The 71498-nt window shown below is 48.7% G+C and overlaps 2 long non-coding RNA genes across 4 annotated transcripts; one reads left to right on the top strand and one right to left on the bottom strand.

Moving 5' to 3' along the window:
- Positions 1–34785: 34785 nt before the first annotated feature.
- LOC147575826 (uncharacterized) lies at positions 34786–53647 on the bottom strand. 2 transcript variants are annotated; one of them, XR_015241599.1, is made up of 3 exons: positions 53410–53647; positions 38123–38289; positions 34786–35807 (listed from the first exon to the last, which is right to left on the bottom strand). It is a non-coding gene; the product is annotated as an uncharacterized LOC147575826 (long non-coding RNA). The 2 variants fall into 2 exon arrangements; XR_015241598.1 differs by lacking the exons at positions 38123–38289; positions 53410–53647 and adding an exon at positions 36207–36522.
- Positions 53648–54196: 549 nt separating this feature from the next.
- LOC147575825 (uncharacterized) lies at positions 54197–62572 on the top strand. 2 transcript variants are annotated; one of them, XR_015241600.1, is made up of 3 exons: positions 54197–54461; positions 61755–61847; positions 62393–62572. It is a non-coding gene; the product is annotated as an uncharacterized LOC147575825 (long non-coding RNA). The 2 variants fall into 2 exon arrangements; XR_015241601.1 differs by lacking the exons at positions 61755–61847; positions 62393–62572 and adding an exon at positions 54960–56775.
- The last annotated feature ends 8926 nt before the right edge of the window (positions 62573–71498 follow it).

Here is a 71498-nt window from a genome sequence, read left to right as displayed (position 1 = left end):
AGGTCTCGCTGCACCGATTATACAGAATTCAAGATATACATAAGAAGACATCTGAGCACAGCCTTTGGAGGGGGGGATCACTCAAGAAACCAACCCTTTTTTTTTTTAACGTTTATTTATTTTTGAGAGAGAGCGCGCGCGCAAGTGGGGTAGGGCAGAAAGAAGGGGAAACAGAATCCAAAGTAGGCTCCAGGCTCTGAGCTGTCAGCACGGAGTCCGATGCAGGTCTCAAACCCACGAATGGTGAGATCATGACCTGGGCTGAAGTCAGATGCTGAACCGACTGAGCCACCCAGGCGCCCCCAGAAACTAGCTTTTAAAGGCAATTCTATACAAATATTTATTGAGCACCTCTGGTGGACCAGGGTCTCTCTGGGGCTGTGGGCTCCGAACCAGAGTAAGGTGGGGGCATGGAGCCATCAGAGGGTAGAGCTGCCTCTGACGGCCCTCCCCAAGGGGAGCCTAGGAGAGGCCTCAATCCATTTAACATGCAAATGGAAACAGTATTGCTCTCCAGGCAAAACTTCATTGCTCGCGTTTTCTTCTTTCCCGGGGAATGAAGCTTCCCAAGAGCAAATCCACATTTTCAATCTGCGCTGTTGATTTTTCATGGTCTCCCCACCCCCACTGTGCCCCCCCTTCACCAGACTCCATGGTAAGAGCGACTGATTTCTCCCTCAATCCGCAGGATTTCATATGGTTCACCTCCAAGCTTCATTTCATTTTATAGTCACGAGTTTTTCAGCATTCCCTAGCAGCAGATGTGGCTGAAGCAGAGATTTCTCAGGTTGCGTTATCAGGAAGGATCTTTGGCAATAACAAAGGGCTATTTGTTCCCTTCAACCCTGCACATTCGGGGTTCGCTCTAAGCCCTTATATTTTATTCATCAAGTCAGTCCTTAAAAAATCCTGATGACAGTTCCGACAGTATGTCAGAGAAGGTATGACTGTGTTTTCCACCTGGGAGCTGGAGTTTCACACGCTCGGCTTTAAACTAGACAGATGGCACTGTGAGGAGCGAGGGGGAAAATTCTGCCAATTCCAGAGCCTGATATTAAATTGTTCCTAAAGGCCATAGCCAATATTTCATTAAAAAGCCCCTCGGAAAATGGACAATGTCTGTAGCCAGTTTGAAATTTTTGGTTTTAGTATTTGTAAAACTTACAGTTTTATCTATAATACCTCATTTATTATATTTAGATTTGAAAAAAAACAACAACACAAGCATCGCATGTGAAGCTAAAAGAAAGAATCCAGGTGGGAGGATTCGAAGCCAGCTGTGGGAGTAATTCCCTTCTGAGCCCCCTCCCCTTTTAAACTATTTCAATCACTTGAAACAAAACAAAACTAAGCAACACGGTTGGCTCATTATCCGGGCTCTGGAACTGCCCGACTCCCGAGCCTGAGTCCCTTCCCTTTGCTCTGCCAGTGCCCCCTGAAGATTTTGCCCCAGCCGGGTGGGCATGGCAACAAAAGCCCAGGACGTTTGCGGAGCACTGGGGGTGCTAGAAGCCGGGCACCGGAAGCAGCTCGCGCCTGAACTCAGATCTGAGATCTGGCCCAACGCGTGTCCTCGGGGGCCCCCCTGCAAGCTGTTCCTCCCCCTCCTGGCCTGGCCTCCCCAGCGGCGTCCCCCTTCAGCCCCGCAAGCAGGGGTTCTAGATTCCCTTCCAGCCCTTGACTCCCCTCCTCCGTCGTAACCCCTGTGACAGGGCGCCCAGGGGAACAAGCGCAGCCGTCAGAGGCTCTGCCTGCTGGGGGTTGACCGTGCCTGGTGCTGTCACAGGCGTGGGCGAGTGCATGGACGCTGTGCACAGTTGCACCTAAGAGCTAAGTGTGCCTGGTGACAGAGCAAGGAGGCCTCCCTCTCTTCCAGGATATCTAGTATACCCAAAAGGAAACTTCAGGAACAGAGAGAGTAGGTAGTGGGAGTGGGTGCAAAGAAGGATAATAATCCACCTCCCAAAAATGTCCAAGTGAGCTTCGTGTACACAGCCAGTCTGCCGCTTTTCTGACACAATTCAATTTGTCAAAACTTCACTTACTCACGACCTTACTAGAAGAGATCTATTCACGTGAGGCATAGCTGCACACACATGTAGATAAGACCTAAATGAAAGCAATTAATCGGTGGACTTGGTGATCCTCGAGAGGAGCCCGTGGGCCTCATTTCGTAGAGACTGTGGCCAGAACTTCCAGAAGAGCGCGGCTTTTTCCGGAACCCTGCTTCCCGGGGGGTTTTACAAGAAGCTCCATGTTATCACCCTGCTACGTCACCAGTCAGGCGAATAGGCACGTCTGAGTCTGCCGAACCTCCTCTTCCTGATATATATGTAATATATATATGTGTATAAATATAAATATATAGAATATATATATATATATGGGGCCTGTTTCTCTCATTTGAACGTATCCTAGTACTTTTTGGATGTCACTGATTCTTTTTCTATAACGACAGCTTTAACTTTTTAAATTTTTTAAATGCTTATTTATTTTTGAGAGAGAGAGAGAGCGCGAGTGGGAGAGGGGCAGAGAGCGAGAGGGAGACACAGAATCCGAAGCAGGCTCCAGGCTCTGAGCCGTCAGCACAGATCCCAACTAGGGCTAAAACTCACAGACCGTGAGATCGTGACCTGACACAGACCGTGAGATCGTGACCTGAGCTGAAGTCGGATGCTTAACCAGCTGAGCCACCCAGGCGCCCCAACAGCTTTAACTTTTATAGCTTACTCCATCATTTAAGAGCTATGGGACTATATTAGAGTCCTAGGGCTGCTATAACAAACAATTACAAACTGGGTGGCTTAAAACAACAGAATGCATTCTCTCAGTTGTGGAGATCAGAAGTTCAAATTCAAGGTGTCGGTAGGGCCCGCGCTCCTTCTGAGGCTTGAGGGGAGGATCCTTCTTGGCCTCTTCCAGCATCTGGTGGTTCCAGGGGTTCCTTGGCTCTGGGCCGCATTATTCCTGTCTGTGCCTCCACCTTGACCTTCTCCTGTTCTGTGTCTTCTCTTCTGTTATACGAACAACTGTCATTGAATTTGGGGTCCACCCTGACAATCCAGGATGCTCTCATCTCAGAGTCCTTAATTATGTCTGCAAAAACGTAATTTTAAAATCAGATCACATCGGGGCCTCTGGGTGGCTCAGTCGGTTGAGCGTCCGAATTCGGCTCAGGTCATGATCTCACAATTTGTGAGTTCGAGCCCCACGTCGGGCTCTGTACTGACAGCTCGGGGCCTGGAGCCTGCTTCAGATTCTGTGTCTCCTTTTCTCTCTTCCCCTCCCCCGCTTGTGCTCTGTCTCTCTCTATCAAAAATAAATAAAATATAAAAAATAAAATAAAATAAAATCAGAGCACATCTTTTCAAAAATAAGATCACATTCAGGGCCCTTGCGTGGCTCAGTTGGTTAAGCATCCAACTCTTGAATTTCGGTCCAGGTCATGATCTCACGGTTGTGAGTTTCAGCCCTGTGCCAGGCTCCGTGCTGGGCATGAGGCCTGCTTATGATTCTCTCTCCATCTCCCTCTACCCTTCCCCCATGCCTTTGTGCATGTTCCCTCACTTTCTCTCTCTCAAAAAAAAAAAAAATTTAATAAGATCACATTGACAGGTCTCAGGGATTCAGTCCTGGGCGGGGGGTTGGGGGCACCATTCAAACCACTACAGCGATTTTGGGGCAAGTCACTGAACCTAAATCTCAATGTCCTCGTCTGCAAAATGGGAGCTCAGTAACCGCCCTCTCAGAGAGCTGTGATGACTGAGTGGGTTGCTCTACATGAAGTCCCTGGCACGTGCCTCCTACGTGGTAAGCACTTAGTGATGGCTAACTGTATTCGTAATGGCTGTTACTGTTCACGAATAACTTCCACTCCTCATGGTAGTGCTTCGAGTAGGGAGAGTTCAAGGCCTTGAGAGAAAATTACTGGCACCAGTTGTTAATGGATACCACAGGTGAGATCTGGCCTGAGCTTGGGTCCCCGAATGTCCGTGCTTGCTTGAGTGCTAATTGCTCAAAGTTTTCCCCCTCCAGCCTGGAAACCCGGCTTGGGAGAGAGAGGGCGGGCTGGGGGTGGGTAGGTGGGGTGACTAGGCTGTTCCCGAGCCTATCTATTTGTTCCGCTCTATTTTCTGCAAACTTTTAACCGCCTACCCCGGGAAGCAATAGCTAGTGCATTGCACAGCTCATGAGTTTTGATCAGAGAAAGTGTAGCCTCCAACTGAGAAGGAGCCAAACTTGGGAAATGAGTCTCAGAGAGGGAAAGCAGGAGGAAGAACCAAAAGTCAAGAAGGGGTCCTGATAGAGCCCACAGCTCTATCCCCTCTGGTCAAGTGATCTGCGGGGCAACTCCCTGTTCCATCCATTTCTTTATGAAAATGATCCTTCACACTGGCCCCTTTCAGAGGCCATTGCAACAGACCCTGGTTTTATCTCACAAGAGACGAGAATCAGTGAGCCCGCCCTGGGAGAGTTTGAGCCTCCGAGCCTTCCTGCGTGCTCCAGCGTCATTTCTGTGAGCTTGTCTTCTTGGAAAAGCCCAGACTGCCATTCACATTGGCCTGACTCTGAATTCCACCCCCACCCCATCCCCACATATATCTGAGAGGAAATGTAATCCATGTGTCTGGGACAGATTTCCTCCTGACTCATCACAATGCGGCTTTGTCACGGGGGACCAAGTTGGCTTCTCCTCACACCCCCTCTGACTTGGGAAGTCCTGGGCCAGCCCCAGGGCTCAGAGGAGTTGGGGGGAGCCCGTGGATTCTGACCTTGCAAAAGCCCCAGCTCTGGGTCTACCCACTTTTTGGTGCTACTCTCTGGTTTTAACTCATCTCCCTCCCTCTGGGCCCTCGGCGCTGCAACACCTTCTCCATACCATTCCCCTGCTTCAAAATCTTCAACGACTCCCTCATGGCCAGAGTTTTAAATTCTAAACACCCTTCGCGTGTATGTCAATGCTACCCATTGACCAGGAGATATAGGCGTGGCTTTCCGCCACTTTGTTACTATTGATTTTTTTTTTTTAATTTTTTTTTCAACGTTTTTTATTTATTTTTGGGACAGAGAGAGACAGAGCATGAAGGGGGGAGGGGCAGAGAGAGAGAGGGAGACACAGAATCGGAAACAGGCTCCAGGCTCCGAGCCATCAGCCCAGAGCCCGACGCGGGGCTCGAACTCACGGACCGCGAGATCGTGACCTGGCTGAAGTCGGACGCTTAACCGACTGCGCCACCCAGGCGCCCCTCTATTGATTTTTTTTTAATGTTTATCTATTTTTGAGAGAGAGAAGAAGTGAAGGCAAGTGGGAGAGGGGCAGGGAGAGAGGGAGACAGAGGTTCCAAAGTGGGCTCCGCACTGATAGCAGAGAGCCCAATGCAGGGTTCGAACCCACAAACCATGAAATCATGACCCGAGCCAAAGTCGGACACTTAACCAACTGAGCCACCCAGGTGCCCCTTTTATTATTTTTATTTTTTTAATTTTTTTTTTTGACGTCTGCCACTTTGAATGTTACAGTAAGCACAACACGCAGACGAGATGGTTATCAGCAGGCATAAAAGCAGTCCTTCTACCTGGTCCTGTTAACCTTGGTCTCTGTCACTGTAGGCTCCAGCAAGCATCCTGCAGGCAAGGGCCACTCTGGGGCAGATACTGTAAGAGTTCTACCACCCAGCCTTCTACTGGGTCAGGTGAGATGTCCCCCCCACCCCACCCCAGGAAGGGTAGTTGAGGCCCGAGGACCCATCAGAATTCTCTACAGAGAGCTCTACTGGAAGGGAGGGAAACTGAGCACCCTGTGTCCTCACATCTCATCATGCAGGTGCTCGTGTAAACTTTCTAGCTAAGCACACCTCCTGAGCGCTGCTTGTTTCGCCAATGAAAAGTTATTTCTAATATCTTATATGCTAAATAATGGGCTCTCTGTGCGCATTTATACGATGACATTCGAAGCACTTGCTAAAGCCCTTGTCAAGTTCTCGACTGCTTACGGACCACTCCGAAGGGATAAAGTTAACTTCACACATTTATAAACTTTACAGGGCTCATACTGAAGTATTCTGAAGTATGTGGCAAAAATATTATGCAGTGATCTGGCTCCAACCAAGTTCTTCCCACTTCTCTCTGATTACTCCTCTACATAGACCTCCAAACTCAATTTAAATTGCCCATAGTACCCTTCAAAGAATCAGGGTCCACCGGAGAGACAGCAAAACACATACAAAAAGTTTAATACAAACGTAATTACAAATACAAATAGATAATACAAGTAAAGCCCAGATAATAGAAGAGATGTTACTGCCCCATACAGTGAACTTGAATATGTAGCTCAGCCCACATCTCCCATGGGAAGGAGGGATGCTCAGTGCCTTTCAGAAATTCCTGGTACTGCCACACGACCACCTTCCCACTCCCACTCGCTCCAAATTTTGGCTCTTACCTAACTCCTAACTCCTCCCCCTTTCATCCCCAGACCTGCCCTTCCATCTCTATTCCTTTCTTCCCCTTCATTCTCCAAACATAACAAGTTATTGGGTCCAACGGTCTGTTACTGATGATTTGGGAGTAGGAATATCTGAGATTGAATGTTGGATTCACTATTCCTTGAGTTCATTGGTTATTTTCTCTCCCAGGGAACCCTCGCCTCCTTTCCTTGGTGTCAGCCTGTGGCCACATTGCTGGGGCTCATTCTTGCCCTCTGTAGGGAACACGTTCCCCTTCACAGTTCACAGGTCCCAGAGCCAGACCCTCTGTCTTCCCAGCCAAAGAAAGCAGAACGTAGGCAAAGAAATGTCTGCTTTAACCTCACCCCGTAACTCAGACAACACCCTATAACCAACAAGCCATTAAGGTGTTTCACAGACCCAAGAGAGATTTCCTCCCCTAGAGGTATTTGGCTATTGTCCTTGACCAGAATATCTCCATTACCCCATATGTTTCTAGGGCTCTGTGTGCATATTCTCATGGATTTGCTAGGTAAAGACACTTTTTTTTTTTTTTAGTTTATTTATTTGGGGAGGGAAAGAGAGTGTGTCCTTGTGTGAGTGGGGGAGGGGCAGAGAGAGAGGGAGAGAGAATCCCAAGCAGGCTCTGTGCTGTCAGGGCTCGATCCCACAAAACGCAAGATGATGACCTGAGCCAATATCTAGAGTCAGATAACTCTGACTGACTGAGCCACCCAGGCACCGCATTTCCTAATTATTTTGTTTTCATTGCAATAATCTAAAAATTCAATATAAATGTATTCTGGATCATTTGGGTGATCTAGAAAAGTTTAGTAGCTGTGTTCATGGTTTATATGTATATTGTATTTATATTTATTTACTTGTGACCAGGGTGGCACAAGTGATTGCCTAATTCCCTTAAATAATAATTCAGTGTTTCATACACTTGACCTGAAGACTCCTGAAGGTTTGAGGGACTAGTCCCAGGATCTAAAAGAATTTGTCTTCTTGAAAGGGACTATACCTATTAGCAAACAAAATCCAACAATACATTAAAAAAATCTTTCACCGTGATCAAATGGCATTTATTCCAAGGGGTGCAAGGGCGGTTCAATATTTGCAAATAAATCAATGTGATACATCACATTCATAAGAGAAGGGATAAAAACCCTTATGATCATTTCAATAGATGCAGAAAAAAACATTTGACCAAGTACAACATCCATTCGTGATAAAAACTGTTAACAAAATAGGTTTAGAAGGAACATACCTCAACATAATAAAGGCCTTCTATGAAAAACCCACAGCTAACATCATTTTCAACGTGAAAAACTCAAGAGTTTTCCTCTAAGATCAGGAACAAGACAAGAACATCCACTCTTACCACTTTTATTCAACATAGTACAGGAAGCCTTAGCCAGGGCAGTCAGACAACAGAAATGAAGAAAAGGCATCCAAATTGGTAAGAAAGAAGTAACACTTTCACTATCTGCAGATGACGTGATACCATATACAGGAAACCCTAAAGACCCCATAAAAAAACCGTTAGAACTGACACATGAATTCAGCAAAGTCCCAGGATACAAAATTAATATACGGAAAGCTGCACTATTTCTATACAATAATAATGAAGCAGCAGAAAGAGAAATTAAGAAAACAATCCCATTTACAATTGCACCCAATAGAATAAAATACCTAGGAATAAACTTCACCAAGGAGGTGAAAGGACTGCACTCTGAAAACTGTAAAAGATTGATGAAAGAAATTAGAGGTGACCCAAATGCTCACGGAGTAGAAGAACCAATATTATTAAAGTGTCCATGCTACCCAAAGCAATCTACAGATTTAATGCACTCTCTATTAAAATATCAATAGTATTTTTCACATAACTAGAGCAAATAATACTAAAATTTGTATGAATAGCCAGAGCAATCTCGAGAAAGAACAAAACCAGAGGTATCGCCATCCCAGACATCAAGATCTCCTACAAAGCTGTAATAATCAAAACAGCATGGTACTGGCATAAAAATGGACACGTAGATCAATGGAACAGAATCGCGAGTCTGGAAATAAACTCACAATGTTATGGTCAATTCATCCACAACAAAGGAAGCAAGAATGTGTAATGGGGAAAAGACAGTTTCTTCAATGAATGGTTTTGGGAAAACTGGACAGCTACATGCAAAAGAATGAAACTGGACCGCTTTCTTACACCATACACAAAAAAATAAACTCAAAATAGACGAAGACCTAAAGGTGAGAACTAAAACCATAAAAGTACTAGAAGAAAACATCGGTAGTAATTTCTGTGACATCAGATCGGCTCTAGCAACATTTTTTTTAGATATGTCTCCTAAGGCAAGGGAGACAAAAGCAAACATAAGCTTCTGTGACCACATCAAAATAAAAGGCTTTTGCACAGCAAAGGAAACCATCAACAAAACCACGAGGCAACCTACCGAACGGGAGAAGATACTTGCAAATGATATATCTGATAAGGGGTTAGTATCCAAAATGTATAAAGGACTCCTATAACTCAAGACCAGAACACTCCCCCAAAAAAAAGAGAAAGCAAAAAGAAGAAACCCACACATAATCCAATTAAAAACAGACAGAAGTCACAAACACACATTTCTCCAGAGAAGACATCAGCTGGCCAACAGACAGATGAAAAGATGCTCAACATCATTAATCATCAGGAAAATGCAAATCAGAACCACAAGGAGATACCACCTCACACCTGTCAGAATGACTAAAATCAAAAAGACAAGAAATACCAGGTGCTGGAGGATGTAGAGAGAAGAGAACCCTCGTGCGTGGTTTGTGGGTTGCAAATCGGCACAACCACTGTGGCAAACAGTATGGAGTTTCCTTTAAAAAGTTCAAAATAGAACTACCATATGATTCAAGAATCCTACTACCACTTGGTTGTTACCCAAAGAAAATGAAAACACTAATTCAAAAAGAGAACGTTTATTGCAGCATTATTTACAACAGCCAAGACACGGAAGGAGTCCCAGTGTCCATCCGTAGACAAATGGGTAAAGGACTGGTATATATCTTTGTGAGGGGCTATCACTCAGCCAGAAAAAAGAATGAGATCTTGCCATTCGCAACAACATGAAGAGACCTAGAGGCTACGATGCTAAGTGAAATAAGGCGGAGAAAGAGAAATACCAGAGGATTTCACTCAGATGTGGAATTTAAGAAACAAAACAAATGAACAAAGGAAAAAAAAGACACCCCCCCCCCAATTTTTTTTTAAACACCCAGACTCTTAAATACAGAGAATAAACCTGTGGTTACCAGAGGGGAGGTGACTGGCGGGGGGCCCGGGGGCGGGGGTGGGGATGGGTGAAATAGATAAGGGGAATTAAGAGTACACTAAATGTGATGAGCCCTGAGTAATGTATTGAACTGTCGACTCGTTATATTGTACACCTGAAACCAATAGAACTCTGTATGCTAATTATACTTCCATAAAAACAATAAGTAAATAAAAGGATTGTACTTAATGGTTAGAGTATATATGCTATTTAATAAAAGTCTACAAAGGGCACGTGTCTGATTGTTTCTGGGCAGATAAAAAGCCCTCTATTTTCTACTTACACTTTGGATACTTTCACTCACCACCGACGGCATGATGCTGGAGCGGGGCTGCTGAGGGTGAGGGGGCGTGTTGGTAGGCGGACGGCAGGCAGAAAGGGCTGGAACTTTGTAAAAGGAACAGCATGAAAGGCACACAGTCTGGAGGTGGTGCGTTTGCTTTATGCCATGTGGCCAGATAAGGGGCAGCAGGTGGACAGGGTGAGGGAATAGAGCTGGGAGGGGAAGCAGGGCCTCGATTGTAGAAGGATATTGACCAGGCAAAGTTCTGACTCTTACCACAGACAGAGCCTGTGAAGGATCTTAAGCAAGGGACTGTGTGTTCATCTTCTTTGGAGCCAGCAGAAACAGGGTTGGGAAGTGCACAGGAATGGAGACAGGGACCTGGACCGGAGACTCTGGTTCTTTGTCTGTCACCTGGGAACGCCTGTTCTACTCCATGTTGACCTAGATTTAACTGGTTTTGACATGTGTGGTTGGCTCACTTTCACGTGTGTGGGGGGCCCGTCCCCCGTACAAGAGTCCAAACCCCTTGAGGACGAGGACTGCTCCTTCAGCTTCCGTGGATCCCTTCTCTGGGCCCAACAGCTGGTGTTCAGTGAATGCTTTGGCTCTTCTTTTCATGGTTTTGTTTTTTAATGAATCACAAGTCTGCTGAAAGTAACTTTGACAAGGGTTTGGATTCTTGTCTTAGATTTTCTACCCTCACTCTGGGCATTTCCACACAAACAGGATCACCAGTCATAAACCCAGTACCAGCAATGGTGTGCTAGGTGACCTTGGAACATCACTAATCTCTTCTGGTCACCATTTCCTCCCTTCAGTGCCATTGTGGAATCAGATGGACAGAAGTATGGATTAGAAGGACATGGCAATCCAGTTCTGAAACCATTGATTCCTTTCTCAAGAGAGGTATTTTCCCACTACCCCTACCCTGCCCACCATCCCTAGGCCCCCAGGAGGAGGCCAGCCTTTTCCAGAACTCTCGGCCCCTCTTCACCACATCCCAAGTGTCACCAGCTTCTTGACAGCCAAACAAAGCAGGGTGGAGGTTGTCATCCATCATGCAGGAATGTGTCATAAAAGTCCTTCTCCTACCTGGCCCCCCCCATTCTCCAACCCTGGTTCCTTTTGCGTTGCCCACCCGGGCTCGGGGGGCCTTCCAACGCCTGCTGTATGATGTCAGCTCTTGCAAGTTGACCTGCAGCGAGTTCTGCAAGGTCAAGACTGCTGCCCATCGAGTTCCCATCTGCATGAAGAGCAGTGAGCTCACTGTGGGAACACAGCCAGGGGGCTGATCCAGAACCCCAAATAACCCCAGGCTCAGGCGCTGAGGAAGAGAGCACGAGGTCTGCCCTGCCCGGCTGGGTTTCCGTATGCACCCAAGATTCCCACCTAATGCCCATGGCTTTGTGATAAATGAGAGGGACACACTGTATCCGCCTACCGCTCCCTCCCCAGCACCAGCCCCCCCCCACCCCCCGCCCCGGGCACCCATACCACCTGGCACTCACAGGTTGTTCAACAAATAGTTCTGAAACCAGTGACTGCTGACCTATTGGCAGTCTTCCCCCCTCCCTCTTCGTGCTCAGTGTTGTGATCACCCACTAGGCTTGGCTTTGAAAGAGAATTGGTAATAAATAACAAACATGCTCCGTGTAAATGAAAGTGGCAAACATGAGTTCTCCACTGGAAGAGCTGGCTTTCTGTAATCACATTAGTGTTTTATTACCAATGAAGTGTTGCACTCTAGGTAGGACTGGAAAAACATTAAAATCACTGCTGGCCCAGAATTTTTTCCATTTCTGTTGTCAGGCCTTCACTGTTAACCTCCGAACTTCCCCCAATCCTACGGAGCTTTACGTTCTTAAGCAAAAAGTTCTTTCAACCAGCCAACTAGTGTTTGGGAAACTACCTAAGCTGATTGGGGAGTTAATCTCTTTTGCCCCTGTTTGAACAGCAGAACTATGAATTTGCTGACTGATTATTATTTAGACTAATAATGCATACATATTTTGGTTAACTTGGCTGGTTATGCATCCCTCAAAATTTACAGTAAGGCATGGAATTATGTTCTAAAGAAGGGACAGAGAAATAAAAAACATATTTTCAATACTTAATGGTCTAAAAAGAGTTAATTTTGGAGATCAGTCAACAAATATCTATTTTAAAATTTTTTTTAACTTTTATTCATTTTTTGAGAGACAGAGAGAGACAGAGAGTGTGTGGGGGAGGGGCAGGGAGAGAGGGAGACACAGAATCTGAAGCAGGCTCCAGACTCTGAACTGACAGCACAGAGCCCGATGCGGGGCTCGAACTCGCAAACTGCGAGATCATGACCTGAGCCGAAGCCAGACGCTCAACCGACGGAGCCACCCAGGTGCCCCATCAGTCAACAAATATCTATTAAGCATTTGTACCCAATACAAAAGAAGTACAAGATAAGGTCCCTGTCCTCAAATCTCCTGGCCTACAGATGATTCAGAACAATAATGCTCTGAGCCATCGGCATTATTTCAAGACTTAAGACCTGATCTTGTGATTCTCCGGCCCCAAACACCATACACATTTGGTTGATGCTGGTGGATCAACGAAAGATCTAATCAAGTAGAGGAGTGATTACCGAGAACAATCAGTGGTCAATGTCCACACTCCCTAGCTCGTGATCAACTCAGAAATGTTCTGTATTGAGCGCTTGGGTTATCAACTGGTTCGTTATGAAAAAGCAGCTAATGGTGAGCATATGTGTGTATATTCCAGGTTGTGCTTCCTTCTCTGTAGCTATTGCAGCGCGACATGGCTTTAGCTGGGGCTGCCAGGTGTCCTGCAGGGCCAGGACGTGTCGTGTCCTGTGTCTAATGACGCCGTCAGCATCTGCCCTATTGACTCTGTCAGGATTTCTTAAATGTCCTGTATTCGACTTGTTTCAATAAACTACAAAAAGCTGGCAGGTAGAGCCATGCTTCAAATTTACCTGGGCAAATCTGCCAACCCTTTAGTCTCCATGACCAAAACAGGCCACACCATGGCCTCCTTTGCTTGGCCTCCCCTCTCGGCACTGACACAGCCAGAACGCTGGCCACAGGAGCGTGAGGGTCAGCGAGCCATGAGCCCTGCTTCATACAGCTTCTTCAATGGACAGCACCCTAGTAACCTACCCTCTTCGGCCAGGCTTACTTTAAAACAAATCAGCTTTCATTCCTCCCCACTCTCTGTGTATGTCTGCTTTCTGAACACGTGAGTTGATTGATTATCAGTAGTGGCCATCAGGCTACATTTATGGAGCCCTTTGCGTTCACCATGGCAATCCCTAGACCCAGATGATCATGTTTGACTCTCAGAACAACTTAACGAGAAGCAACTATTGTTGTCCCCATTTTTCAGATCATGAAACTGAGGCTCTAATTGAAACTGAGGTACAGAACCTGCTCAAGCTAGCAAGTGGCAGACTGAGACAATGCAATCAGAGGGTCTGTCTAGAAATCTGTGGCTTACCTTCTGCATCTTCTAACACGGTTGCCTGATTGGTGGGCCTGGCTGAGCCTAAGTGACCACCCAGTAAGGGATGGAGAGCCCCAGAAGAGTCTGTTTGCACGACTAATTCACTTGGGGACTTCTGGATTTTACCTGGAGAAGCAGGAATGGCTCATGCCAATGGGCAATGGAGGGGACTTTGTGCCCGGCTCCCAACTTGGGTCTCTTGAGATAAGAGGTCAACCAAAGAGAGGGAGGCCTTGAGTCCAGCCATGGGGTTCTCAGGAGGGACTCCGTGAGGCAGCGCTCGTTCGAGCAGCGCTCATGCTGAGCCCACAGGACCACGTGAGCACATGGTTGGAGGAGGGTCATCTTCTGCCTGAGTCCCTGGCATGTAGGTGTCCAGAAGCTAGCTCCCTGTGGGAAAGCAGCAGTTCAGCGGGGGCAGGGTGGGCAGGGACCAACTTACCAATGAGCACAGCTGGAGCCCCTCTGGGGTCTCCAAGGAGTGACCGGAAGGATCTGAGGAGAGGCCAGACCCTCCATTGGACTATTACTGTAGAAGTGATTCTCTAGGCCTTCCAGCTGGTCATAGCTGGTGACGCCTGGGAATATTCAGATTATGATCAGAAAACTGGTGGCTATAGTTGATAACACAGTCTAATTGAAATGTGCTAAGAGGGGGAAACTTAAATGTTCACACACACACAAAGATAAATACGCAAAAAAAAAAAAAAAAAAAAAAAGTTAGGTCAGTGGCCTGGTCCACCAACCTGCTGAGGTTATAGAAGAAAAAGTGGTCTTTCGATTGGTCAGTTTCGGAAGTGGTTTGGCTACAAAACAGGCCACGGTCCCACGCCGCCCGCCTTCTCCGTGTTGTAAGATGACTTTGCTGTGTCTGTATCTCGGCCTCTGTTGTCAGAGCCGGCCGGTCAAGGGCCAGGAGGCCCCTGGGGCTGAGCCAGTTGAGTTGATGAATGTTGGCAGTGAGGGGGGACGTGCAGCAGGGACCCGCGGGTATCTGAGTCCGGGGGTCAGAAAGGACCTGAAGGTCTGGAGCCTTGCTGGGGGATGAGGGGACAGGCTTCAAGAAAAGGGCTTGTATTGGATGCTGCGAGGGAGCAGGGCAATTTTATGACTGGGCATCTTAGTAAATCTTAGTAAAAGGCAGGAAGGCAAGGTCCAGGCCCAAGCCGGGAACTAGGGAAGTAACAGTGGCTGCTGGTGTCGTGGGGACAAGAGAGTGGGGCATGTTTGGTGTTTTGTGGCTGGACAGTGTGCATGCTGAGTTCAGACTGGGCTTTGTCCGGTTCCATCGCGGAGGGACAGTGGTTTCGTCCAATGTCGTTGTTCTGTGGAAACGTTTCTGTTGGACAGGAGGACAGCACTGGCCAGCAGTGAGTGCCTGGCCAAGAGGACCAGGCCAGCCACTGGCGCTTCAGATAGGCAGAGATCACGATCTGCATTGTTTGACCAACTCTCGTCACCTGAGCTTTCCGTGAGCCCTCAGGGTGTTTGCTGTTGGACAGGACTCTCCTCTCTTTCACCGACGTTCTCACACTAAACGACAGCTTCAGACGGGGTTGCAGGAACTTATCTCTTATTTTTTTTATTATTTTTTTTAATGCTTAATTATTTTTGAGACAGAGCACCAGCGGGGGAGGGGCAGAGAGAGAGAGAGAGAGAGAGAGAGAGAGGGAGACACAGGATCTGAAGCAGGCTCCAGGCTCTGAGCTGTCAGCACAGAACCCGGCAAAGGACTTAAACTCACAAACCATGATCATGACCTGAGCTGAAATCGGACTTATCTTTTAATACCCGAGGGATTTGCAAGGGACTGGCTCAGAGGAGAGGGGCTGAGTAGCTGAGGGCGGGGCGGGGGAGGAGGGGGGTGCACACGTACAGAAAAAGCCCTCAGGGGCGCCTGGGTGGCACAGTCGGTTAAGCGTCCGACTTCAGCCAGGTCACGATCTCGCGGTCCGTGAGTTCGAGCCCCGCGTCAGGCTCTGGGCTGATGGCTCAGAGCCTGGAGCCTGTTTCGGATTCTGTGTCTCCCTCTCTCTCTGCCCCTACCCCGTTCATGCTCTGTCTCTCTCTGTCCCAAATAAATAAATAAACGTTGGAAAAAAAAAATTTAAAAAATTTAAAGCCCTCAGCGGTACCGGGCACCTGAATCTGTTGCAATGAACGGAAGTGGCCTGGGCAGTGGAGTGAGGCCTGGTCCTTTTGCAGAGGGCTGTGGGCTCTCTTATTCCCCACCCTGTGAGCAGAGGGGATGTCGATTTTACATCACGTTTGCCCAGGCGCGGTGAATCGGATAGCCCTGGCCACCCTCCCCGGTCGAGTCTCTTTCCCATCAGATGGAGCACCCTTCACTTTGTGCTACAGGAATTGACTGGTAAGTGGCCTTCCTGGGATGGGGTGGTGAGGGCGGGGGATACAGGATGTCCCATAAAATTCTAAAGGGCTGGCCGTAAGGGGCATCCAAGCATCTCACAAACCCAGAGCCTCCTACTCCCTGGGCCTCAACAGAGGGCTGGACACTGCCCAGTGACCGCCCCCTCCCTACCCAGTGATGCCCCCAGGTGCTGAGTATGAAGATACCCCCCCCCCCCGGGACTTATTAAAATACTGATTCCTAGGTTCTGCCCCAGGGGTTCCAAATGGGTGGGTCTGAGGAGAGGCCCAGGAGTCTGAATTCTTAACCAGTCTAACGTGAAGAATTCTTATAAACAGCCAGGAACTTAGGAATCACTAATCTGGTCCAGTGTTTCACAGCTAAGGGAGAGGATAGTCAGACTAGGGATCTTTTTTCTCTCCAAAAATAGAAAAAATACAAGTGGGCACGCATGTGTCCGTGTGTGTGTGTGTGTGTGTGTGTGTGTGTGTGTGCCCTTTCTTTTTCCTCCTTATGTTGACATGCCCTCTAGAAAGAGGGACAACATGACAATTTTTTAAAAGCCCCAGTGATTCTGATACCTTCCCTCCGCCCTCCCTGTTATGGAAACCAGCGAATGGGGAGAATACGACACCCCGAAATATGCCTCTTTGGCAGAGGGATTACCTTGAGTTGATTAAAAACAACAGACACAGGCGGAACTCTGAAAACCTAGCGGAAGTAATTCTTTTGTAGGGGATATGCACATTTATAAAGGAAATCTCCATTTGTAAGGGTGTCTCCCCCTCTGTGCCAGGAAACTCTTACCAAGGCAGAAGGACTTAAATCTGCATAACAGCCTTCCCCGGTTTCCTGGGCTTTCCTGGTGACCTTCCAATAACAGGCTTTCCTACCTGTCTCCCCAACATCGTTTTTTTGTCTTGAGCTAAAGATGGTATTTAAGGCAACAGCTTCAGCCGTTTCTGGGACTTATTCTGTTTTCCCGAGTATCTCCCATGTATATAGGAGATACACACGTTATTAAACTTCTGTCACTTTGTTCCCGTTAATCCGCCTTTTTGCTATAGGATCTCAGCCAAGAACCTGGAAGGGTAGAGAGAAATTGTCTTTCCTCCCCTACACCACAGATCAAGAGCAAGTTTGCAGACACAGCCCTGAGGCCTGAGGAGAGTGGTTTCCTGCTCAGGGGCTCAGCTAAATGAGCGAGCCAGGCTGACCAGCCCCCCTCTCCCACCTGGTCCCTCACGGGCCCAGGGCCCTCACTCCATGTTCTCATCACTGAAATTGGGACTGAGCTTCTGGGGTGTTCATGGTCCAGCAGGCTGCAGTGCAGCCAGTGAGCTAGGGAGAGGCAGGCCCTGGGGCCTGGCGAGGCAGAGCGGCAAAGGCCAGCAGGGACGCGGCACCACAGTCATCTGGTCAAGGGCAGCAGCAGGGAACGGTGATGTGCATTCGGGGCCCGGCTGGTCCGGGAGGCTGGGATCTCCCAGAGCAATGACTGGAGACAGAGACGCGCAACAGTGGACGAGTCCTGGAAGAGGCCAGAGGGGCGCCTTCTTTACAGGAGTGGGAGGGTGTAAGGAGCCTGAAAGGGTTAAAAGCCAGCTGGGCTCTGCGGGAGCCCCACCTCTGGGAGTGGAAATTCAAAGTGCTGCAAAGCTGCCTAGAAGACAGAGCCCTGGGAGGCTCCCAGAGCTCATTAACTTTTAAAGCGGTTCCTACCCCTTATCTCTCCCCAGCACCTTTCTAGAGGTAGCCTGGCGAACAGGGATCCCAGTTGCTACTGCTTCAGTGACTCAGGCCCCCTGAGAAGTGCCTCTCCCCCCCCCCCCACCACAGACCACTAATAGTGCAGCCAATTGACCCATCAGAGCTTCCCAGCACTTACTGGTCCCCAAAGCCTGCAAGATGGAATGCAGCTCCAAAAGGTGCCAGGCCCACTGCCAGGGTAATAATGCTTCAGACGTTGAAGCCTGAAGTTAAACCCCCGTAAAGAGAAAACTCAAGGGATCTAATTACACCTTCCAGGTAAAAATGCTACCATGGACACTGCTAGAAAATCCGAGGGCTGTGGAGTGTGGTCCTCTGCGAGGCCCGAGGCCCAGACGCTAGACAGCGCGTTCCTGACCCCATGCCTGTCCACCGAGAGGTCAGGCTCTGCACATGCACAGCTGGCTGTGTTGAGAGCAGAGGAAATTTGTGCCGGGCCCTCTTGGGATATAAGCCGTTTACAAGCAGGCAATTTGACGGTTACACGGCTTCGTTGGGAGGCTGGTAGACAAGGTTTAAGTCCGGTTATCAGGCTTGCCTGTTCCACTTTGTTTCTCTGCTCAGCTGGCCTTGGGCAGCTTGGGTCAGTGGAAGCAACCCTGCTCTCCAGGGGTTGAGTCCCACTTAGCCTCTAAGTGATGCGATTTGAGCATCTCGGTCTCTCTCCATTACATGGGGACATTTCCGCTGTGAAACTTGTTATCCCTTCTAATTCTAACATTCGGTAACTGAGCACGAGAAAAACAGATTCGAGGGTACGCGTGGGTTTTAGGCAACTGGAATCGATGCTAGCTGGTTAAGACGGAAAGAGGTCTAGATGGTTCACAGAATTATCAGGAGGGCTAAAAGCAAACCCAGCTATGGGCAAAGCTTCCAGAAGATGGCTCCCCTCCCAGCAGTTACATGCAGGGGGTGGCACTTTCACAAGAACAGACACATTTCTCTCACACAACATCATTCCTTGAGGCTTTATGTCCTTGCAGCTGAAGGCATTCCAACCTGATTACCAGCACGTTTGACTTCATCTGAAACCCAAATAACTGATTTCTTCTAATTCTCCCTGGGAAGTCAGCTTCCTCTCATGCGTTCGGCGTACATCGACTGAACGCCTTCTCTGAGCGTTGCTCTATGCGACTCGATCAGCAACACCCCACCGCACCCTCGAGCAGCAATCAGTCTAAGGAAAGACCCAGGGAAGAATCAGGACACTCAGATCAGTTCTCAGATCCCCTGGGTGAGGGGTTATCCCTGGAAGTACATAGCCGAGCCCCTTGCCCAGCCGAGCAAGGGATACGAAGGGTTTCCCAAAGAAGTCCGCTCCAAATTCAGTCCTAAAAGAAAAGAGAGAGGGGCGCCTGGGTGGCTCAGTGGGTTGAGCGTCCGACTTCGGCTCAGGTCATGATCTCACGGTCCGTGAGTTCGAGCCCCGAGTCAGGCTCTGTGCTGACAGCTTGGAGCTGGCAGTCACATCCCTGAGAGGACAGGCCGGTTGGTCAGCATGGGAGTCCACACGTTTATGACTGAGAGCTTGGGGGTCCCTCTGATACATTCACTTCGCTGTCTGGAGTTGAGAGCAGCTGCCGGGGGTCCCCAGAGCCTTTAGCTTACTTATGGGTCTTGGTCGATTACAAGATCCCCGCCGTCTGGGTCAGAGATGTGCCCCTGCGTTATGTTTTCGTGGTTTGAAAAACATTTGACGCGTTGTCTAAATAGCGATTCCCACCGAAGACAGGGTGAGATTCAAATCCTGGCCAACTGGAGTTGGCTGGCACGGCCCTTTTGCTCACCCCCCTGACCTCGGGTGGGGGCAGGGCAGGCCACCCAGACCCAACAGCCGCAGATCGGAGCAGGCTTCTGGTCCCACTTGATCTGCCTCCAGCCACATCCCCAGGGACAGGCATTCTCTTCCGGGAAGAGAAAATTCACTTGTGATATTGCCATGCTATTAGAAGTATGAGGATCCAGGGGCAGGGTTTGAAAGGACAATGGCACAGTTTAGAAGGTCTTTCAAGTTCTCTGGGCCAGGAGAACGTCGCAAATGTGGGGAACCACTCTCTCTGCTACGCTTTCCTGGCCTCTTTCTCTCCACCACTCACCAAGTCCAAGCTAAGGGCTCCTTCCTTACCCTCCCACAGCACCCTCCGGGAATCTTCTATCAAAACAGCTACTGATAGAGAAAAATTATGTTATAAGATGGCCAACAGGACTGATAGGGGAATTTCGGTCCCGGCCCAAAGACTCCCCTTCTAGGTTCTTCCCGCCCCGCTTGCCACACGCTAAATTACAAATGCGGAAGTAACAGACTAAAATTGTCCCCCACGCTTACGCTCGGGACTCAGACCTCTGGAGGGTGATCTCTTCTGAGCCCGCCGGTGTGAAATAAACCTCCTGCCTTCCAAGATCTCCGAGCGCTGCTTGGTTCTTCCGTCGGGCGATCCAAACCAGGCTCCGTAACATTACCACGCTGCCCTACATGAAGTCCTACCCGTCTGTCTTTCCCTGAGGGCTGAGACCTATTGCGGCTCACTTTTTATCCCCATTGTCTACCACGTACCTAGTACAAAAAAAGTTATTAAATAAATGTTGTAGAATACATGCGTTGTAGAATAGCCCGGTCTCCATGTATGGTTGCACAGGTTGTGCACTGGGAGGCTTGCACAACCACGTACGACAGCACTGAGAAAAGACAGGACTTTATTGGCTAAATTTTACGAATGGCTCAGAAAAATCATTTGGCCATCGTACACGCTGTACCCAGGCAAATCGCCCGTTCCGACAAGTTGTGAAGCATTACCGCGCTGCTCTTACGAAGTGACATCCAAAGTTCCTCCAGCAAAGGTTGTAGTATTTAGGGGCTCCTGGGTGGCTCAGTCGGTTGAGCGACCGACTTCGGCTCAGGTCATGATCTCACGGTCTGTGAGTTCGAGCCCCGCGTCGGGCTCTGTGCTGACCGCTCGGAGCCTGGAGCCCGCTCCCGATTCTGTGTCTCCCTCTCTCTCTGCCCCTCCCCCACTCATGCTCTGTCTCTCTCTGTCTCAGAAATAAATAAACATAAAAAATTAAAAAGGTTGTAGTGTTTACAACCTATTCTTTTTTTTTTCTTTTAATGTTTATTTATTTTTGAGACCAATCTATTCTTAACTTGACGCAGGCGATCTCTCTTATCGCCTTCCAAAGATCCTTCAGCTCAGGGGATGCGGTTTCCGGATGGTGATGTACTCCCTTCGGAAGGCAGGACCCGGCAAGCTCCCTCTCCTGAACCGTCAGGAATGGGGCCAGTTAAACCTGGGCCTGGCGAGAGCCCCAGACTTCAAGCATGCCACGGAATGCCTAACATTCATCCTCTGCCTTGTCTCGGAGTAACTGAGGCCAGCCAGGAGGAGGGAAGAGCCCCTGTCACGAGCACAGAGCAAGGCGTGCCCTGAATCACCCTGAACAATCCAGCAGGACAACGCTTATTGGAGATTAAGGGCTTTCTCCCGGGTAACTGGTTTTCCACCATTACTGGGCTCGTGAAAAGAATCTTAGGACAGGGCTGCACGTGAGCTTAGAGACCGTCTGGCCCATCGCCCCTCATCAGGATTCAGAAGCTCAGGGACAGAGCCGAAGCTCAGTCGTCCACACCACGGTGGCTGCGGGAAGGCCAAGAGAGAAAAATTCATGGGAACCTGTCACCACCTGCTTTTCCCGCCGAACCTGCTAAGAGGATCCTAACTTAGATGTTACACGTTTCTCTTGGAGACCAGCTCCCACGTATCCACCCCTCCCCACGGGCCCTGCCCATGACGCTGTCAGGCTGCTTGATGCTAGAACACGACATTCTCACACCTCGTGGACTTTGCATCTGCAGCCCCACCACCAGGCATGCCCTCTCCTTCCCCGGCCACACACCCTGGTTCCTTTGGGGACCAGCTCCCATCCCACCTCTGGTAGGGACCTCCCCACCCAGCCCCTCCTCCCCTGTCCACAGAGGGAGCCAATCCCTCCTTTGCGTTCCCCTGCAGGCTAGACTTCCTTTAGAGATCCGACCCGGCCAGTTTCCTGCCTGCCACGCCCCCGTGGCCACCCCCTCCGATTTCAACCCCAGCTCCCCCCTTGGCCTTCCGGTACCAGCCCCAGTGGCTCCTGGGAGCACTACCCTGCGCGTCTCTCACCACGCTCTCTCTCCCAGGGAGCCCTCACTATCTCCAGCTCCAATTGTACACTTGGGTTTTGGCTTATTTAATTTATTCAAAAATCGCTATCGCCCTCCCGCTACGTGCCAGGCACTTGGGATGGCGGGATAACAAGGGCCGTGCACTGTCACGATGTCACGTCCTGGGAGTATGGGGGCAAGACACAGGAACCAGCCACATAGCCAGGGCATGGGGTGGAGACCATTCTGACGGTGACAGGTGACAGGTGAGGCAGGAAATCCAAGTGAGGCATTGAGAGCCGCTTGCCCGAGATCTGTCCCCACCCTCAGACTCTGCAAGGTAGGCTCTGTAGCAGTGGGGACGCTATACCTGGGCTGCTACAGCCCTGAGAGCCAGAGGCAAGCCATACGTGTTTGCTGATTGAATCAATGAATGCGGCTTTCTGAGCCACCCGTCACCGGCCCCTGAACTCCTTGAGGGCAGAGGCTACTTACTACTCAGTTCTATGTCTCCAGCACCTGCCACACGACAGCCCGGGAGTCTCCCTCCAAGATGCCTCATCCGGCTCGTCTTCAGTAAGCCGGAGAAGGCAGACTGCCCACCAGCTCTCACCTAAGGCGAGAAATGCTTCCTGGCTGCTGGGTCTATGGAGCTGGAATAAATGATCTCATAGTTTCGTCACTCGGCAGACCTCCTAGTGCTTTATAAACTGCGACGTGCGCTTCATTTGTTCATCGAACACAGCTTTATGGGGTACGGACGGATGCCTGTGACACTCGGGATCACTATTACTCCCCGGAAGAGAACGTGTCCCAGCCTTCCTCCAAAACCCGTGCTCCCTCCCAGACATCTGACCCAGGAGCAGGCATCTCCCTGCGTGCCCCTGTGTGACCTCACAATGACAGGGACATTGCCCGCCTGGGACACCACTGAATCTCCAGCGACCGACATGGTGCCCAGCTTACAGCAGGAACCTAGTCAGTATTTTGCAAAGAAGTGATGCCTTGCTCAGGGACCCAAGGCCAGATTGGTGGAAAAGGCGGTGACCTCTGAGTCTATCCAGACCTGAGCTCCAACCTTCAGGCTTTGGACAGTCACTTTAGCCCCTCTCTGCCCTGGCCTGTAAAACAGCACGGTAACAGGGTGCTGCTTCCCACACGGGGCCCGTCCATGGAACGAAACCCCACGTGGGAAAGCTTAGGAAAATCCTACAAGATATAAGGTGGGACTGGAAGAAACTCTAGGGGTTCCCAGGTTTCCCGGGGAGGGGCTCTCACTCATGGTTTAAGGCTCAAAATCAGTGTCACCTCCCCGAGCAGCCCCTGCCTCCTGTCCCCCCAGGCCCCTGGCCCCTGACCAAGTTGTTTCATCACTGCCATTACTCGCTGGCTCGCCTGACTCCCCCGCTGCCCCGGGGTCCCTCAGGGCCAGGACTATGTCTTGTTTATTCTAAGTCCCCCGCGCAGAACAGAAGATCCTGGCACGGACGCTGCTCCGCAAACTTGCTGAATCGAATCCTTATCCAACCTTCCCTCACCTTTATTAAAGACGACAAAGACACATCTGCAGCCTGGGGACATTGTGGGCTCCTCATCCAGCCCGTGGTCAATCTCAGGGTGCCGGGGCAGACCAGCGATGGTGTCCCAGAGACACCCGGGGTTCCCGGACTCTGGGCGGCTCGCGCTCACGGCCGGCACAGATCCCTCGCGAAGCCCTCCTCCTGCGCTGCTGAAACGCACAGCCTCCGGAGCCAGACGCCGGACCAAAGCCTGGTGGCCCGAGGGGTCACAGCGGGGCTTGATGCCAGAACTCTCCGTGCCTTGGTTTCTCTTCTACGAAATGGAGTAGTAATGAGGCCTGGCTTGCAGGGTCGTTTGGAGAATCAAATGAGCCATTCCGCGTACATCTCGGAGAAAGCACAGGCTTTGTAAATGTCCGTGCTGTGTAAATGTCCACCGTTCTCACAGAGACAGGATACGCACCAGCCCAAGGGTGGGTTTCAGAGGTGGGATAGAAAACCTCCCTGCTGTGCTCCCAGATGCGCCTTCCACGTCCACCTTGGAGGCTTAAGTGACTGGATGACTCACGTCTCTGAGATTAAAATAAGAGAGGGCAGTAGATGTGGGGCTGGCTTCCCGTGTCATTCCTACCATCGTTGGTCCTTTGGTGGCACGGTGCTCGTCGCAAATGAGCAGTACCCATCTCTCTCTAACTAGGCTGCCACCCCTGGGTGACCAGCCCCGAGCCTCCTACCCGGTAGGTACTTAGAATACGGTAGCAGGTGCACTGCCCCTCGGTTACTACACTGTCTGAGACCCTATGTTCTGCATAGAAGAGCTCTCCGTGTTCAAGGCACTGATATGCGCCGCGGCAGGCTGGGGCCAGCAGCCTCCACACTGGCCCTTCCTCTCTCCTGCTCGTGTCTGATGCCCGCCTCCCTCCGCCGGGCGGATCTGGATTATTCCGAGGGACCAGCGAGTGCCAGTGGCTGGTTTAGGAGTAGGCCCGTGGCCCAGCTCCGCTCGGTGTGAGGGAAGAGGTGGGGGTCTCCGGAGAGGCTTCTGGGGAAGCTCTCTCTGCTGGAAAAATTTAAAAATACACGGAAGGGAAAAGCATTGCCTTCTCCCACCTCGATGACCCTGAGGCTGTGGCGTCGACCCTGAAGCGAAGGAGCAAGATACACCGTGACTGGGAAAAAGAAGCTCCTCGAGGCTGCCTTTTCTGCTACGAGGTCGGGTCAGAGGCATTCGGCTGAAAGCAATCAAAACCCCAACTGGCCAACGATTTGGATCAGGAATGAGCAAACTTCTGCTTCCGAGGGTCGGATAGTCAGTATTTGAGGCTTTGTGGGCACATGGCCTTTGTCACGGGCTCATGCCTGCCCTTGCCACTCCAAAGCCCCACCAACAATGAGCACACAGATGAGGCTGCCCGTGTGCCAGCAAAACGCAATTTACAAGACCAGGCAGCAGCCTGGATGTGGCCACATGGTTTAAACCGGAGAGGAATCCGTCATTTACTGAATAACAGAACAGGAGGAAAGTTCTGGGGCTGGTTCGGGACCTGGGACGTGGTGTCTCTTCATTCTTCCCTCCCAAGGCTCCAAGAAGGCTGTCCTAGACCGGGGCGTCCCCACCGCACAGGGCACCACCCAAGGCAGAGTGGGGACCCCGGTGTCTCCCACACGGCCCACACACCTGCCCTTGTGTGTCCCCATGTCCGGCTGCAAGGCAAGTGAGAAGTGGGTGAGCGAGAAAACGGTTGGCGATGACTCTGGGGAGTCCCTCCCGCCGCCCCCCGCCCCGAGAAATGTCAGCCCCGAGGAGTCGTCACCAAAAGGAAAGGGACTCAGAGCAGGTCAGCTGACCAGCTTCCCTGGGCTGCGACAGTGGCTCCAGGGCACATACAAAAAAAAAAAAAAAGCCGGGGCGCCTGGGTGGCACAGTCGGTTAAGCGTCCGACTTCAGCCAGGTCACGATCTCACGGTCTGTGAGTTCGAGCCCCGCGTCTGGGCTGATGGCTCGGAGCCTGGAGCCTGTTTCCGATTCTGTGTCTCCCTCTCTTTCTGCCCCTCCCCCGTTCATGCTCTGTCTCTCTCTGTCCCAAAAATAAATAAAAAACGTTGAAAAAAAAATTTATAAAAAAAAAAAAGCCTAAAACTTCTTTTTTAAATACTAAATACTACTATTAACAACGAATTAAATGACTTAAAGGTACAGTTATGTTGAAATCTTAAAAACGTAATTGCAGAGGCAAGAGGAACGCCGGGGAAATTACTAGAAGGCGGCGCCAGAAAGGAGATTTCTAAACGAATCTGTATAATGCTTTGCAAAGTGCACTCACGTACTCTTGATACTCTTGGGAAGAGGCCTTGGTCCCTGGTTTACGGGCTAACCTGACAGAACTGGGGTCTCCTGCAGGCCCAGGATGGCTTCTCTCTACAACACCTGTTATATGACACAGGGCTCTCAGGAGACTGGCGCAAAGGACCGAGGGCTGAGGAGCCAAGCTGTTGGGTCTGGAAACGCAGGCGGAAGAGAGCCAAACACTGTGTCCGAGAAGATGCCACACTTGTTCCGTTGGGCCCTGTGACGACACAGAGCTCAGCTCCAGGCAACCAAGCCTCGGGGTCCAAGCCTAGGTCCTTCCTAGGGGAGCCCTTGGAAGGCGCCTGAGGCCCAGAGTCCGACTACAGATTGGACTCGATGACCCTGAGTCCCCAGGGCCCTTTTCACCCCCCAGATTTGAGAAGTTTGGCAAAGGAGCATCGGGGAGGACGAGGGGAAGCTGAGGAACCGCGGAGGTGTGACAGCAGGACCTGTGGGTCAGAGCTGGACCAGGGCTGGGAGGAATGGCATGGGGGATGGGAAAGGCCACGCAGTCAGGGAAGCCGTGGGAGCTGCTTCGTCACTTCTGAGAGACCTGGGGCACCCTGGGCAGGAGGAGACGCTGCCTGTCCCTCTACCTTCTTGCCCCCGGGCTCTAAGAGATCAAAGACTGGCCCACGCTCAGCCCTGCAGGAGGTTCAGAACAGGAAGGAACCTCAGAAATGACCCTCACCAGCTTCCTCCCCCACCCCCACCCCCTCACCCCGCGCGCGCGCGTGCGTACACACACACACACACACACACACAACCACATACGCACAGCCACACACAGTATCTCACGCACACAGTGCATGTAACATCAATATTGGATATTTTACAGATGAGAAAACCAAGACGGAGCGACATGGGGGGGGGGTGTGCTCGTGTCCGCCTGACGCACACTTAGAGAGGGGACCTGGATCTCGCACTGGACGCCACCTTCCCCTCCCTTCTCCCCCCCTGCTCTCCCGGTCACGGATGGTTCTGCCTAGCTGGCAAGTGGAGTCTGGGAGGACAATGGTCAGGATGGCCACCATGGCCTTGAGACCCCACTGCCAACAACCGGCCCTCCCGGGACGCAGCCTTTTCTTCGTTCTTCACCCAACGCTCAGCCCGGCACAGTGGGACCTTTGTGAGAGGCTCAGATGTAGACAGAGAAGAGAGATGGGGACAGGGGCTTGGAGGCATGGAGCAAACAGCCTGTTTCGTCTCCAGGGCAGCGGCGATGAGCTGGCCCAACTCCTGTCCAGTGTCCTCCAGGGAGAATGGAGGAGGGGTGTTAAAAATGAAACGCAGGGGGCGCCTGGGTGGCTCAGTCGGTTGAGCATCCGACTTCGGCTCAGGTCATGATCTCGCGGTTCGCAGGTTCGAGCCCCGCGTCGGGCTCTGTGCTGACAGCTCGGAGCCTGGAGCTTGCTTCGGATTCTGTGTCTCCCTCTCTCGCTGCCCCTCCCCTGCTCATGCTCTGTCTCTGTCTCAAAAATAAATAAAAACGTTTAAAAAAATTTAAAAAAAGAATGAAACCCAGGCAGACAGAACGCATCCCCCAGGGTGTGGACGGAGACTCAGCTGAGGCTGTATGCAAATGGCCGGCTGCCTCCCAGTCTGGTGTCCCTGTGCCTGGCACCTCCTGGCTAGAGACAGAGGCATGCATAATGTTGAGGACCCCAGGCATTCCTTCTCCAGCTACCGTATGTAATCTATGTCTGCCAGTGGTCACCTCAGGTCCCCCTGGCTTTGTCTCCAGGTGGGGAGGCCTTCCCGGGGGACCAGGCATGTCCCGGCCCGCCCTTGGGCCCCGGCTGCCCTTCGGCAGGGGAAACTGAGGTCTCTGAGCCTCCCACAGCTGAGAGGGAGGAGGGATAGCAGGCAAGACCACCTATATTCTGAGGAGAGAAGGGAAATCTTTTTGAGGGGAGGGCGCAGAACCGGGGGACTCCAAAGCAGAGATAACGAACATTTCTGTCTGGATTTTGGAAAGAGATTGCCTCTCTGTCCGGGGCAGGCTTTCCATCCGGGGGACCCAGGTTGGCTGGGGCGTGCTGGCCAGGTCGGCCTCGGACTTGTCGGGTCTAAGGACAGCTCAGATGTTTCCAGTGAGCCAGTTAAGCCCTCACAAACACCTGCCCCCTTCTCTCTGGAACTTAGGAGGGCAGTCGAGGGAAGGGGGATCAATTCTTCGAGAGCTATACAAATGGATTGTTTTTAATTCCTACATACTGCAAACCGAGCTAAACTCTGCCAGACGTGTTCAGAGAAAGGATTTGTAAAGTTAAACCAAACCAGGAACGGGGCCTCCAGAGCATCCCGAGGAAACCTTCCCATTTAATAGAAATCACATGCAAATCCTTTCCCTCTGATGGTGCCCACAGCAGACCGTACCTTAAAGCCACACAGGCCTGTTGTGCGTCTTGTTTTTGTTTTTGTTTTTGTTTTTTTTTTTATCACTGAGGAAGATCGTTCTTGCTTTTCTATGAAAAAATTCCCTCAAATTTCCAAGGCTTTGTTCCGAAAGATGATGCGTCACTTGAGGTGACTATTACCTCTCCCGGGTCAGGCACCTCAGATGCTGGGGGCCATCCTTGGCAACCGAGGAAGGAACATTCCAGGTGAGCCAGCAGCTTGTGCTGTCAGGTGGCCCCAGGCTACGCTGTCACCTGAGGTCTTGCCACAACAGAGCCAGCCCTAGACAAAGCCCTCGCAGGCTCTGAGACCCAGGGCAGAGCCCATCCTTCCAGACCTTCCCACACAGTCTCCTGTTCGCCCCCCGCAGACCCCTGCTCCACGTGAAGCTGCGCAAACATCCCTGTAAGATATTATGCCTTTGTCACCTCCCTCAGATGGCTCTTTCAATGGAAACTTTCCCAATGTTTTGACTGATTTCCACACACCTGAATTGCGGCCTACTCTGTGCCACGATCATCATCATGATGGATGAGGCAGAGTTTCTCTCCTAGAAGAGAATGTCTCATCCTTGACATTCGCCTTTCCCGCCAGGGCACCTAGCCTGGGCACCTAGTGGGCTCCCCTGCAAGCCTGGAGACCTGACCCCAAACCCGGTCTCACCGGCCCAGATGGAGCACCTGTGCGGAAGCTCCAAGGCCAGCCTGGATCTTTCTTTTACTCTCTCAGCCGGTGCCCCGGGGTCAGGTTCCCAGGCCTGGCTGTCACTTCACTCATCTTGTCCGTTTGTATAACTGAGCACTACTCGCCCGCCAGGCCGCCCACCACCCGCCAAGCCCCAAAGGGGCGCTCCCTTCGTGCTTTTGTCACTCCTGACGACAGAAGTGGTTGTGTCCTGAGAGAGTCTCTCAAGCGCGTCCATTCCCAGCACGGCGGGCTTTGTGGCGGGAGCGCCGAGTTCCCCTTGGCGAAGGGACTGGGAGCCTTCGGCCAAACTTTAACCTTGATGGGGGGGAGGCGGTGTTCTCGTCACCTCAGCCGCTCGTAGGCTGTAGAGACGTGAAGGAAAAGGTTGGAGAAGAACCTATTTTTAGCCCACCTAAGGAGCGTCCCCAGTTGTCATCAGGCCTGTGCCTGATGGCATGCGAGGTCTCAGTCACCCCCACTATCAGGAGGGCCAATAAAGCAGAACCTCTGTCTCCACAGAAGAGACTCTGGCCTCGTTCCCAACTTCCCCTTCCTGTGCTCGAGTAGGTAAACACTCAGTTCCGTGAAAGCAGCTGGGACAAAGGCCAAGCTTCTCACGCATATTACCTCACCCCTGCTTCCTGCCTTGGGTGATGCCCTAGTTTATAAGGACTCGGGTGGATCGAGGCAGCCAGGCTGGGCTCCTGCCCCCTTCGGTGAAGCCCTGACTTTTGGGCCCTTGCCCTCTCCTTGGAGTCCCCTTTGCTTCTGGAGTCAGCTTCCGGCCCAGACCAGAGGCAGCCTCCACGGGCAGTGCGTGGGCCCCTGAGACTTGCGGAGCCGCTGTGGTTGGCACCCCTCGCTCCCCTAAAGGTTCACCTTCCCACTCCTCGGCCTCTTCTTTCCTCTGGCTTCTGCCATTGCGCTTCCCCCTTGCACCCCTCTGTCCCCCTTCTCTTTTTATCTCCCCAATTGCTTATGCCCGAGCGAGGCCCCCCGACCACCCCGCTTGGCTCTTGGCATCTCGAGTCCAAAGGGCTTATCTGTGCTCTAGGAAGGGAAACTCCTCTGTGCTTATCCAAACCCGTGGATGAGCAAAGAGCCACAGGTCAACCAAGAAGATAGTGTAGTTTAGGGATGCCTGGGTGGCTCCGTCGGTTAAACGTCCGACTTCGGCTCAGGTCACGATCTGGCGGTTTGTCAGTTCGAACCCCGTGTCAGGCTCTGTGCTGACAGCTCAGAGCCTGGAGCCTGCTTCAGATTCTGTGTCTCCCTCTCTCTCTGTCCTTCCCCTGCTCATGCTCTGTCTCTCTCTCTCAAAAATAAATAAAACATTGAAAACAAAAATTTTTTTTAAAGAATATAGTGTAGTTTACAAGCTACAAAAAAGGGAGGGGAGTAAACCCCTGTATTAAAAACTCCAACCTTTAAAAAACACTGCAATTTAGAAGCAGAAAGGAACAATTGAAAGATCCTCATTGGGGTGCCTGGGCGGCTCAGCCGGTTAAGCGTCTGACTTCGGCTCAGGTCATGATCTCACGGCTCGTGGGTTCGAGCCCCGCGTTGGGCTCTGTGCTGACAGCTCAGAGCCTGGAACCTGCTTCGGATTCTGTCTCTCCCTCTCTCTCTTGCTCTCAAAAATAAATAAACATTAAAAAATAAAAAAAAATTTAAAAAGATCCTCATTACTCCCTGAAATATATTGCCATTGCCCCATCACTGCCTGGAAAGAGTCACCACATCAGTAGAGGAGTTCCAAGCAAATGTCCTCCTGGGGCCTTAACGGGCATCTGTCAGGAGGCCCGGACTTCACCTGTGAGGGAGCTGGGGGCACCGGCCAGAAATGGGGCGGCAAAGCGAGGCAGGCAGATGACGGGTGACCTCTGAGCCCTGTCATGACGGTCAGCACTTGCTTCAGTCACAAAATACCACAGAGTGGGCGGCTGAGACAACCAGAATTTATTTTGCACAGTTCTGAGGCTGCAAGACCAAGGTCAAGGTGCCAGCTGGCTCAGTTCCTGGTGAGGGCCCACCTCCTGGCTCACAGACGGCTGCCTTCTTGCTGCGTCCTCCCACGGCAGCCCTGGTGTCTCTTCCTCTTCTTATGAAGACACTTAACCCCATCCTGGGGCCACCCTCCTGACCTCATCTAAACCCTGTTGTCTCCCAAAGGCTCCACCTCCAAATAGCAGCCCCTCGGGGGTTAGGACTTCCTCGTGTGACTCTGGGGTAGGGGGGCACAAAATTCAGTCTATAGCTCCCTTATCACCGGGGGAGAAGTTCCTTGAGCATATGGATACCCCAGAGCAGAGGCCTGTGGGCTGCATTATTCCTAATTATATTCCCCATGTGACAGAGCTGTATGTTTGGAATTCAGAATCCCGCCAGTCTGCCAGTTAGAAAGGCCAGGGCAGCCCCTACAGAAACATGGAAGGCATTCACTTTTTCTAGAATCCAACTGTTATTCTGCACATGGTCCCCGGGAAGCCGGGGGCCCCAAGCCTCCTCGAATCTCTGAGGGGAATGACTATACTTCAGAAAGAAATAACAGCAAAGCAGTTGTTGTCTTGTGACGATAGGGCCGATACAACACAAGAATGGGGGGGGGGGGTAAGGGCTGAATGCGGACCCCACTGAATCGTCTTTACTTGAGCACAGCGTTGGCAGGGTAGTTGGATAAAGCCTGGCTAATGTGAAATCACGGTAAGGATCTGGTTCGTTAATAATTCATTGCAGTCTTATTTGCCACTCTGTTACCCAAGATAACATTTTGTAGGTCAGCCTCCTTTCCAGTTCCATTAAGAAATCATTAATATTTGGGACGCCTGGGTGGTTCAGTCGGTGGAATGTCTGACTCTGGCTCAGGTCATGATCTCGCGGCTCGTGGGTTCGAGCCCCGTGTCGGGCTCTGCGCTGACGGCTCGGCGCCCGGAGCCCGCTTCGGATTCTGTGTCTCCCTCTCTCTCTGCCCCAGTCCACTCGCATTCTGTCTCTGTCTCTCTCAAAAATACACAAACATTTTAAAAAAGGTTTTTTAAAAGAAATTATTAATATTTGCGATTTAGTGAACTATTATGAATAAGTTCGTAAAGAAAGTAGAGAAAACTGACCTAAAATATTGTGGTCCTCGGCAACAGAATTGTAAATAGAGCCGTAATTATTTTTATAATCAGTTACAGAGATAGCATACCCATGTTTTCGTTTTTAAGTAAAATGCATATCGTTATAGAATAGGCACGTGATAGTCATAGGATTTTGAATCTCACAGATAGGCTTTCTCCCATTAATTCCTCAACTCTCCAGATTAACCCTTCCTCTGTCGCTTTCTTGAGCTCTCGTGCCACTCTGCCTTCTTTTGTGCCCTCAGAAGGATATGATCTTGTCCCTCACGACATCTTGGTGGTTATGTTCTTTTTGAAACACAATGATGTATGAGCTTATCTCAGCCTGTCACCAAATCGTTACTCCCTGCATGTCACAAGGACTAGGGCCTCGATACCTTGTGTTAAACGTTACAGTTTATCCCCAGCCCACACTTTATAAATGTATGAAATGACTAATCAAGACCTAAAACATGACGGAAAACCGGTCCACAAAGAAGCCACACAGAACATCTGAGACCTGGGGGCAGACTTTTACTCCTCTGTTTTATCCAAGCTATAAAGCTGGGAAGATTTAACTTCTCTGCCATAGAAGCGAAGTTTTCCTTCACTGCCGTGTGCCCCGACTTGTGAGAACCCCCATTCTTTTTGTGGGAATAGGGGAAGACTCATAGATGCTTTCTGCCGAACCTATAGTCAGGGTCTGAAAGTGGGGTTCCCTGTACCCCTATGTACTGCTTATCCTTTAAGCCAGCTTGTCCCCCCCTAAACGGATGACCCCCTTGAGAGCCTACGTTTTCATGTTTCTGGGGATTATTTTCATGATAAACAGAACTGGGAGACCGGGGAGATGAGGAACAGACACGGGCTAGATAGAGAATCAGTGTGACTATAAAAAAAAAAAAAAAAAAAAAAAAAAAAAAAAAAATCAAATAAGGAAAAAAAGCAGTTGGTGTTTTTAAAGATGAAGAAATGTATTCCATCTGCGATTTGGCTCTGTGTGTCGCAACCAGAGACGAAGGAATTTTTGAAGGAGACTGAAAAGCGATTTTCGGGTTTGTTTTTTTTTTTTTTTCAGGTCCATTACTTCACTAGATGGTATTTCAAGCAAGCATGGGAAGGTCTGAGAATGCCAGGTTTCTTCGTAAATCAGATGTAAAATGAGAAGGCCAGCCAACTCACAGGAACCCAAGGATCCCTTGACTAAAAGCGGTCCAGGAGAAAGAAGGAAGTGGGGATATACCTAAAGGAAGTTAGCAGAGGAGTGCGAAATGAGAGGAAAAAATTTTTTCGACTGAAGAACATACATGGGGCAAGGAACTTAAAGACACGCTATGTGTTTGCTAAACAGGTCAGGCAGGTGGCAAAGAGAAAAGTCTGCTTGAAGCTAATTCCAACAAACATATTCTCAGTGACAGGCACCAGAGCTTAGGAGTTTTCAAAACGGGGGCGGGGGTAGAACAAGTGATCAGACCTTTGCATTTTTTTTTTAATTAAAAGTTGTTTTAATGTTTATTTTGAGGGAGACAGAGACGGAGTGAGAGTGGGGCGGGGCAGAGAGAGAAGGAGACCCAGAATCCGAAGCGGGCTCCAGGCTCCGAGCCCGTCAGCACAGAGCCCGACGCGGGGCTCGGACTCACGAACCGTGAGATCGTGACCCGAGCCGAAGTCGGACGCTTAACCGACTGAGCCACCCATTCTTAACATGGGGATTGACCAGCCCAAGGAACAGATGCGGCCAGCACTAGCTTTCTGCGGGACAGCATGTTGGGAGCCACAAAGGGGTCCCTGGGGGAAAGGTGGGGGAGCGGGGTATCCCCACAGGAGCCTGGGGCCAGCCCTCTGACCCAAGCCCAGAGCCCCACACACCGTGGAAGCTGACTGTTGCTGGGGTCTTCAAAGCCATGTGGGAGAGATCCGAGTCTCACGCCTACACCCATCTGAAAACGTTGGTTGGATCTTCTCGATGAACCCTAAGGCAAACTTTTGGTGATTAAGAAAGACTGCAAAGTCTCCTGGAAAAGAGACTTCTTGAACCTTCCATTCCGCACGAACTTCATGTTGTGGGTAAGTTGAGTTGAAGACTGTTGACAGAAGAGATGAATTAAATTTATTCAGACGAATTCCAAAATACCTCATCCTAGAGACCAGATTTGAAGTGATTGTAGGTCCAGAAGTCGAGGAAACATTCGTGGAAGAGATTTTGAGGGACAAACATGTAGTTCCTCCCCCCTTTTGTACCTCTCCATAGTTTTGTTCTCGGAGGCCTGGTGTACAAAACTTTGAAGGATCCCCCAACCTTTAGTGTTTCGGGGGCTATGTAATCATTTAGGCAAAGTGGATTCTCCTTTCTTCTGATGACCCAAGGAGAACTTATTATACCCAACTTCGACCCTATGCGATTGCTTCTAGCCTGATGATGAGCCCCTCTTCATGGCCCAGAATTCCTCCATCCCAAGGAAGACTCCATATGTAAATGTTCAACAGAAAGAAAGCCTACCCTGAGAGTCCTAGACCTGCTTGTTGCTGGCCCTTTTGTGGAGGTCTGTGCATGGTGAGAGGACATCAATCCCAGTACAAGGCAAGGAAAGAGACAGAGGCTCGTCCTCCCCACATCCCTTTAAATGAGCCTGGCTCTTACCTTCCTCAGCGGCTCCCCTAAACCACTCAGATCTCCTCTTACCCTCTGTCAGGCCAGTAAGCCTTAAGGGACAAGGCCCACTGGGTTTGCTTCATACAAACTTCTTTGCCCTAGAGCCAGTTCTGTATTATTTTGTTCATGGTGTTTTACTATTTGTCCCTTTTACAGACGAAAACACTGAGGCGAACTACAATAAGAGTTTTATAAAGAAGAGCCCTTAATAAGTACCATGAACCAACCAAATCGTTATAGATTCATTATCTTTTTTTTTTTTATGTTTATTTATTTTTGAGACAGAGAGAGACAGAGCATGAACGGGGGAGGGTCAGAGAGAGGGAGACACAGAATCCGAAACAGGGTCCAGGCTCTGAGCGGTCAGCACAGAGCCCGACGCGGGGCTCGAACTCACGGACCGCGAGATCATGACCCGAGCCGAAGTCGGACGCTCAACCGACTGAGCCACCCAGGCGCCCCTGGATTCATTATCTTATTTCAATTTCTAACAATGCAGTGAGCTGGAGACTCTTCCTATTACCAATCTCCAGAGGAGGAAACTGAAGCTCAGAGAGGTTTAGTTGCTTCTCCAAGGCCACACAGCTAATGAGTGGTGAGCCCGGATTCAAAGCTGCTGGGTCTGACTCTAAAGCCTCCTCCCTCTTTCTCCACCTCGTGCCCTCTCCGCCCTCCTCCTTAACCACTAGAAATTAATTATCCAAACGTACAAACAGCCTTTGTAACATGTATGTTTGCTCTTGTAGTAAACAAAGCATGGAAAATTAGAAACATACAAGCATCGACCCACCCTTGGATTGTTCTGGAAAATCAACGTCAGAGAAATCGGAAAGGCTTTCAAGGAACAGGATAGCTAAAAATACACCAGAGACAGTGACAATGCCTTAGCCCTGGGCAGGAGAGGGATCAGGGCAGCAGAAGCAGAGAAAGGCCGCGTCTGGAGAAACTCCTTACCCATGCACAGAGCCCAGAGGTACCGTGTCCCCTCTCAGGTTTTCCTCCCCTTCCATCGCAGTCACCGCCCCTTCCGGGTTGGACGTGAGCAACCGGGTTCCAGAGGGGAAGAGAAGTGAGGCATACAGCAGAAGGTCAAGGACCCAGCCAGCCACATCAGTCCCTGTGACATGGTGGCCGGGATCGCAACACGAAGTCGCCCCTGAATGCGGGCCAGGCTCCTCACAGCTGCCTTCGGACCGGGGTTCTCTCAGGAGTCAGGCAGGGCTCGGCTGCAGGGAACGTCATCTGTCTGAAAGCAGAACAAGACGGCCTGTAAGGGAACAAAAGGCTCACAGAATCTGTGGGACGGCTAACGCAGGCCAGGCTGGGTCTCAGGTTCAACTCCCCAAGCCGCACCACAGGACCAGGTGACAAACGACCCGTCCCCGCTCCCCTGCCACCCACGATCAGGAGCTTGCCAGCCATCAAGCCACAGTGCTTCCCCTAAAAGCGCTCCCGCCCTGCCTCTGTCTCCCCACATAACTCCACCGCGAAGTAGTTTCCTCCGGTGCCCTTGGCCGGCAGAGCCTGCGTCCCATCCAGAACCCGCGTCCCATCCAGAACCTGCGCGCGGAGGGTCTGCGAGGTGCGGGCTTAGCTTTCCAGTGTTTGCCGGTGCTGAAGAAGGGACCGCCCTGGATGCCTACACTTTCCTCCCTGCTCCACAGACCTGCAGTGAGTGCCCGCGCTTGCACAGAAGTGTATACAGGGGCCTGCCCCTGAGGCTTTCAGAGAGAAGCTAGAGTCAAGGAGGGAGTGGGCAGAGCCCTTTAGTTTTATAGCTGGGTAAGCTGAGGCCCCAGGAGGCCGCCAGCCCTGCCCAGCAGGCCTCTGGGTAAAGCCCAGGCACAGATCCCTGCCCTTCCAGGCGGGGCGTCTCCTGCTAGCAGGGAGCTCCCACAGTGACCCGAGCCACAGAGGAGCTCAGATTCCGGGGAGCCCCCAAGCCCCACATGCGGATTCCAGGAAAGAACCATTTCACTAGAATTTTCAATGAAAGATCAAGTCAATTCATACTTAGATTTCAAGATGACGTCGGTGGGGGGGGTGGCGTTTCATGCACAGGAGACTTTTCTGAAGTCCTCTTTCTCCTTCTCTCCCACTGACCCTCCGTAACTTTTCTCTCACCCTGCCCCTCCCCCCCTGCAAAGCCCGCCCCCTCCCAGTCCCCGGTGGACAGCTGTCTCTCCTTCTCTGCGTCCTTCATTTCACCTCCACTACTGATTCTCTCCCGTCGGAAAATTTCTGACTCTCCTGCCACGGCCACTCCTCAGCACGTGCCTCCAGGAGTCTCCAGTCCTTTCTCTCCCCGCCTCGCCCTGACTCGGCAACGGAAGAGCCCAGGAAGGCAGCTGGCAAAGACAGAGTCCACTGTGGTTGGCGGAGGGCAAGGGGAAGGCTGTAGAGGCTCCTTTGCAAACCGCATGGTCCCTGTTCACTCCCGTGGCGGAGAGAGGGAAAGCGACCCTCTTCTTTCTGGAAGGTGGCTTGGCATCTAGAATTCCTCTCGGGTGCTCTCTGCAAACTTCCCACCCCCCTCACCCCATCGCTGTCCTTGAACAGTTGGGTAAATCTTTAGAACATGTCACAACTTGCCCGGGTTCGCAGCAAAAGCAGAAACACATTAAAGACACCTGGCTCCCGGCCTGACTTCCCTACCTCCACCCTGGCTTTTCCACCGTCAAACTCCTTTGAGTGGTTTAAGCACGAAATGTGGCAATTTCTGGTGCTGACCAAGCTGGAAAGCGGCAGGTACCCACACCTTAGGTCAGTCACCACTGCCCACCATGATGGCTCAAATACTTTAAGTTAATTAAATCCATTTACTACCTACTCTGTGCCTTCGCACAAGCATTAATTCATGCCCCGTATGGAGATCAAACCCAGGAAGCATTTACATATGATCTCCTGCCCAGCATGGCACACGAATCATTTCCATCATGGAAAAAATCCAGGCAGGAAAACAATAGCCCATTGAAACGAGTTATGCAACGGAGCCTGCATGGTCAAAGTCCTCCTGGCTTTCGGTTAACACAGGGAGTTCAGGTTAAGAGGGCCGCCTGCTTATTGATGGGTTGATTGTTTATGAGAAGAAGAAACGTCCTCTTTTCCCTACATTCCCCCGCTGGCTGGAAGCCCAGATGCTGCCTCCAGCACCATCCTGCAAAGGCAGAGAACATTCTGTCGGCTTCTCCTGACCTCCTGGGTGCCACCGCCCCCACGTTCCCCAAGCTAGACCCCTCAGGAACCCCCCGGGTCCCTCCTTGCCCTTGCCTCCTCATGTGACTGATCCCCACGGCCTCTGACACCCCTCCCCTCGCTTCCTCCTGTCTCTGCCTTGGCCTTCTGTCACCTGGACAGTAATTTGTTTCCCTGAATCTCAGATTGGGTCGCAGTTATCCCTCGACAGAAGCCCGTCTTTTGGCCAATGAAAAGGGATGGAAGTGAGAAGGCACAATAAGGGCCCATGCCTGCTTAGAGACGCTCTTTCTCCCCCTCTGCCACGGCAGCCGGCCGTGTTCTAATGAAGTTCTCCGTGAACCTGGGGCCCAGTAGGAAGCCCCTGAGGGACAGAGCGGCACCAACCTGCAAGGGACAGACCGCACAAGTGAACAGCAGTGCTTTGTTTCCAGTGATCTTGAAGGTCCTGTTTTCAGAATGTTATCTGCGCTGAGTTGAGGGATCGCTCCAGTTCCCTTCTATAGAGAATGTCATGACTTCCTCAAGCTCACAGCCAACGCATGAGTCAGAATCTGGAAAATAAAACCAGAAGGCTAAAAGCTAGTATCATACGATAAAGAATCTGACTGGCCTCTGTCCCTGGTTCCTGGGAGAGAGACTCTAGGTCCTCGGAGTTTCCCAAGTCACAGGAGTGTCTTCGTTATTCACGAGCCCCTGGATTGTCTCTGAGTTTATGCTAATGAGCTGACTCATGTGGGCCCCCCGTTAGTTTCAGGGTGCTCTGATTGTGCTGGAAAGACCGACCATGTGATTGATGAGCGAGTTAGGGCCACTGGCATCAGCCTGACCTCCCAACCTCCAGGGAAGGGTGGGGGGCTGATGGTTGAGCCACATGTCACATGGCCAATGTTAAGCCGCACGTCACATGGCCAATGGTTCGATCAACCGTGCCGTTATAAAGAAATCTCAAAACAAACTCTGGACACTGAAGCTTGGTGGAGACTTCTGGTTGGGGAACACGTCACCGTGCTGGGAAGGTGATGTGCCTTGATTCCACAGAGACGGAACACGGAAGCTCTGCGTCTGCAACCCTCCAGAACTTGCCGTACGTACCTCTTCATTTGGCTGTTTCTGACTTGCATCCTTTACAATAAAACGGTGACCGTAGCATGGCACTTTCCTGCGTTCTTTGAACCATTCTAGTGAGTTATCACACCTGAGGGGGATCGTGGGAACCTCCCAGATTTGCAGCCAGTCAGTCAGAAATGAGAACAGTCTTATTGTGGACCACACCCTTTAATTTATGGGGTCTGCTCTAACTCCGTGTAGGTAGCGCCAGAATTGAATCCCAGCATACTGGTTGGTGTCCGAATCAATAGACAAATAGGTCCAATGGTGGACCAAGCTGGGAGATCCAGGCAGGAGACGCAGGGGACTTAGCACAACGGGGTAGAGATGAAAGGCTGTGCATCGTTGGTTATAGAAACCCCACCTAAGTCAACTTCTTCAACCTCTCACGTTCCCATCTCTTCTTTTTTTCTTACATTTATTTATTTTTGAGAGACAGAGGGAGACAAAGTGAGAGTAGGGGAGGGGCAGAGAGAGAGGGAGCCACAGGATCGGAAGCAGGCTCCAGGCTCTGAGTTGTCAGCCCAGAGCCCGACGTGGGGCTCGAACTCACGAGTGGTGAGATCATGACCTGAGCCGAAGTCGGACACTCAACTGACTGAGCCACCCAGGCGCCCCTTCACGTTCCCATCTCTTTGCAGACAAATGAAACTATCTCTTGCTGAGACACTGGATTCAGCCCGGCATCACCTGCCCTAACAGGGAAGGCTACCAACCATCTCCTCTCCCAGAGAGTGTGGTGCTCATGCAGGGATGAGAAGAGGACCCCCACCCCTCATTCGAGCCCACTCTGTTTCACCCCCATTCTTATTCTGTACACCTATTCCTCAGGGGCTAGGCCACCATTTACAGTTCCCGGGGATGGCTGGTCCCTTGAGTCTGCTCCTAATTTGCCTTCGAGCGATTTCTAAAAGCTCACTTGAACATCAAGACGTGAAGGAAAAGCACGCACGCCCCTTTGGATGGCCCAGATCTCTCACGTAAGCTTCAAAAACTGTCTACCTAAAAGGTGGCTCAAAAAAATACCACTTCAAAAACAAATGCTAAAATAACAGATGACATTCATCATTCCAGGCCTGTGTGTAGCGAGCATTTAAACGGAGCCTGGCAAAGCTCTAGGGAAGGGGTGGCAGGGTGGGGGGGGGGTGATCAAAAGAAGTGTGACACAGCCCTTGGCCTCGAGGCCTTGACCGTCTACTTGCAGAGACAAAGTTTATAAACGGAAAAAATACTGCAAGGCAGGCCAGGATTACATTTCCAACTGAGTTGGGCAGATTGAGAGTCAGTCTGGGGAAGAATTTAGAGAAAGAATTGAGCCTCAGGGAAATGTCACAAGTGATGTGGGTCCCTGGTTCCTGGGAGAGAGACTCTAAGTCCTTGGCATTTTCCAAGTAATAGCAGTGTCTTCATTATTCATGAGCCCCTGGATTATATCTGAGTTTCTGGGTTTATTAGCATAAACTCAGATATAATCCAGGGGCTCATGAATAATGAAGCTAATATTATTTTTTTTTTTCAACTTTTTTTTTTTTTTTTTTTTTTTTTTTTTTGGGACAGAGAGAAACAGAGCATGAACGGGGGAGGGGCAGAGAGAGAGGGAGATACAGCATCGGAAACAGGCTCCAAGCTCCGAGCCATCAGCCCAGAGCCCGACGCGGGGCTCGAACTCACGGACCGCGAGATCGTGACCTGGCTGAAGTCAGACGCTTAACCGACTGCGCCACCCAGGCGCCCCTATTATTTTTATTTTTATTCTGATGCTAATGAACTCAGATAGAATCCGGCAGACAGGCTGAGTCTTCGTGACTTTCCAAAGAGGAAAAGGCTGCCCCTCCACTACTCAGCTCCTTTCCTTTCTCTTCCCTGAGAATCTGGCTTTGCCTCTTGTGTGTGGCACTTTGTTGTTGTTGGGTTTTTTTTTTTTAATGTTTATTTGTTTTTGAGAGAGAGAAAGTGCGAGCAGGGGAGGGGCAGAGAGAGGGAGACACAGAATCCGTAGCAGGCTATAGGCTCCAGGCTCGGAGCTGTCAGCCCAGAGCCCCACGCGGGGCTCAAACTCACGAACCGCGAGATCATGACCTGAGCCGAAGTCGGACGCTTAACTGACTGAGCCGCCCAGGCGCCACTTGTGTGTGGCACGTTGAAGGGTACGCAAGGTAACCCCAAACCAGCCCACTGAAGGTCAAGGGCAGAACAAATGTAGAATTCTTTGGATGTAGTGAGAATGGAAGTCAATGTACTATCCACCAAAGATCTTGCCTTCACTCAGATTAGCTCAGTCAGAAGGACAGCAAGGATCTCAGCCGGGTTACTAGGGAAAGACCTCTCCCCCGCCCCCAAATAGAGTGCAAATCACCGTCTGGGACCGGATCCCAAAGAAATGACTGAGTGTGGGGAACCCGTGTGGGGCCCAGCTGGTGACTGTGGCTGGGGTTTTGGTACATGGGGCAGATAAGGCACCAGGAGTCCTCAGGTAATGCGATACTTAAGGGCAGCGATGGCATGTCCTAGGTTCTGGTGGACTGTGACCTAGAGCAGAACCCAGCCATATGCAGCGGAGATTTAAAATCAGGGTTCCAGTCCCAGGCGTGGGGTGGGAGTATTCTACTTCCTTTGGGAAATCTTCCCTAGATTAGTCTCCCTTACCCAGTCTAGGTTAGGGGTCCCTGCGGAAGGCTCCTACGGTGTTCTGTTCTTACCTCTCTTTTATTACCTTGCGTTAGAGTCTTCCATTTCTATCTCCCCAGCTAGAATGGCACGCCTTGGTGACAGCCTCCCTCTTTGTAGCCATCAATGTCCTACATGCAACGAAGGCTCAGAAAACGTTGGTTGCTGCTCTATATGGAGATTGCAAATCAAGGAGTCGGGACAGAACCCTGCATTTAGGGGAGCCCGTGGTCCTGAGACCATGTGTGAGGTCAGAGTTTCCACAAGCAGATGAGACCTCGGACTGCTACGGAGACTTAGAGTCCATCTGCTAATGGGAGTGGCTCAGAAACTTGAAGGGGCGGAGCCTATGGTTGGAAGGTCAGTGAGGTCCCAGAGACATCAGAGCCTGTGGCTAGCTGGGGCTGGGGAATGTGACAAGAGCGTTCATGAGAACCCTCACTGTTAGGCTTTCGTAGGAAAACCTACTCTGAGTAGCAAAGCTTACACTAATCACGCTCAAGCCATAAAATCCAAAATCAACGACACAACCCAAGAATGACTTTGCCTTTCTCCACTCTCTAGGGGGAAGGAAAAAACCTGTGCTCAAAATGTAGCTTCAGTTTCTGTCTTGACTTAGAGATGGTGTTTTTGGGCACATACGTTTCTAACCCCTCCAAATAACCACCCAGCCCTCCTCCCAAACACCCAGAGCAACTGACTGGTGCACCCGCTCTAGGCAGGTCCAATAAATGTTTACTATGCAGAAGCGTGCCAGCAACGAAAGAAATCTTTATCGTACATCACTGCACCTTGCCAGAATCGAAATAAACCTAAAATTACACCTGAAACGGGATGGGAAGGGAACTTGCCTCCAAGTAGGGTCAGAGAAATAGTGGGGAGAGAGAGGGTCTAAGCAACATCTTTGAGGCTCAGAACGAGGCTCTTCCTGTCGGCCCCTAGTTCTAATAAATAGCCCCAGGTTGACAGAGGCCAATGTGGGCCCTTCCTTGCAGCATTCCAGGCACCGGGCAGGGAGACAGCCGTCAGCCCAGGGCCGGTTCCATGGTGAAGGCCAGCACTTGCACAGCAAGGTCTTGGCCACCACCATCAATCAACCTTCAGAGGAACTTGATCCATGGTAGCATACCCCTCACATTCTAAAGAAGTTTCTGCCAGTCAGTGTCTGTTAACTAAAGCATGCCCTGCCACTAGGGACAGAGGTTGGTTACACGAAAGGCTGCCCTCCCCTTTCAGCTCCTCTAGGGACATAGTCATTTCGTTGCCCTTTCTGTTGCGGAAAGTCAGGGGCAAACGTGTCCTCCCCCACTTTAGGCCTGGGGAGAAGAACAGGGCACATGTTTTTCTTTGAACAGTTCCTGTCTTCTGGGCCACATTCTACGTGACTTACCCATCTCATGTCAGTGCACAGAACAACCCTGTGAGGTAGACTGTTGTCCCCACTTCACAGGTGAGGAAGCCAAGAGAAGCGATAGAATCAGGCTTAAAGGCAGGTGGACTCCAGGGTCCACGTCTGCTGCCCTCCCTGGGAACCTGGAGGTAAGAGGTCACAAAAGGCCTGGCATGTTGCCTCCTTAGCCCTGCATCAGTGGGAGAGATGACAGAGGGCACAGTGGGGTGGCACAGTGCCCCCACTGCATCATGAGAGGGTTCAAAATATCTTCCAATAATACACTTCGAAGTCAGACGGTGGCTCAGCAAATCACAAGGGCCGGGTTTACACTTCAAAACTTGTCCTGGCCCAGCGGCAGGGGTGGCCTCTGCCCTTGTTGCATTTCTTTTTTTTTTCAGGATTATTTAAATTCAAGCTAGTTAACGTTGAGTTTCGGGAGTAGAATTTAGTGATTTATCACTTACGTATAACACCGAGTGCCCATCCCAGCAAGTGCCCTCCTGAATGCATTTCTTTAAAGTCAGGCAATGTATTAACTGAGCTGAGGAATTCAGGGGTGGAACCAGACAGTTTCTAATACGTCATTGGCCCCTAAGATGTCGGTCATGTCCCCTGGGTCCTAGAACCACCTGAAGCAGACAATCTCCAAGGAAATGAAGAGAGAGAGACTTGGGGGGCAGGGGGGAGGGAGGGCACAGAGAGACCACAAGCATCAGAGAACACGTGAGTAAGAGGAGAAATGAAAACGAGAGAGAAGAGAGAAAATAGAAGAGACTAAGAACACAGGGATATTTTTACAGTAAGACCTGTCTGCATGTGCATGAGTCTGCTGGGGCTGTCGTAACAAAGTACCACAGTCGGGGTGGCTTAACCAACAGAAATCTATTGTTTCACAGCTCTGGAGGCTGGAAGTCCCAGACCCAGGTGTTGACAGGGGTTGCTTCCTTCAGAAGGCTGTAAGATTTGTTCCAGACCTCTCCCTTACCTTCTGGTAGTTTGCTGGCAAACTTTGGTGTTATTTATCTTGTAGAAGCTTCACCTCAATCTCTGCCTTATTCTTCACATAGTGCTTGCTCTCCTTGTGTTTGTCTGTGTCCAGATTTCCCCTCTCTATATGGATGCCAGACATGTTGGATTATGCCACCCTAATGGCCTCATTTTAACTTGGTTACCTCTGTAAAGACTCTCTCCAAACAAATTCACATTCCAAGGTACTGGAGGTTAGGACTCAAACATCGTTTTGGAGGGACACAAATCAGCCCATAACAGCATGCATTTTCCTCGCTTTTAAGAAGGGGTCTAAGGGGCGCCTGGGTGGCGCAGTCGGTTAAGCGTCCGACTTCAGCCAGGTCACCATCTCAGGGTCCGTGAGTTCGAGCCCCGCGTCGGGCTCTGGGCTGATGGCTCAGAGCCTGGAGCCTGTTTCCGATTCTGTGTCTCCCTCTCTCTCTGCCCCTCCCCCGTTCATGCTCTGTCTCTCTCTGTCCCAAAAATAAATAAATGTTGAAAAAAAAAATTAAAAAAAAAAAAGAAGGGGTCTAAGCCTGTGACTTTTGAAGGACTTTTTAAAAAAAAATCCTTCGATACAAAGGGCCATACAGAGAAAGACAGATACCATATGTTTTCACTCTTATGTGGATCCTGAGAAACTTAACAGAAGACCATGGGGGGGGGGGGGAAGGAAAAAAAAAAGTTAGAGAGGGAGGGATCCAAACCATAAAAGACTCTTAAAGACTGAGAACAATCTGAGGGTTGAGGGGGGGTGGGAGGGAGGGGAGGGGGGGTGATGGGCATTGAGGAGGGCACCTGTGGGGTGCATGTTGTATGGAAACCACTTTGACAATAAATTTCATATTAAAAAAAAAAATCCCTTGAAATCAATCAATCAGTTAATTGCCAACTGCTATGTATGGGATGTGTGTTTGAGTAGAAAGCAGTGAGGGTGTTGACCCTTTCACACGAAACCCAAATTTCTTGTGTGCTCCATTGCAAGACCCATACTCACAGAGGCAGACGCCTTGGAGCATCCCTTCTATTATCTGGCCAAGACCCATATTATAAAAACATTCTCTTCTCTCTCTCTCTCTCTCTCTCTCTCTCTCGCCTGCTTCTTCCACTGAGAGATGATGATGTTCCTAGTCACTGAAGACTCAATGTCAGCAACAGCTGAAAGGCAAGAAAATTCTTTTACTTGGTGATATAAAATTCGACTCCTTTTGAAGGGCAGTGTCAGGTGGTACTCGAGAGCATGGACGCTGGTGCAGGACTTTCTGGGTTCAGGTCCCAGCTCCGCCATTTAGTGGTTATGTGATCTAGAGGAAATTCTCAAACTCGATAGCTCAGTTTCCCCACCTGTGATAAGGGGTGAAAATAGCACCTCCCTCCTGGATTTGTGAGAATTATGTGATGTGGTATGAATACATAATATTAAATAGAGCCTGAAGCCTAGTAAGACCCACGTAAATACTTGCCGTTAGTTAATAGTTAATGGTTACACTGTTTTGTTTGAAGTCAAATATAAACTTTCCCCCAGATACATTTTTAACCGTCTAAAGCCCACTGAAGATCGATCAGAAAGTACAGAAGAAGACAATATACAGAGGCAACAGATCTAGAAGTTTAGATTCAGATTCAGTAGAGGCTGGAAAAAGACAATAATCACGATTAGAAGGAGTCATCGCCAGCAACCAGTTCATGAGAAGGAAGTGGCAGCTCCCGCGTAAGCTTCATCAGGGACTGTGGGAAGGATGCCAAGGCACATAACAACAGACTGCCAACTAAGAAGCACTTAGAGGTGCGCATAAAGGTAAAAAAAAAAGATCACAGTCATCAAGGAGGAGGATTGGGTGCTGGGAAGTACACTCAGGAAAAACACAGGGGCAGTCACAAGGGCCAAGGGGTTAATTTGCTTACCAGGCCCCCATCACCTCGTACCTGGGTTACTGCAGTGGCCTCCTCTGTGGCCTCCCTGCTCTGTCTTTATCACTGCCTCCTCTGCCCCCATTCTCCACACAACAGCCAGAGCGATCTTGTTAAAACGTAAGTCAAATCAGGGGTGCCTGGGTGGCCTAGTCAGTCGAGCATTCGACTCTTGGTTTCAGCTCAGGTCACGATCTCATGGTTCATGAGCTCGAGTCCCACATCAGGCTCTGCGCTGACAGGGGCAGAGCCTGCTTGGGATTCTCTCTTTCCCTCTCTCTCTGCCCCTCCCCCACTCACACTGTGTCTGTCTCTCTCAAACAAATAAATAAACTTAAAAATATATATATTGGGGCACCTGGGTGGCTCAGTCAGTTAAGCGTCCGACTTCGGCTCAGGTCATGATCTCGGAGTCCGTGAGTTCGAGCCCCGCGTCGGGCTGTGTGCTGACAGCTCAGAGCCTGGAGCCTGTTTCAGATTCTGTGTCTCCTTCTCTCTCTGACCCTCCCCCCCCCGTTCATGCTCTGTCTCTGTCTCAAAAATTAATAAACGGTAAAAAAATTAATATATATATATATATATAAAAAAAACACATAAGTCAAATTACCTCACTCAGTAAAAAACGAAGTCCCTATAACGTCCTGCAAGGACCTCACATGACCTCTCCACTCCTTACCTCTCAAACACATCAAACATGATCATGCCTTATACGAGTTTACTACTTCTGTGTAACAAATTACCACAAACTTAGTGGCTTAAAATAACAAAAGTTTGCCCTACAGCTCTGGAGGTCACAAATCTAAATCGTTCTCGCTGGGCTAAATCAAAAAGTTAGCAGAGCCAAGTTCCTTCTGAAGGTTGCAGGGGAGAATCCATTTCCTTGCCTAGGCCAAGTTCTAGAGGCCGCCGGCGTTCCTTGGCGCATGGCCCTTTCTGTCATCTTCAAAACCAGTGGCACGGTGTTCTCACACCTCCTTCACAGACTGACCCTCTTTCCTTCCTCTTGCAAAGGCTCTTGTGATCACATTGGGCCCACCTGGATAATTCAGGATAATCTCTCCGTCTCAGAATTATAAACTTAGTCACGTCCACCAAGTCTCTTTTGCCATTAATGTAACATTTCCCGTTTTCTGGGCTTAGGGTGCAGACATTTTTGAGAGGCCATTATTCAGCCTACACACGCCTCAAGGCCTTAGCACTTGGAATATTCTTCATCCAGATATCCACCTGGCTTACTTCCCTTAGGTATTACTCAAAAGGTACTTTCTTAATGAGGTCTGAACTGACTATCTTTTTGAAATTTCTATACACATACTCTTACTCCTTATCTCCCTTTCTGATTTAGTTTCTCTTTACTATATATTTTAGGAGTATATTTTATTAGGTGAATCTACCACCTGGAATATAAACTCTATACGCAGTCAAGTTTTTGTTTGGTTTTGTTTTTTTTTTTTTTGATATAACATGGACATACACATCTATACCAAAAAAAAAAAAACCAAAAAGCACTGAAAATGGCAACCACATGAGTAAATATATAAGATCATTTCTTCTTTTTTGAATCTCTCTAAAATCTAAGTAACCGCTTAAACATGAAAGATGCAATGTATTTTAGCACTTACATGTATTAGTAAAATGTAAAACATATGACAACAATAGCATAGAGTCTGTGTTGGGGGATGAAAATATGTTATTGTAGTGTATTTATACTACACATAAAATCGTATAATATCACATGATGGTAGACTGTAAAAAGTTGAAGATATACGTTATAAACTTTAAGGCAACAACTTAAAAAGTTATAGGTAATAAGCCAACAGAAGAGTTAAAATGGAATTACAAAAAATATTCAATTAATCTAAAAGAAATCAAAATAGAAAAAAGAAATATAGAACAGATGGGACAAATAGAAAACATCAAAACGTTAGACTTACACTTAAAAATATAAAAATATAAAAATATGCCTGGGTGTCTCAGTTGGTTGGGCATCCAACTTCAGACTAGGTCACGATCTCCCAGTTCACAAGTTCGAGCCCCATGTAGGGCTCTGTGTTGATAGCTCAGAGCCTGCAGTCTATTTCAGATTCTATGTCTCCCTCTCTCTCTGCCCCTCCCCAGCTTGTGCACTCTCTCTCTCAAAAATAAATAAAAGCATTTAAAAATGTTTTAATTAAAAAATATGTATAGATAGATATATCGTATGTATAGGGGTATCTCTGTGGCTCAGTTGGTTGACTGTTCAACTTTGATTCACATCACAATCTCAAAGTTCCTGAGTTCGAGGACCACATCAGGCTCTCTGCTGACAGTGTAGAGCCTCCTTCAGATCTTCTGTCCTCCTCTATCTCTCTGCCCCTTCCCTGCTTATGCTTGCTCCCTCTGTCTCAAAAATAAATAGACATTTAAAAAAATAGGGGTGCCTGGGTGGCTCAGTCAGTTAAGCGTCCGACTTCACCCGGGTCACGATCTCACGGTCCGTGAGTTCGAGCCCCGCATCAGGCTCTGGGCTGATGGCTCAGAGCCTGGAGCTTGCTTCTGATTCTGTGTCTCCCTCTTTCCCTGCCCTTCCCCCGTTCATGCTCTGTCTCTCTCTGTCTCAAAAATAAATAAACGTTAAAAAAAAATTTTTTTTTAAATAAATAAATAAAAAATAAAAAAATAAATCATATATAAAAAATAATATTACATGTAATGGTCCAAACATCCCAATTAAAAGGCAGAGATTGTCAGATTGAATAAAAAAGTAAGACCCAGCTACATATACAACTTACAGGAACATTCTTTACAGACGTAAGCCAGTTAAAAGAAAAAAATATAAAAAGATATAGCATTCTAATACTGGTCATATGGAAGTTGAAATGATTAAATTAATATCAGACAAAATAGGCTTCAGGGAAATTACCAGGAATAAAGAAGGTCATTTCCGAAGCATAAAGGGATCAATTTATCAAAAAGACATAACAATCTTAAACATTTATGTACCTAATAACAGAGCTTCAAAACACATGAGTACTGCAAAAACTCAAAAGAGGTACAAGGAGAAATAAACAAGTCTGCAATTATAACCAAAGATGTTAGTATTCTTCTTCCAAAAATAGATAGAACAAGCAGACAAAATCACTAGGATACAAGGACTTGAAAAACATTATCACCCAACTCGAGATAAGTGACATTTATAGAACACTCAACAAGAATAAAAATTCTTTTAAGTACAGTTATCAAGAGAGATCTGGGCCGTAAAAGAAGCTTCAATAAATTGAAAAGGATTCGAATCGCACATTATATGTTCTATTCCCAGAATGGAATTACACTGGCAAACAATAATAGTAAGATCTCTGGAAAATCCCCAAATATTTAGAAACTAAAAATTATACTTTTGAATAACCCACATGTCAAGAAGAAATCAAATAGATATTTATAAATTACTTAAAACGGAATGGAAATGAAAACATGGCACTTCAAAATTTGTGGGATGCTACCAGAGTAATATTTAGAAATAGCACTAAATGCCTTAATCAGAAGGGAAGAAAGGTCTCAAATCAATGGCCATAGCTTTAAACTTTAAAAACTAGGGGGAAAGGAAATCGGATAAAACCAAAACTAAGACAGGATAGAACAACATAAATTACAGTAGAAATCAACAAAACAGAAAACAGAAAAATAATAGTGAAAATCGATGAAATAAAAGCTGTTTCTCTGAGAGGACAATAAAACTGACAAAACTCCAGCTCAACAGATCAAGCAAAAGGGAAGGAAGACGCCATTTACTATTATCAGAAATGAGACAGGGACTATCTCTACAACTTCTACAGATATTCAAATGTCGACATTTTGTTAACAACTTTATGCCGATAAATTTGAACACTAACACGAAATGGATAAATTGTTTGAAATACACAAACTACCAAATCTCACTCAAGGAAAACTAATTATGCAGAATAGTCCCATTACTATCGAATAAATTGCATTTGTAGCTAAAAGCCTTCTCACAAAGAAATCTCCAGGCCCAGATAACTTCAGTAGTAACTTCTACCAAACATTTAATAAAGAAATAATACCAAATCTTACACAAGTTCTTTCAGAAAATCGAAGAGACTACTTCCCAGTGCATTCTAGGACAGCTATTATCCTGAAAATAAAACCAGACACAGGCATTACAAGAAGAGAAATCTACAGATCACTGCCTTTCATAAACATAGAATTAGAAATTATAAACAAAGTTTGGGGTGCCTGGGTGGCTCTGTCGGTTAAGCGTCCAACCTCGGCTCAGGTCATGATCCCGCTGTTTGTGAGTTCGAGCCCTTGCCAGGGCTCTGTGCTGACAGCTCAGAGCCTGGCGCCTTCCTCGGATTCTGTGTCTCCCCGTCTCTCAGCCCCTCCCCTGCTCATGCTCTGTCTCTCTCTGTCTCTCAAGAATAAATAAATGTTTTAAAAAAATTTTTTTAAAGAAATATAAACAAAATTTTAACAAGTAAAATCCAATAATACAGAAAATGACCAAAAATAGAAAACCCTATACGATCTCAGTTGACATCGGAAAAAGCATTTGACAAAAATCCGACATCCATTCCTGATGATAACTCTTGGCAAACTAGGGATGGATGGGTATTTCCAACCTGGTAAAAGTTGTCTACAAAAAACTCCTACAACTAATATCACACTTAATGGTGAAAGACTGAATGCTTTTATCTGCGGGTAACTGGAATGAGGTACAAGCTATTGTCTTGGTACTAGACGCTAGAATAGTACGTGGAGGAAGTTGACTGTTTTTAACTGCATTGAAAACCTTTTTAGGGGGCGCCTGGGTGGCGCAGTCAGTTAAGCGTCCGACTTCAGCTCAGGTCACCATCTCGCGGTCCGTGAGTTCGAGCCCCGCGTCGGGCTCTGGGCTGATGGCTCAGAGCCTGGAGCCTGTTTCTGATTCTGTGTCTCCCTCTCTCTCTGCCCCTCCCCCATTCATGCTCTGTCTCTCTCTGTCCCAAAAATAAATAAACGTTGAAAAAAAAAATTAAAAAAAAAAAAAGAAAACCTTTTTAATAAGAGGAAATAATAAGCTCAGGGCAGTCATCTGCCAACTCAAATACGGTGGCCTTAAGGAGACTCTAGCCTCCGGCAGTCACAGGGCAGGCTAGGCTGAAAATCAGGCTCGGGATCAAACTGTAAACACAGCAGAGCCATAATGGTTACAGAGGAGACTGAATCCAGAGTCTGGATAAGTGTTCTAGGTCAAAGTCAAGGCCCCGATGAGAAAAAATAAATAAAAGTGGGACTCTGAGATCTGTAACAAGATTATTTGAATGGATGGGACTGAGAATTTGGAGCCTCTAGACTGTCCTGAATCCAGTGAACCATCAAAAACAGCCCAAATCTCCTCCCTAGAAAAGAATATTCCTTTGCCCGGAAATTGAGCAGCAAAAGACCTTCCTGAAGCACATGACTTGCATGATGATACTTGTTCTCCTCTAGATTTGCTCCTAGCTACCCTGATTGATTCCAGGACAAAAGTCACCTAAATGGGAAAATATAGCCCATGTTCCAGGATAAAGTTTACATACCAAAGGAATTGCGGTCCTGGATCATCAGTACTGTCAAAAACTGGGAAACATGTGGGAATAATGTTGAGGATAATGTGGGGTGAGGAGGCATAGGCTGGGTAAGGGAGAATTTATTTGACACGCGAGTTGGGACTCAGTGTTCGGACAAGGACGCCTGGAGCCAGTCCCAAGAGTTTATTGAGATGCCTCTTTGATGATTTGACATAAAGAAAATCTACATATAAGGAGGCAATGAAACCAATTTCCTTTTCACACGATCAAGGAAAGGATCAGTTAGCTCAAGGAGGTAAGAAGGTTAGAGCGGATTTACCCTACCAAGGAAGACCTGCGAAGACCTGAGATCAAGCTATTAATGATCCCCTAGTTAGAGTGGGGAAATATGGAGACCGGGTGACAAAGAAAATTTTCCGAAGCCAACTCTCCTGCAAATACTGTCCACAGTAGAGGACAAGTTGTTGCAACTTGCACTAACAAAGGAGGAACAGTGCTTGGTAGGGAGGGCGCTTCAGGTTTTAGAGGCCGCAAACATAGCACATGGGAACACTTCTCTGACCCATTTGTCAGGTGACACAGAAGGCTCCCAGTCTTGAGTGGGTCACTGAGCAAGAAGGAACCCCTGCAGCAGGTTCAGGCTGCTTGGACCATATAACTCACCAGATCCTGGAAGATTCCGTGATGCTGGAGGTATCTTTGATGGATTAAAAATTGTGACCCGGGTGGGGGGCGGCGGGGGTTAGGAGATCCACAAGAGGGAAGTCATAGCACAGACCCCTAGGGCTCTGGAACAAGGCCTCTGCCTCCTTTTTGTTGAAAACAGGCAGGAATGCCCACCTGGGGGCCTCTCTTTTCTCCTTTCTTTATCTCCATCCTCCTCATTCTTCAAGGACCAGCCACTTTCCATTCTTTATAAAGCCTCCTCTGATGACTCCAGTTCAAAGAAGATTTTCACGCCTGTGAATTCCCATCATCCTTACATCCCAAACCACCTAGTCTTGAATTTGCTAATGGTTCTCTGTGGGAATCACAACTGGTGTGATTTAAGCATCTGTAGCAAAGGGGGGCGCCCAGGGGCGCCCAGGTGGCTCAGTCGGTTAAGGGTCCGACTTCGGTTCAGGTCATGATCTCGTGGTCCGTGAGTTCAAGCCCCGCGTCGGGCTATGCGCTGACAGCTCATAGCCTGGAGCCTGTTTCAGATTCTGTGTCTCCCTCTCTCTGACCCTCCCCCGTTCATGCTCTGTCTCTCTCTGTCTCAAAAATAAATAAACGTTAAAAAAAATTTTTTTTTAAAAGAGCATCTGGAGCAGAGCAGAGGAGAGAGAGGCCTTCGGCAGCGCTGATCAAAGCCCTCTGCCTGTATTAGTCGGCTGGGTCCGCGTAACAAAGTACCACAGACCGCGGGGCTTAAACCACAGGAATGTATCTTCTCACGCTTCTGGAGGCTGCAAGGCCGAGATCAAGCTGTCGGCAGGGTCGGTTCCTGCTGAGGTCTCACCCCTTGCCGTGCAGAAGACCATCTTCTCCCTGTGTCTTCACACGGCCTTCCCTCTGCTTGTGTACTCCTAATCTCATCTTTTTTTTTTTTTGATTGTTTAGTTATTTATTTTTGAGAGAGAGAGGGACACACAGAATTCAAAGCAGGCCCCAGGCTCTGAGCCGTCAGCGCAGAGCCTGACGCGGAGCTTGAATCCACGACCCGTGACATCATGACCTGAGCCGAAGTCGGACGCTCAACCGACTGTCACCCGGACGCTCAACTCAGCCACCTGGGTGTCCCTCTCCTCTTTCTAGGAGGACCACAGTCACGGTGGATTAGCACCCACCCTAATAAGCTCGTGGTAACCCAACCCCCTGTTTAAAGGATCCGTCTCCAAATACTGTCACAGTCTGAGGTACTGGAGATTAGGACTTCAACATGGGGATTCGGGGGACAGGAGACACACAGTTCAGGCCCTCCTGGTCTGACTCAGAACAACTCAAAGGTCATCGAAGGTCAGGAACGAGAAGAACCTTCGGGAGTGGAGCTGACCTACCTGCTCAACAGGGTCCCTTTTGTCCTTCCCGCCCAGGCTCCTGTCTCATGGGCGGTGCCTTGAGGCAGACATGGAATCGAATCCTGGCTCCTCCTCTTCTTAGGGTGGACACTTGCGAGTTTACTCAAGCTTCCTGGGCCTCAGTTTCCCCTCCAATGAAGAGAAGATGAGGCCATCTATGTCCCAGAGCCCCATAGACAGCTAGTACAAAGAACCCAGCTCACAAGCAGTGCATGCTGTTCCCGGCTGTTTCTTGGTCCCCAGGGCTGACTCCCCAGCTGACAAATGGCTGCTCATGACATTTGTGATGCTTACAAATATTTACATAGGATTTGGTTAACCTGCAAAATTTGACTTCAGCCTCAATAGGATTTTAACCTCCCAGGGGCAGCGCTCCCATCTGTCTGATTGTCCTCATAATTCCCCTGAGGACAGGACGTCGGGCAGATAGGCCTGGGGACTGGCTTGTGAGAGGGCATGCAGACTCCGAGGTCCCGTACTTCTGTCCCCTTGTCACCAGGCATTAACTTCTGTCCCCTTGTCACGAGGCATTATCTCAGCCGCCACAGACCCATCAGGGAAATCCGCCCTCCACCCCCTCCGCCCCGTGGTGCCAGGCGGTCCTGCTTCAGACTTTCAAATCAGGCCATTACTAGCCTAGAAGCTTCATTGCTATTCACCGGGCTTCAGTTTCTCCACCCTTATCTAATCAACACACAAACCCAATTATTCAACCAGTATTTACATAACCCTTCCCTCCAGAGCCTTCCGTCCTCCGGCTGCTCCCCTGGGCACAGAGCTCTGGTTTTACTTAATCTAGTGTCCCAGGTAACAAGCCGTCGGCCCGTTTGTGTTGGCAGTTTTCAAAGGTGAGGGCCGGATAAACACGGAGCCTCTCTGCCGGAGCTGCGGCTCCGAGAACGGGGTGTCCTGAGCCCGCCAGAGAGAGCCTGTTACACAAAGTCACTCCCTCCGTGTCCAGGGCTCGCATGATTAGACCCCTGGCCGCAGCCCAGTCTTCCCTGAGGAAGCAACGCATGACGGACGAACAGGTCACCGGGTCACCTTCCCCCACGGGACAGCTCCCAGCACATAACACCCGGGGCCCAAACTTCACACTGAGCTCTTCACACACAGGCTCTATCATGCTGGTGCCCTAAGTTTGAGAACCACTAGGCTTCACGATCCCCAGGGTTGCCTTCCATCCTCGGACGTTCCCTGGCTTCGAGAGATTTTGATAAGGAGCGACATATTAGAGCCCCACCCACCCCGCCCCGGGCTCCTCCCTCTTCCCTCGGTGACCATCCCTGTGTGCTCTCCGGGGCGTCTCCCCATCAAGTCAGATGGGAGGACACCAGTCACCGCTGCGTAAGGCAGGCCCTAGACCAGCGCCTAGCTTCCTGCTGGAGCTACGGGCCCTCAGACGGCCTGAGGGGAAGGGACCGCATTCTGCCTCCAGAAGACTGAGGTGACAGGGCGGGTGCTGGCAGAGGTGGGGCAGGGCTCATCCCATCACATGCATGTTGGCACTTACCCACAATATCCTCCAGGCCTAAAAGCGGGGAGAAGACATTTCTGCTCTGCTCGAGGTCAACAACCCACCAGACTTCATTCCAACAGCCTGGGCTGACCTCTGACACCTATCTAAGGTGAAATCTGAAGGTGAAAACAGGAGCTTTGGCGGGTGACTTTACAGGAGGCCCTCTCCTGCAGCACATCCCCATGAGGAGTGCCCTCGGCCCTTCCCCCGTCTGAAAGGGTGTGTGCGAGTTCCAGAGGTGGCAGGTGTCCCGGCAGGGAGGCCTTTGGGGACCCTGGGCACTGGGGGAACTTGTGAGAGCAGCTAGGAGGTCCTGGGAGCTCTCCGTCCAAAAGCCCCGGGGGGGACACACAGCAGGTGTAGCAATGCCCCAACAGCCACAGCTCCTGATCTGGGTCAGGCCATGGGGCCATGGTCAGCCACACCACTGAGGTGAAGACAAGAAATCCCGGGGGAGTCCACGTGGGCCAGAAATGTAGAGCGGGAGACACAGAATAGGAAGCAGGCTCCAGGCTCCGAGCTGTCAGCACAGAGCTGGGCGCGGGGCTTGAACTCACAGGCTGCGGGATCATGACCTGAAGTCGAAGCCGGACTGCTCCGCGGGATATACAGCAAAGTTCCAGAGAATGGCAATGGAGGCCAGGGTCAAAGTGTTCTTTTGCCTGGAACTGTTCTCTGGGTTCATCTCCTGCAGGAAGCTCGTGGAGACCGAGGTCGAGGGGACGATTCTGGATCCTGTGCAACAGGCACAGTTCCAAGCAACAGCTGCTCTAATTTCCCAACACACACGAAGCAATTTCTTTTAACTCATGAATTTGCAAAGCGACAACATAATAAGGTGAATAGAATTGAATTCATGCTATGGCATAAGTTATCGGTAGGTTATTAAACAATTACGTTAACCCTAAGTATAGAAAGCTATAGATGTACATCAACTTCAAACCCTGCACGCACGTAACTGCATTGTGAGACTATTACTAACGTCCGTGGCCCTGGTCCTCAGCCAGTGGCCTGGCCCCGATTTGTCTGAGTGCTTCACTCTAGTCACCTGGCTCTGTATGTCACCACCTCTATGTCCCAAGCTAGTCCAGGCTAGCCTGAGTCAGACTTGTCTCCTCCCTGAGTCAGCAGGGACAGGTGACTGCAGAGACACTCCATCGCCTTTGCTCAGAGTTCAGCTGGAAAAGTGTAGAACCTTCCTACAAAATGTAAGACTGCATCCTCAAAGCTGGATTGCTCTCTGGCCTCTGGCAGTCCCCTGTGCCTTTGCAAAGGATAAAAGACCTGGACGTTATGTTTCTTTGTACTTCCTGAGTGTTCCATGAACCCCTGTGACATGCTCACTGCTGGAGAAAAGCCTGTGATAGGAGGTGGTAGAAAGAGATTTCCAGGCCTTGTGGGCACCCAGAAGGGGAAGTTGCCCCTTTCACTGAGGGATCCCTGGACACCCCTTGTGCCCATGATAAGCCTTCCTCTCCATGATGATTTCCGGTCTGTCTCTCAGTATCAAATCCCTCCACCCACCACCCCCAGGTATAAAGCCCGAAGCTAAAAAGCAACCAGGAGGGACAAAATGCTGCCTCACCGAGGTTATGGGTTTACCATTTTCATGTTGACTGTGAAGTGTCTGAGACACACCAAAGAATAAAATGGCTAGCCAGACTGCTTGAGGAATAATCCTAGAGAACCATACGTACCTATTAACTGGGTTTCAATAAGAAGTCCCCTTTGTTTTGTTTTGGCCAGTACTGTTTTCCTCTAATCTTTCTAAAAGGTAAGCAAGCATCATGGTATACAGGAAAATAAATGAGGTTGTTGGATGGGCACCGGGAGACCTGATGTTTTGTCCAGGTTCTCTAATTCTCTAACCATGTCTCCCAGGACAAGAGTGCTCCAGGCCTGAGTCTGCTTGACTATAAAGCCAGGGAGCTGGATTAGATGATTTTCAATGCCCCTCCCACAGTTGTGAATCTGTAGTTCACTTTCCTAGCAGATTAAGTTTAGGATAGAGGACCTTTGGTCATTGAGAGTGGTGCCACATGGCCCAGGAGCCCTGGGTGGGTGAAGGGGTGGGCAATGGGTTTCCCGCCATGCCCAGAGGAAGTTGCCAGCTAGAGGGAGTTGGAGGTGGGGAAAGGGTGTCCAGTCCCAGGGGGTAGGGCTCTGGATTCTACCTCCCTTCAACCAGGGCCACCCCACTTACACTGTTTTATATTTTAGAATAGTAGATTAGCTCCTGTTTAACCAAGAAGTTATACTACAAGAGGCACCTGGGTGACTCAGTCAGTTGAGCATCTGACTCTTGATTTCAGCTCAGGTCATGATCTCACAGTTTTCTTTGTGGGTTCAAGCCTCACATTGGGCTTGGAATTCTCTCTCTCTCTCTGCTCCTTCCCCACTTGCTCTCGCTCAAAAATAACAATAATCATAATAATAATACAACTTAAACAAAAGAAGTTACACTACAAAAAAAATGGTGCATAAAGGACACTGATGTTGGAGATCTTATTCGATCAACTGAGAACCTGGAAATCACTCTTCCTTTCTTTGTTTACTAAGTGCCTAATATGAGCTGGTTTTCTTATCAATTGCCCTTCTCTGCAAAAACAAACAAACATAAAAATATCGTGTAAAGGGGCGCCTGGGTGGCTCAGTCGGTTAAGCGGCCGACTTCGGCTCAGGTCATGATCTCGCAGTCCGTGAGTTCGAGCCCTGCGTCGGGCTCTGTGCTGACAGCTCAGAGCCTGGAGCCTGTTTCAGATTCTGTGTCTCCCTCTCTCTGACCCTCCCCCGTTCATGCTCTGTCTCTCTCTGTCTCAAAAATAAATAAATGTTAAAAAAAATTAAAAAGGGGCGCCTGGGTGGCGCAGTTGGTTAAGCGTCCAACTTCAGCCAGGTCACGATCTCGTGGTCTGTGAGTTCGAGCCCCGCATCAGGCTCTGGGCTGATGGCTCGGAGCCTGGAGCCTGTTTCCGATTCTGTGTCTCCCTCTCTCTCTGCCCCTCCCCCGTTCATGCTCTGTCTCTCTCTGTCCCAAAAATAAATAAAAACGTTGAAAAAAAAAATTAAAAAAAAAAAATTTAAAAAAAAATATCGTGTAAAAAAGGTTTCAACCAATTGGGAGAATCTGCTCAGTTGTGATTCTAGCAGCTAGGGCCTTCTCTGTCAAGGCTAGCAGCCTTGAGCATATTAAGGAGAGGCTGGGCTGCTTTCCACAGCAGCCTCTGGTTGCCCCATGGAAAAATGACATGCCCCAATGCAAGTAGAAATGTCTTTCAGCGGGGATTGCCTCCTGCTCCTGTTTTTTTTCCAACAAAAACCAGGAGAAAACAATTTGTGCTTCTGCGTGAAACTCTGATATGCCTCCCTCGATAATCATGCACTTCCGGAACTACACAGCACCTACCCCAGTGGCAATACCAGATAAAATGAGAAGTATTCACCGGACGTCTGAATGAGGATTTTGCTGATGCCCTGAAGACTTCCCTGTGTTATTTCTTCTCATTTCTCTCTTCTTCCTCCCTCTGGCTTCCTGTCACCTCTCACTGGAAACTGCTGCAAGGACCTGAGTCTTTAGAAATTCAGTCTCAGCAGCCTTTGTGCAAAGGCTTCTGGTAGAATCTTTTCTCTCAAAGAGCTTTAAAACCATTTGACTTAAAACCTAGGAAAAATGTTCCTTTCCTCTCCTCTCCAGTTCTTTCCAACTCTCTTGCACCCTGCAGCTGCCCTAAAGCCTTCCCACTCTCTGAATGTCTCATCCTTCACCCTGCTATCTCAATTACAGCCCCAAAACATGAGCCTGCCCAGATTTTCCATGAATCAACTCTTGATTATATACATGGACTTAACCTCTTGATCAGTCACCTTAAGCTTACACTTCCCTAGCAGATACCTCCAGAAGTTTAGTGGCTTCTAACATCCAAGGCTTAATTCTCATTCATGTCAGAGCCAAAAGGGTTGGCTTCAGCTTCAGCCTGCTCCAGGTTGCCAGGAATCCAGGATTGAAGGTGAAGGTGCAGCCCCTCCCTGGCACATGCTGGTCTTACAGCAGAGGGAAAAGAGAGATGGTGTACCCATGAATGGCTCTTAAGTCTTCTACTCAGAGATGGCTCCATATTGATCATCCCATTCCAGAGCATTCCACAGGTAGGAGCCAGCAATGATCTCCAGATTCACTCTATGATGCAGTGGAAGGCTCATGGCAAAGGATCTGGGAATCGGTGACTGAAGACGGTCGCTTGGCCCAGAGGACTCAAGTTGTCCATGTGGGCACTCTGCCCCAACCCACCCCATTCATCCATCTACCTGGGGTCTGGCTAGTTGTCAGAGAGTAAATCTGAGAGCAAACCAGACTCAACAACTCTTCATGTTACCAAGAAGACACTCACCCTTCTCTCAATAACTGAAATCCCATTTGCCCGAAACTAGTGGCAGGGACATTCTTTTACAGGCCAAGTTCTAGAAGCAGAGCAGGCTACTTAAGTGTTTGGCTGATCTACTGCCCAACTTTCACTGGATTTTATGGGAAGCTGCTTTCATGGAGACGAAATAGAACAGTGGTCTGCAGTAAGCCAAGGAAGAGTTCCTTCAAAGTAACTGATTTATCCATTTTTGTCTCCATGCCACAGTTTTGTCATCCTTTACTCAGGAAAAAACATGCTAAGCAGTTCCATGAGACGGTTAAGGGAAAAATGATTGTGCAGCATTTTGGGGAAATGTATCAACAAGTGAAAATATCAGCAGATTTGCTGAAGAAGCAGGGAGGGCTGCCCTCTTCAGTTGAGGAGACAAGTCCTTGACAAAAGAGTTCGAAACTCCCTGATAAGCATTTTGTTGAAGAGGTTAAGTCTTTATCTTCTCCTGACAAAATTAGAAACCACCCTTTTTTTGTCTGTAATAACAACTCTGGTGCTTAATCAGCAGTTGTGTAGGGAAAAAAAATTTGTGTACTCGAAGTCTGGTAGTCCTCCGTATAAAGGACAGCTGAAAATTTCCAGAACGTCCCTGTCTAGGAAACACTTTCCTTTTTCCCTCTGACCAGATATCCTGAGTGGATCATCTGATCTTCACAGAAGGAAGAAAATGATACAAAGGAAGAGATTCCTTCCAATAAGGAAGCTTTGCCCAGGAGGTCACTTCAAGTGAGGTAGATGGAAAAGTAAATCACTCCCGTGCCATCCATGTTGCTGCAAATGGCCAGATTTCATTCTTTCTCATTGCCAAGCAGTGTTCCATTGAACATACAAACCACATCTTCTTCATCCATTCGTCAGTTGATGGACATTTAGGCTCTTTCCATCAGTTGGCTATTGTTGTAAGTGCTGCTATAAGCAGAGAAAGACAGATACCATATGTTTTCACTCATATGTGAATCCTGAGAAACTTAACAGAAGACCATGGAGGAGGGGAAGGGGAGAAAAAGAAGTTACAGAGAGGGAGGGAGGCAAACCATAAGAGACCCTTAAATACTGAGAACAAACTGAGGGTTGATGGGGGTTGGGGAGAGGGGAAAGTGGGTGACGGGCATTGAAGAGGGCACCTGTTGGGATGAGCACTGGGTGTTGTATGGAAACCAATTTGACAATAAGTTATATTTAAAAAATAATAAATAAATAAATAATACTGTTAAACTCTAAAAAAATAAAATAAAATGTTTGTTTTATATCAAAAAAAAGGACAAGTAGATCACTCATCAGATGGAAAAGAGAGAGACAAAGACACACACACACACACACACACACACACACACACGGAGGGAAGAGACAGACAGAGGGAGAGAGAAAGAGGCTTGTTAACCCTGCCTGGCTCTGCTTCTCAGAGATGCTCCAAGTGTCCACACAAGTTGAGCTCATACTCCACTGCGTGATACCTTCAGTAATGGCCGTCTCCTCCCATTCTAGGATTGTGTAAGTTAAGATCATGGACAGGGGCACGTGGGTGGCTCAGTCGGTTGAGCGTCCGACTTCGGCTCGGGTCATGTTCTCACACTCTGTGAGCTCGAGCCCCGTGTCAGGCTCTGTGCTGACAGCTCAGAGCCTGGAGCCTGCTTCAGGCTCTGTGTCTCCCCCTCTCTCTGCCCCTCCCCTGCTCAGGCTCTGTCTCTCTCTGTCTCAAAAATAAATAAAAACGTTTTAAAAAAAATGTTTAAAAAAAGATCGTGGACAGTTTATGGGCCTTCCCATATTCATCATGCAAGGTAACAGATAAACAAGGAGTAACATGCGTGGTTTCCAGTCCCTCTGCCTGGCTGCCCGGGGATGCTAATTATCACAACCTCACCTTCTAGCAGCAGTATGTTAATCAGAATCACAGCCTTCAGATGCTAATGCTATGACCTCCCACTTTTTCTAGGAACAAGCGAAATGAATGAGCCCAATTTGTAGCATGAAAATGTGAGGCAACTTCCGTAGATGGAGGCGCTTGGGAGGTGGATGGGAGCATCACTGCAAACGTGAAGCAGGAAAGACATCATTTCTTGGGCAATGAACTTCAGTGAAGCCTTATTATTAGGAAGGTTGTGTTTATGCCCCAGTGTCGATGCAGGTGGAGACAGGCCTGCAATAGAAGCAATGCTCCAATATGGAAGGATATGAATACTCAATCTAATTTGATATAAAATCTCAAGTTGTTTTTGTCTTTCTTTTCCCACCTCACATGTGACACATTCTGGGATGGGCAGGAGGGAGAACAATCTTTCCCAGAAAGTGCACAACAAGCAGCTGTGTTTCTGAGTAGAGTCTCTTGACAGCAAAGAAGGGAGGAGTGATTTCTTCTGTTGCTAATGACTCATAATCTTGTTTTAAAGGCTCTTTCTGATTTGGTCATCATGGGTGTTTTGTGAAAGAAAATCCTGGAAGATGGCTTTAGTGTGCAGGAGAACAAAGGATCCAGGAAGAAGGTGAGGAAGGGACTGAGAAGTAGAGAGAGACTCCAAGGGACTCTGTGACCATGGCAAGAAAGAGGTCGGAGCGCAACACTAACTCAGCATGTGCAGCAAGGGAAGGCCCATCTGGAGGAGTGCAGTTTGAATGCCCAGGAGCTCCTTCAACTCAGGGGTCTACACAAAGAGACCCAGACTTCACCTTGCCATCACAGTGCACCCCACCCAGCCTCATATCATGATCCTGGCTCCACACACCCCACACACAGGTTCATGCATGCACGCACACACCGTGATGCCAAACAGTCTTCTGGCATCATGCAGGGTGGTGGACAGCAGTTCAACCTGTGCTAGGTTGAGCTGAACAACATGTAGAATAGTAAGATATCAACACACCCCAGGAATCAGAATTCCCTAAAAAAAAAAAAAAAGGGGATTTTGTGATTATCTGTGGTAAAGCAAGTTTGAGGAAAACTATGTACCGTGATCTCTACCTAAGATCGTGTAATGTCATGGGAACCAGCCGCCAGATGGCTCCCAAAGATCACCTTCTTGTCTGGCAGATCGTCTGGGAGAAGGTGGCCCCCATGCCATGAGGACACACAAGCCGCGCTGTGGGGACACACACCTAGAGAAGAACTGGGAGCTCCCACCAATAACCAGCACCAACTTGCCAGTCAGGTGAGTGAGGCATCTTGGAAGTGGCTCCTCCATCCCCAGTCGAGCCTGCAGATGACGCAGCCCCACCCAACATCTTAACTGCCACTTCATGGCAGACCCTGAGCCAGAACCACCCAGCCAAGTTGCCCACAAACTCCTGACCCACGGAAATTTTGGGCACCATTCGACATTTGCTGTTCTTAGTCACTAAGTTTTAAGGCAATTTGGTACATAGTGATAGACAATTACTTCAAAAATGTATTAACATATTTTAACCTCAGAAGCTGTCCTGCATGTTTTTAACTGTATTTTGCTTTGTTTGACTCAGTATTTTCTGAAGGCTTTAGTTATAAAACAGTTTCTTCAAAGAATGCTTTGTTAACATCTCAGGATATTAGAGTTTCACAGAGCATAGTTTGGGAAGATTCAGGCTAGCTGTGGTTGTTTTTATTAAATAAATTAACTCACATACACTTCATGCAATAGTTTAATGCCAGATAAATTATCTCTAATGAAAAATATTTGGGGGCGCCTGGGTGGCTCAGTCAGTTAAGCATCTGACTTCAGCTCAGGTCATGATCTCAGTTTGTGGGCCCGTGTCGGGCTCTGTGCTGACAGCTTGGAGCTTGGAGCCCACTTGGGATTGTGCGCCTCCCTCTCTCTCTGCCCCTCTCCCACTCATGCTCTGTCTCTCTCTCTCTCTCTCTAAAATAATAAACATTTAAAAAATTTAGAAAAACATAGTTGAAGAAAAACTTAATTCTAATTTTAGAAACAAAATATATGCATTTAGGTAGATCACCAATTAAAGGAATCCTAAAGAAAAATTTTGTCCGGTTAGCACTTTGAAAATAGAAAGGCTCGGGGCGCCTGGGTGGCTCAGTCGGTTGAGCGTCCGACTTCAGCTCAGGTCACGATCTCACGGTCCGTGAGTTCGAGCCCCGCGTCGGGCTCTGGGCTGATGGCTCAGAGCCTGGAGCCTGCTTCCGATTCTGTGTCTCCCTCTCTCTCTGCCCCTCCCCCGTTCATGCTCTGTCTCTCTCTGTCTCAAAAATAAATAAATGTTAAAAAAAATTAAAAAAAAAAAAGAAAATAGAAAGGCTCTTCCAACTTCATCATTTTTTCATGTGTTGGTATGTGTAAAATTGAATTTTATTTTTGTGGCTCTAAATTATCTATAAGATGTGAAAAATCCCTGGCCATTAAAAATGTTAACCCCAGTTACCGGTCAAAATAGGGCAACTGAGCTATCTGTTGTCTTAAATAATTTGGTGGTCTTAGAGGATGACCTTCATCCTGGAGAAGAGGGGCTAAAGAAAAAGTGACTTGCCAGAGCCCCCAGGTATTGGGAAAGTTAGGAGAGAAACACTGAGCCCCCATTTTTCTCCACCATTCTGCACTACCACAGTGGAACCACCCAGAAAAACTGCATCTCATGACAACCCATCTCCTTTCTTAAGAATAAGGGGGCTTAACCCTGAGATTAGTTTCAAAGAACTGCAGGTAAGAGTGGCTTCAAAACCCAGAGCCTAAGTCACTTGCCCAGGTTGCTTCCCATTGAAAAGCTGAGGCACCAGAGGACCGTGAGCTCTGGGAGGTCCCTCTGAGCCAGGTGGTGAAGTGCCCTTGGTCTGGGTTCTGGCCCTGCCCGTGCCTGCGTACAACTTTGGTCATGGACCTCTCCTGAGCCTCACTTTCTCCCTTTCTAAATATGGACAATAACACCAGCTCACAGGACTCTGAATGGATTATGTGAGAGTGGGAACACCGGGTGCTCTGTTCACCTCCGATCTCCCTTCTTCTCCACCACACTGCTCTGCCCACGTGTGTGGTCTTCAAGAGCCACTCAGACATGAGCTAATTCTAGTACATTAGTGACTATATACAGCAAGAGAAATGCCATTTATTAGATCAATTGGGGGGAGATTTTTCCTCACTAAAATGGGATTTTGTGCTTTATAAAAGGATTCACTTAAAATAGCTTATTGCTTTAAACAGAGAGCCCCTCCTTCACACATTTATGGACAATTTACCACTTAGGAAACTAAAAAAATGAAGTATTTGGGGGTATTTGATGATCAATTAGAAATGAAACAATTCTGTCAGCCAAAGGTGAAATATTTATAAAAAATACATACACATCATTTTTTAGGAATAGTCCTACTACAAGCAGCCAGTCCAACACAGATGCACCTCCATGGTGCTCAGCATCAAAGACAGCCTCAGTCCAGTGCAGAAAGGCAGAGGCAGGGCCCTGTTCCCTTATGTTCACCAATATAGGGCCAGTGCCTTGCTAACCAATCTCAATGTAGTGGTGAAAAATAGTCTATAATAACCTTGTCAAGAAGTTGGTTCCCATAATCTCCCTAGCTTGCCTCTCAAAGTCTTCTCCTTCAATAGAACTCATGACTGTTTCATGTAAAAACCCTTCTTCCAATTTCAATATGTTGCCCATGAAGATTCCACAGGGTGTACAAAGCAGGAGACTCACTGGCCCCGGACCATAGCCATGAAGCTGCCGGGCACGTAGGCCCTTGCCCAACCCCTCCACTGGCCACGGGCCAACTCTGCTCAAACCCACGTTTGATGTCTTCCCAGGTTGCAGCAAGGAGGGAGACCCCAGCTGAAATTGCATGCGGGTTACAGGCCTGTTGTAGCCTAGATTCAGAAGACATGGACGTAACAGTGGATGCAGCAACCACCCCATGTTTCCCTTAGCTCTGAACAGAAGGTTCCACAAGTGCTGTGGACAGACAAAAGGCATATGAAGAAAAACCACCGTCTGTGTCCTCAAAAGTGTAGTGTGGAAGATATGTCTAATACATCCACCACGTGGAAAAAAACTCAGGGTCAAACTTGGTGCCCACAGTGCACTAGGACTTGATTGTTATGCAGCTAGAGAAGTCAAAGAAGCTTTGTGAAGAAGGTAGATCGGGATGGACTTTAAAGAACGGTTGGTAACAATGACCATAACCATGAGTCCTTCGCATTTGCCTGTGCAAGGTGCTTTGCATGTGACTCTCCACCATGTCACTCTTCTGTCAACACATGGAAATTTCTATTAATATTTTCATATTATATGAGGTAACTCTGACTTTCAAGGTTAAAAAAAAAGTCACACACAGCCAGCCAAGTGGTAATTACATAACTTTAACACAGATCTCTTTAACCTTGAAGCCCAAAATTACAATTTTACACGTTAGGGTAGGCAGGAGGAAGGAGGAACTGTGTTTTTCAAAAAGGCAAAAGGGAAGATGGGGTTGAACAAACCTATGATCTGTGTAGGGGACAGAGGGAAGGGCACCCTTGTCAGTCAGCAGGGGTCTACTTGCAGAGGAAAGGATATGAGGTCAAATATGTTGGGAAGGGTGATTATGGACCATCTTAAAGCCCTACCAGGGGAGACTGGCCTTGGAAAATATGGAGGTAGGGCCTCACAATAGGTTCTGTAGTAGAGGCCAGGCTGTGACCATAAAGACAGGACCAGGGGCCAGCAAGAAGGTCATGGAAGAAATCCAAGTGAGGACACTATGTGTCTGAAGTCCAGTTGTGGAAGGAAGGAAGGAAAGAAGGAAGGAAGGAAGGAAGGAAGGAAGGAAGGAAGGAGAAAAGGGAAGGGAACGGAAGGGAAGAGAAGGGAAGGGAAGGGAAAGGAAGGGGAAAGAGGAGAAGCATTCCACAGGGAAGGACAGGTAGAAGGAGAAGGCAAGAGTCAAGATAAAGTTACTATGGACCTACAGAACATCTGAGCCCAGGGCAGCGGCCACTGAGCTGCCCATCCAGGGGCCAGATTTTCCATGGTGTGGCCGTCTCCCCAGCTAGTGCGAAACTTCCATCAGAGCAGGTCTTCATTTCATTCACTGATATATCACTAAGGGTACCTCCCTTCCATTCCAATCCTTTCTCCCCACCCGATGTTCACATGAACTTACAGTCTTATCGCTCTTTCTTGTTACTCTAGACCTCAAGAGAAGAAAAAGAAGGACAGAGGGAAGAATCCTTAGTTGCTCTGTGATACTGGTACATTTCATCATTTCTCTGGGCCTCAGTTTCCATATCAGTTAAATTAAGATTGTAACCTCCTGCAGTTGTTACAAGAATTAAATTAGATGGCAAAGTGCAATTATCTATTAAATGTAGCAGAGGTTAAGTTATACATGCAAATTATAATTTATATAAAATTCTATATGTAAAATCCGTTGGAAGTAACGACTATCACACTAAGTACTGTGCCTTCTATCTCTCTGGAATCTATTGTGAGTAGAACAATTGGGCAATGAGAAAATCTTGAAGCAGTGAGAACACGTGACTCCTCATATACAAAGCGTCCCAGGAAAATTAACAGCTGACTTTGCATGAGAAACCGTGGAGGCCAGGTGCAGTTGGACGCCATATTTATTTATTTATTTATTTATTTTTTTCAACGTTTATTTATTTTTGGGACAGAGAGAGACAGAGCATGAACGGGCGAGGGGCAGAGAGAGGGAGACACAGAATCGGAAACAGGCTCCAGGCTCTGAGCCATCAGCCCAGAGCCCGACGCGGGGCTCGAACTCACGGACCGCGAGATCGTGACCTGGCTGAAGTCGGACGCTTAACCGACTGCGCCACCCAGGCGCCCCTGGACGCCATATTTAAAGTGTTGCAGGGGGAGGGGAAGAGTGATCAAGGATTCTATATCCAGCAAAACTATTTTTCAAAAACCAAAGATGAAATAAGGACATTCCCAGATAAACAGAAACAGAGGATCCACTGCTAGGAAACCCACCTTACTAGAAATACTAAAGGAAGTTCCTTAGGTTGAAAGCAAGGCACTCCAGATGGTCATTCAAATCCTCATGAAAAAGAAAGCGTACCAATAAAGGTAATTACATAATCATAAGAGATATTTTAAATGCACATTCTATTTTCTTCTCTGAACTGATTATAGAAACAGTTGTGTATGTATATGTAATACATATAACGTACTGTGAAACCTGTAACATACAGAAATGTAATATATTTGAAAATAACATCACAAAGGAGGTGGGTGGGGACAAACTTGTAGTCGAGTAAGGAAATGGCACCAGGCGGTAACACAATTCCTCAAGATCAAATGAACAGAAGGATATGGTAAAGAGGATTAATATAACCAACTCCATAAATATGTACTTTATAATTCCTTTTATTTCTTTTGCTAACTTCTCTAAAAGGTATAAAGTACATAAAGTAGTAATTGTAACAATGTATTATTAGGTTTGTAACATATATAGATTAATGTGTATCACAATAGTAGTATAGAAATGGGAATGAGAAATAGACTTTTTCTTAAGTTTATTTACTTATTTGGAGAAAGAGAGAGACAGAGCATGGGAAGGGTCAGAGAAAGAGGGAGAGAGAGAGAATCCCAAGCAAGCTCCATACCGACAGCACGGAGACCGATGCAGGGGCTCAAACTCACAAACTGTGAGATCACAACGCGAGCTGAAATCAAGAGTCAAACGCTTAACCAACTGAACCACTCAGGCGCCCCGAGAGAATAGAATTATATAGGAGTAGTGTTTCTGTATCTCACTGGGATCAAGTTAGTAAGTCATGCGTAGTTAATAAATCCAAAATACATTCTGATGAGTAAAGAGCTATGTGCTAGGCGCTAGGGTGACCACTAAAAACAACAAACAAAAACTCCAAGAAAATCATTAACATTTAACAATCATTAACAATGTTACAATATTATCCTAAGAAAATTATCATAAGTATGCCCATATACTAGTGACCAAAAAGTTCATTGCAGAATAAACTGTGAAAAATAATTTAATTTTTTAACCCAGAGAATTAGCCATATATTTAATGCTTATCCATATAGTGGTTTAAGTTAATGATTACAGTCATCTAAAATTATGTTGTAGAATTGCATTAAGGGAAAAGAGAGGTGGCTACAATACAAATTTTAAGTGTTATAAAAATAGTAGGTACAGTATGGTTCCACTTCGGGAATGACATATATATTTTCACAATTTAAAAATGTGCTTTTATCGCATTTTATTATTTCTGAAATGGATTCATCTTTCCGCTGAAAGTACTTCTTTTAGTTTGCAAAAGGCTATTAATTGGGCAAGATGTATCTTAGAATTGATATCTTAGAATCAAGAAAACACACACACACACACACACACACACACACACACACACACCCCGGCCCCAAAATGCTGGGCTTGAATGTGAGACCTGCCAATGAAATGAGAATGTGCACGACCATACCGTGCCAAGACCAGGCAAAGCTTCGCACGTTCCCAAGGGTTTGCTTGGCCCCTGCCCAGACCACTGGGAGGAGGCCAGTCGTCTTCACCCAGGAGTCCCCGGACTTGACCTGACCTGGAGCAAAGCCACGCCGCTGCCCTGCCAACCACGTGGAAGAGAAGAAAATCACTGAGCGATGTGGGGGTTTTGTTATCTCGGCAAAAAACCGACTAATACCTTCTCCCGAAAGTTGAATGCAGGAAGGAAAACCTCATCCACCTCAAGGGTCTAGTCTGTTAAGTTCTGGTTAGCCAAGGATCTACAACGTGCTTCATTGAGGTTAATATCAAAGTAGATGAGTAGCAAACTTCCTGGGACTGTTTGGTCGAATCTATGAGTCGCTGCTTACTCATAACTCCAAACAGACTGTGTTCACACCTCATGGTAGCTTACTCAACATTACCTCCAAGATCTCTGTGTTCATTACTTCAGACAATGCTCTATGTCACTGTGACCTCATGGGGTCAATGGTGATAGGAACTGTATGGCCCATCAGTACCCCCTGAGGTCTGCCCATCCCCCACTCATTCAGCACGCATCCATTCATTCAGCACGTCACTCCCATGTGGTGTGTTAGCCACTCCGGTTGCCCCTGGAAACACAAATGTGAGGATGACGAGATCCAGCCCTAAAGAAGCTCATGGTCTAGCGAGTCTATAAATACCATTCTGTTGGGTTTTTTGAAAAAAAAGAAAAGGGCTCACTATAATCTCCAAGTTACTTGTCCAACGGTGAAATGAATAGGGATAACAAATCCCGTGTCCCGATCTGTGGTTTGAGGCAAGGAGCCTTTGCGTTTCTTTTTTTTTTTTTTTTTAATTTTTTTTTTTCAACGTTTACTTATTTTTGGGACAGAGAGAGACAGAGCATGAACGGGGGAGGGGCAGAGAGAGAGGGAGACACAGAATCGGAAACAGGCTCCAGGCTCCGAGCCATCAGCCCAGAGCCTGACGCGGGGCTCGAACTCACGGACCGCGAGATCGTGACCTGGCTGAAGTCGGACGCTTAACCGACTGCGCCACCCAGGCGCCCCAGCCTTTGCGTTTCAAGGCCACTTTGGGGAGGGCTAAAGCGTCAGAGGAAACGCAGAAAGACCCTCAGAGAAAGGTAATTGTGGGTGTGGATGGATGAGTGCGTGGTGTGTAGAAGGAGCACGCGCGTGAGCATACATTCAGTCCTCCAACGCCAACTGAGGAACAAAGTGAGGACGTTTCTCCTTGGCCCCTCTGCCTCGCTCAGGGCCCCCCGCTCTGCGCAAATTGACCTGGTATAAGTAGAAAGAGCCTCAGAGGGGAGTCAGGCCGCCACCAAGCTGTCATTCTTGAGCGAGTTTCAATTCTCTTCACCTAGGGTCCTTGTCCAAAAAGTGAGAACTGTAGAGGGCTTACGGAATTGTGTGGGAACATTTTTGGTGGACACCATGGATGGGGAAGGAGCTCCTCGCCTTCCCAGGCACAAGCGACTTTCCAGGTCGGCAGAGCTGGTAAACCACTCAGCTAGATGGTGCCCTGCATGGCATTTGATGATTGTAGGAATATTCCAAACGGAGTATCTTAGTAAAATTACCAAAAGACACCCCTGATGTCCCCCCACACTTCTGATATCTGTGACTCTGGACCTGCGGATTAATATTTCCAGGTTGTGTCAGCTTCATATATTTATTAACTGCCTTTCTTTTTTCTTCTCAGTCCTAAACTATGTCCTTCAAGCTTCACTGGCACCCACTGGCTCCACTGTGGAGATCACACCATCCATACACTGACCCCGCACCAGCTTCATCCAGCATCTCGTGTCATGGGGGCTGACACCCCCATGCCAGGAGGGAGCACCTTGTCCATGGATGGCTGAAACGGGCTTTAAATTGTAGGCTCAGCTTTAATACAGAGGAAAACAGAGGACTTCAGGGCTACTTTCAAAAAAAAGAGACAGGGTACCTGGATGGCTCAGTCGGTTAAGTGTCCAACTTTGGCTCAGGTCATGATCTCACAGTTCGTGGGTTCGAGCCCCGTGTCGGGCTCTGTGCCGACAGCTCAGAGCCTGGAGCCTGCTTCGGATTCTGTCTTCCTCTCTCTCTGCCCCTCCCCCGCTCACGCTCTGTCTCCCTCTCTCAAAAAATAAATAAACATTAAAAAGAAAATTAAAACACACACACACACAAAGAGCCAAGGACATGCTCCGTGGACGAAATGAAAGCTCATTTACTAATTGAGGAAGAAGCATGCAAATCCAATCAGGAAGTAATTGGATTGAAGGCTTAAGGCCCTATGTTGGATGTGGGTAGAGGAAATCCCTTAAACTTATACATCAAGAAAAATAAAGCCTGCAGCTTCAAGAGAGGAAGCGCTCTTAAAGCAGTGCTGCGGCAAACAAGCAGATAAATCAAAGACAATTCCACCTTTGCTTTGCATCTGGGGGGCTTTTTACAAGCCCGCCGTATTGAACTTGCTGGCTGGCAAGACAAAGTCAGTGATCAAACATCTGCTCACATGTGAATCCAGCTGATGAACAAGAAATGACAGAAATCTACTGGGAATGGGGGTAAAGGGGGAGAGACAGGGACAGAAAGGGAGGGGGGAGGAAGGGAGGATAAAAGGGGAGGAGAGAGGGAAATCATGGGGGTAGGGCTGTTGGTGGGGGGGGCGGAGTGGGAGCCAGATCAGAGTTCAAACCCATGGGTTCAGCATTTTCCCATATTCTCATATATTATTAGGCTCCCACCTTTGTGGGGAA

This window comes from Puma concolor, chromosome D2, assembly GCF_028749965.1.
Source record: "Puma concolor isolate L17-30 chromosome D2, mPumCon1.1.hap2, whole genome shotgun sequence".
NCBI classification, from domain to species: domain Eukaryota; kingdom Metazoa; phylum Chordata; class Mammalia; order Carnivora; family Felidae; genus Puma; species Puma concolor.
This window is presented reverse-complemented; position numbering and strand designations above follow the sequence as displayed.